This window comes from Perna viridis, chromosome 8, assembly GCF_037379345.1.
Source record: "Perna viridis isolate PV_CMFRI_1.1 ecotype Kerala chromosome 8, ASM3737934v1, whole genome shotgun sequence".
Lineage (NCBI taxonomy): Eukaryota > Metazoa > Mollusca > Bivalvia > Mytilida > Mytilidae > Perna > Perna viridis.
Window position 1 is genome coordinate 35,470,402 of NC_142452.1, and position 58,847 is coordinate 35,529,248.

A 58,847-nucleotide genomic window follows, 5' to 3' on the forward strand; every position below is an offset into this window, starting at 1 on the left:
GTACAGCTGACGAAACATTTAAATTAATGTAGATACAAGTTAGTCTGAAAAAATGGTACCGGGAGAGTAAAGAAAAATGCTCAGGACAGATCATTATACCAAATTAATTAAAAAGACAAGACTTAGTGTTTATAATAAAAGGCATATTCGTGTCATCATAAAATCTATATACTATGATTCGAGTTACGTGTTGCACATATTAAGACAATCCTTTGACATATGTATGTAATTTGTTTTGCAAACTTGAATATCATACACCTATTTTCTACGTTTGAAAACGGGTAGTTCACATTGAAAATGAAAATGGATTGAACTTAATGTAATATTACTAAGTCTCTATATATCTAAACTATATTAGTTATAAACATCTATATATATTTATTTTTGTCGATATGCATAGCCCAGAGCTGAGAGATGTTATTGGTGCATGTTTTTCCACAGATAGGTCTTCTCCATTTTAGAACACTGAACAACATCACAGCAGTAGATGTTGCAACATACATTATCAATAGGATAAAAATTAGTAATTTCAGCTCAATGAATGTCTTTACCACATCCGTAGTCAGAGAGTTCATGGATTTGTTATGATTCATCTCCCTTTAAAACGAATAAGCATTATTGAACTGGATAGTTTTATTAGATTATTGACTATTAAGGTCGATAGCACCTCGCAATGCGAGGCGCAGGACCCGCTTAGCGAATCCAGATAACTCCCCTCTACAAAGTCCTGCCTACGGTCCTGTTTACGTCCGTCGTCGTCTTTAAATTATTTCCTAAATCAAACTGATGCGGATCGTGAAGACGAATCCTCCTTGGGCCCAAGTATGAAGAAAATTGTTACTGCATAGTGAAGTCAGTACGATATACACGTTGACGTTTACATTACATACATATATAGTGAATACACACTACTTCCGCTAAAGACGGATAAGACGTGTGCATCGTTTTGTTAAATATTCATAGATGACATCTTACTTGAGTCTCCTTTTCTCTCCTTTCTGTCGACTTGTTACTTGATTTTTGCTTAGCCGATGTCTATGCATGGTTGTTGGAAGGTAAATGTAGCTACACTACTGTTGTGGGTGAAGAAAAGTGTACATGTACATATATGCCAATTGATATTAGAATCTCAAATTTTAATACCTACTATACATTCACTCTAATCTTTTTTTTTTTTTTGTATACTGTGTAACTTAAGTTTTTTTTTTTTTTTGATATGTCGGTGATGATTGTAAACATGTATGCATAACATATCAATTTGAAGATGATTTGGTTTATAATTTCTAAAATTGTTAGCATATAATACCTTATATGTGCTTTTTGGAATGTTTTAAAATTCGGGTTTTATCATGTCCGATAGTTTTATAAGCAAACCTTGCGAACTAGTTAAACGCAAACAGAACAAATACAGACCTACACAAATTACCGAAACAAAAGTATTCCCCTCATCAGTCGCGTAATCATTTACAGACATTTATGAACTCCGCAATAAAATGCTTTTTCCATTTTCACCTAGTATGTTTTGATGCCAGAGTTATAAGTGCACAGGGAGCTATTTATTTATTTATTTATTTTGATTATGTTGATCTAGACTTTAATCACATTCGGAAATACGATTTGGACGCAAAAAAAGATGGAATAGTATCATACATTGTATCTTCGTTATTAACCTGATATGGAGGTTCACCACCTAAAGCATCACTGGACTGCATGGGGCGGTAATGGTCATACCCTCTGCTTTTACAGTTATATAAGTTAAAAATTAGATAAGATATATTATATTTCCGTAATTTGTAATCGTAGCCTCAACTTAATGCACTCATTTTCATCGACATTCTACAGTGCAAATTTGATCTGTATCGCAGTGATCATGCAAAACTAAGACAAAATCAAAGTCCTCATGTACTGAATCAATTTAGTTTCCTTTTGTGGTTCAATAAACAAAAATGGTGCTGTGTCAAGCTTGAATGGTGTGTCCATACTTGCAAAAGGGGCATTTATTATAATAACATGTATAGTAAAACAGCTAAAATTTGACTTCAAGAAATTGCTAGTTCCCAGATTTTGAGAAAAAAAAACGCTTGATGACTGACTCAGGTGTACCTTGTATTTCCATCCTTAACGTTAGAGGATCATAGAATCATAAACGCCTATTTCTGTCCCAAATATATGAAATATTAAAGAAATATTTAGATACAAATTTGCAATCCCAATTGACATCATTTGCATAAAAAAATCTCCCTGTATCAGGTGTGTACTCAGGATCTCAGGTTTTGGTTTGGACATTGTCACACACACACACACACACACACACACACACACACACACACACACACACCGTGTTATTTCTACACCAATCATTTTATATTCCGACTTATTTATAAATAGTTTTTTATTAAGCGTCAATATTTTTTCACGATGTAACATTTTTTTAATTTGTAAATGACATATCAGTCATATGTTTTGTATTGTACTCGAAATTAACGCAATGTGCAATCTACATCGTAACTTTTTTGAAGAAAGTAACGAAAGGGGAATCAATTGAATGTAAATTTGGGACTTGTAGCATCAAGAAGGTTTTTATCCAGATCTAGAACTTTTTCTATTTCTGGACATTTCTATGAAAAGAAAGATAAGTTGAATGTATTTTTGTTACTATTCACATTATGTCAGTTCGTAAAATTTGTTATCCGATTATCTCTACTGAGTGTCTATTCACTTTGCGCACGGTGGTTTTAAAAGAGAACAACTTTACATTTATTGAATGCCATTATTTGCAAGTAAATGGTACAGCTATGGGTACCAAAATGGCTCCGACTTATGCCGACATTTTCATAGGATAATTTGAAAAAGAACTACCTAAATCCTGTATAGAGAAAACCTCAGCCCTGGTATAGATTTATTCAAAACGTGGACATGAAGACGAGGCAGAGTTTAAAAATTGTATCACTTTGTCACACGTGCCAACAATCTGCATCATTCACTAAGTTCAATAACGAACTTCTACAGTAATATCACATTCCTTGATACTTCTAGCACTTTATCAGAGGACGAGCTGTCCACACACCTTTACTTTAAACCAACTGACACCAATAAATACTGTATGTCTAGGAGCTGTCTTCAATCTCACCTTAGGCTAAGGCGCATTTGTTAAGAAACAAGTCGCCTATTAGCTTAAATCATGCGTAACAAATCCTTACGGGAAAATCCCATACTAATATCCGCCATGTTGGTTTCTACGGGACGATTTGTTTACAAACGAAGTTCGTAAGTTCCCGTCGAACTCCAGTGACAATCGTCTGCTTGATCAACTTCTCGGTATTGTACGTTGTTCTCGTAAAATAAATCCGAGATATCCGAAATAACGCCGAAATACATTCTGGGTTCTTCGGTTTTTGGACAAACCATTGAAACGTAAACAACATCTCCTAGCAACCCGATCACTGTAAACATGGCCGACTTTTTACAATGTGAATATTGGCACCGAGAATTAAAATCTGACCGGAATTTAACGATTCAATGTTTATGGATAAGCCGTTTGGCTAAACGAATGAGCAAGTCATTTAAGACAATTTAAACGACGGTAGGTGTCAATAAAGTCGTAGAAAATATTTTTATTCAAATTTTAAAAGTATGTTATTTATGTGACACCAAGTATAATTTGTGTGTAAGGGCTGAACTACCTTAGCCCAACTTGATTCAAGGCGAGAGTTGCCCCTTTAGATACAAAAGGTGTAAATGTATCACTCGTCATTATTACCCATCACGGTCTTGGGTAACGCTACGAATTATTGTAACGTGCACTGCAAGAGCGCTAAATGGATTTATTTACTTCACGGTCCAATATGTGACCTTCAGTATGCTGTTGAACTCAAACAGCCTTTTCACATGCCCTTAAACGGACACAGAACGACCTAACAAAAAAGCCTGTACTCCCTCTGAGTCATCACTTCAGAATACCAAACAACTGCCTCGATGCCTTTAACAATATGCAAAGTCTAATCGTGGAACAAGACACACATTCACACAGAACAACTAAATAACGTAAGTTCTTCCTGTCTTGTGTAATTTCTATTCGTCACAGTGTTTGTATTTTTTTTTTGTTTTTTTGTTTTTTTGTTTTTGTTTTTTTGGTTATACAAATTAATATTCACATGGTTCAAGATCAGTACAAAATGTGTGTCGCTTTAACACAATGTTCAGAAACTTTGTTTACTGTCGAAACCATTTTAATACGTCACGGGTGTTCACCTGATAAGGTAATGAATTGTGTTCACAGACCGTTTACTATTGGATCAAATTGATGCAGGGAAGATGTGCAAACGTATAGAAAGATCTGAAAAATTACCAACGAAGTTAGAACTGTCAAATTAGTGATGTAAATGTTTGGTCGTTCCCTCCGCGGGACTCGACCTCATACCACTGTGACATCTATGGCAACACCGCATGCACAATGTTCAGTGCCCTAGACCACTCGGCCAGCCAGGTTAATGCGCTACGAGGTCGTCCCCGAGGTGGGGACGACCAAAAATTTGCATCGCAAATTAACCGTTCCAACATCGTTGGGAATTTTCGCTACACTGCTCCATTGGATCTAATCGATACAGGGAAAACAAAGAGTCTGTGGAAGCCAATATCCAAAATGATGGCAACAAGTCTGTATAATGATGAGGTGGGGTCAGAAACAGGAGTGTTTTGTAAAGGGAGTGTAGATAGGTGAGAGGTATAGAATAAAGTTTGGTTCTAATGTGATGAAGTCCAAGAGTTTTTTGTATAAAAGGAAGGAGACCATCTATGGAGACATCATGTCACATAGGTGACGTATAGTGACGATGGCCATGACTTCTTTCCCGTCTTGGATTTTTGTGAAATAAATTGATCACATTTATGCTATTGTTATATTGGCTTGAAAGGTTTCCTATACTTTTGACGTTGTCATTGCATCCGTAAGGTATTGCAGTACCTAGTCTGCTTATTCAGTACTCCTCCCTTTCCCTACGACAGTTTTTACTTCGAACGGAACTGTTCGTACGATGGTATTTTTTTTCTAAAATACGAACTTTCATAGAGAGGATTGAATGATCTTGTTGACTAAAGTGTTGATAAACAGTCGGGAATTTGGTGGTGTTAATTCCCGAATGATGACCGCACATTCTTTTGTTTAATTGTTCTTCCGTTTCTCCGATATATACTAAACTATATAAGTTGCATTCTAATCCATATATTAAGTTTGTTGATTTGAAACTTAAGTCATCGTGACTTCTTGTATGGAAGGTTTTGTTTGTAAGGGAACTGGAGAAGTAAGAGTCGGTTATAAGAATATTACATGTTTTGCAATTTTTTATACCACATTTTGATATGGTACAATGTGGTTCGTCATCCTTGTAATCAATTATGTCATTTAAAGTGATGGAACATGGTTTAATAATTTTAAAATAGTCAGAATTTGTGTACTATAATAGATGGTGTGCAGACTGAACGTGTGATTGAATACTTTTAGTTGAATTGGTCGGGGCACTTTCCATACCAGATTAATTAATTAGATGGATTAACTTCAATATACAAACAAGAGAGTCAACGATTAATTACATAAGCCGTGCTATTCCTTGTTAAAGCACACTTCAACCATGGTTTCAAATAAAGCAATCAATTTTCCGACTTAAGTTGACTTCAAAACATTAGAGTTAATTAGCCTCGAATTCCAAATAATTAGTTAGTTTGGTCTTGAGTTTTCTGTATCATCGATGTCTAAGAGCAGGTAAGATATAAATCTGACATCAAAAAATGTCTTAGGTGTCCTTTATCACATGGTTTTCGTGATAATTACGATTTATGAAATCTCAGAAATGTGGAAATGGTTAAAACAAAAGTGAAATAAAATAATCTGGCTAAGCGATGTTCCATCTTTGTCATAAGATCAGGTTCAAAGTTAACATCAAAAGTGAATACAGAATATGTCAATTAATAGCGGGGCACAATTTGTCCCCTTTGTAATGTCGACAATTTGTTCCCTTTGTAATGTCGACAATCTGTTTAACTAAAGGTCCAGTGCACCGGACCAATATGTCGTCGATATATCTTGTTGACAACATTGACTTGGGTATACCAAATAGGTGGATCTATTATTTTTTTTCAAAGCAGGAAGAATTTTACAAAGTACAATGTACGTCTAATTTGATGTTCCGCCTTTTAACAATTTGATGACGGCTCACCTTAGAAGTGTATTTTATCTAAGCGTCTTTTCCTAGGAGGAAATGTTCGTTATCGTTGTTAAATTTGATCATTCCATTTTGGATTATATTGTCTTGCGATCTTTGAAAAGGCAAAAAAAATATATCAGGGCAAATAACCAATGCAATGTATATAATCTGTACGAAACATTAATATGACATTCAGGTTTTCTTTCATTAGTTTAAAATTAAAATAAATATAGTACAATACATTTTTACTGATGTCATTTTGCATTGTTCAACGGTAAAATTGTTTTCATTTTTTGTTTTGATAGATAATCAACGTGACAGGAAGAATTCTCAGACAATATTCGGTATTCATTTAATTACATAGATGTAGCGTATTGCTCGAGAAATATGTGTAAAACAGAAATAATTTGAATGACTCAGAAGAACATATTTTAGTAAAGCACAAAATATTGGCATTGTAGGGTGTGTATGTATAATATTTGTACAACTACATTATATAGCATTTTGTCGATTAAATTGTTTTTTAATGAAAAAAATATATATAGCAAAATACTTCCAACTTCTTTCAGAAAACAAGTGCATCTCCTTTGTAGTATTTATGTCGTCATTTGGTTTCATTTCGGCTACAACCATGACCTTGGTGATCATGGCTTTTATACCTCGACTTTCGTATATTAATGACAGCACGTACTTTTTAAGATATAGCAATGAATGCAAAATTTGACTGCCATACTATACCGGTTGGACAACATATTTGTCCAGTGTAGTGAACGCGTTTTTTTTTATTTTTTCAACAAACGCTCGGCATTCCAATGGGAACAAATTGTGCTCCTCCTCTTGCTGACCTTTTCCTTCACCCTTGTGACGCTGACCTGCTGATCTGATCTGAAAGAAAGAATATCGTTTAGCTCGATCCTTTAATCTCAGTTTCCGTTTTATAGATGACATATTATCTTTAAATAATCCTAATTTGGGGGATTTGATACATCGCATCTACCCCAAAGAACTTGAGATAAAGGATACTACAGGCACTGTGAAGTCAGTCTCATACCATGACATACACTTAGAAATTGACGGTAAAGGAAAACTATTGATCAAACTTTACGGCAAACGTGATGACTTTTCATTCAGAATTGTTAACTTTCCTTTCATCTGTGGCAACATCCCTTCAGCATCTGCGCTCGGAGTGTTCATATCACTACTCATACGTTATGCCAGAGCATGCCGAAACTACGCAGACTTTTTGTATCGCAATAGAAATCAAACAAATAGGCTTCTGGAACAGGGTTATGTTGCTACAAGATTTAAGTCATCACTACAGAAGTTTTATGGTCGTCATTATGAACTCGTGGTGTATCCGTCTGCGCTATGAAAACTGATTTGTTTAAAGTGTCACAGTTTTCCTTTCCTCTTTCGGCTACCCCGGACTTGACTTTTTATGAGCAACTCGGCAGGTGTTTCTAAAAAAAGCAGAGAACGCTTACCCTACGGGTGCACCTGGTCCATGCTCATAGGTTTTATTGGAATCCGAGTTGATCATTTTCTTTTGTTACTTTGTATGTATGATTTTAGTTACATTATGTACTTTATGTCCTTTGTTGTGCTGTCTGTTTTCTATGTCTGGCGATAGTGTGTAACTGAAGATTCTTCCCTGTCCATCGTTCTATGGGAGTACGGTTTCATATTTGTTGTTGCCCTGTGCAGGTCCTGGTGTTAAAAGAATAGGCCTGTAACAGCGCTAATCTTGTCGTATAAGGCGACTAAATAGTGCTCAGAAACCTAGCCGGGGGCTAGGCGCTCCGCCTACGGAGCAACTGGGATGTGTGCCCCAGGAGGTGGAATGGGGCAACCCTGGCGTGTTGCATGCTGGGTTTGTCAGGCTATAATACGGAAAACCTGACCGCAAACAATAGTGGTGCACCGTGTTGGGAAAGATGCCACGTTCCTCGCGCGTTAAAGAACCCTGCAGTGGTATTCGATAGGAGTAGGAACCTTTGCGCTCCACCACAGGAGGCTAAATTGCCCGACCTTACCCACCCCACCCCCCTTTTTCCAGTGGCAATCCAAATTTGTCAACCCTATTATCCTTGTGACCCATCCTTTTTTTTTCATTTCATGTTCATCGTCTGAATATAGCTGAAATATTGCTGCTCGGAGGTTAAACCCCAACAAACAAACAAATATATTTGTTGTTTGTAGAGTAAATGCGTCATCTCATTTCCAATGCTATCTGAGAGAGGCTCGACATCAGGAACCCCAATGGTTTCATCTTCCGCTGCTTCTTTTATTTCGAATTCGTTATGTACATATATGTGATCATAAAAACACCCACCATTTCCTCAAATGTATTAATGCACTTGGTTAATATACCGAGTATTATCAATATTTGGGAATTTTAACTCGATTATTCTTTTACACTCTATTCATCATTAGATATTCAGGTTCAAAATGTACAAAGCGGAAGGACACAAATTACCGTACTTAGAATTTTGTATTTTTTTGCAATTCATGAAATACATTGTCCTACGCATTTAAATCCATCATATATTTTGTATAACAAGTAATGTACATGTTTATCATTTTAAATCACTGGTGTTGTGCATGAACAAACAAATTGACTACAATGTGCTCAGATACCATTTGATCGAGATACATATAACTTAAAAGTTTATTTTGTTTTCTAAGTCTGTGAACAATAGATCTTAACAGGATGTCATCCACAAATTTGATAGGTTTTTACTGCCCGGAAAATGACATATCTACAATGTTTTAAAATATCTCGTAAACATACAATATCCACTCATTGAGACGTTCACGTTTCCCATAAGAGCGTTCGTGCATTGTTTATCGTTCGTCTAAACGCACGATAGAAGCGTTTGTTTAAACGCGCGCAAGGAGCGTTCGTGTAAACGCACGATAGAACTGTTCGTTTAAACGCACAATGGGAACGTTCATCTACTCGCACGATAATTTTATTTTCTACTTTTTCTGTCTTCATTATGTGTCAAAATTATTAATTTTGTCGTTCGTCTATCGTGCATTTAAGTGTACAATATGGGCATTCGTCTATCGTGCGTTTAGACGCACACTAGGAGCGTCCGTTGATTGTGCGTTTAAACGCACGATAGAAGCGTTCCTTTATCGTGCGTTTTGTGAGCGTTTAGCGTGCGTTTGGGTATCGTGCATGGGGGAACATAAACGTCCCAATGAGTGTATGTTCAGATAAATTTGTAGCATAAGCGTGCCGAGTCTTTTTAATGACGAAATACTTTCAGTTCCCCACAGCAATGTCGAAAATGTCGAAGAGCTGCAGCTTATTACATTCCTGACTCTAATGGTTCTCTACAAAATAATATGAGCATTTTTTTACTCCGTATCCATTTATTATTCAATTATAAAATATCCCTCTCCTCTCTTACAATTTAGAAGTTGATAAACTCTTTTGAATACAAGGCAATGCGAACATTTTGTCGGAGTCAATAATATAATTGAAAGCCCAGAAATTCGGTATAGAATTTAAGGGATTGAAGATCAATCCTTTTTATTTTCATACTTTAGCTAGGTATCAAACATTTAATTCAAAGGTTATTCAGAACAACGAATCCTTCAGCACATATATATTCTCCTGCTCGGTATGCATTGCCTACATGTATTCTCATTTTCATATTACATGGCAACATATAATTGACAATTTGAATGACACTTTTAACTGTTATAGACAGCTATAGACAAATCTTAACCCAAATAATGGTTATTTTGACACTTCGTTTTTGTTTTGTTTTGTTTTTTTCTGTTTGTTTTTTTTTTTTTTTTTCATATATCATTTCACCAAATTGATTATTTGTCGTCGTTTGGTTTAATCATTGGCTTTGTATTCAGTCTTTTATGTCTGAGCAAAGACAGTAACTAGCAAAGAGTTAATACTTGGTGTCATTATATGTATATACACTTTTGCTTTAACTCTTACAAGAACTTACTACTATGTTTGTTATTACACCTTTATCAGCATTTTTGGTGATTTTGTAACTTCGAAAACCTTACTGTTATATCATTTTTAAAGTCATGATTTAGAATGTGACTTTTATTACCACTTCCTCCAATAAAAGAATACATCTTGCAAATTCCACAATGTTTTATTTTTCATATAATTATATTCATTTTAAAATATATTAGCCAATAGGTAATGGAAATGCATTCTTTTCATAGTTGAACTTTTGTTTTATATTGCCCTTTGTATAATTCATAAGCAGGCATCTGACGTTTGAAACTAAGCAAAAGTTTAAAGAGTAAATCGCGGAACCAATGTTTCAAATCATCAAAAATAATTTAATGATACAGGTAGGGAATTTTGTAATAAAAACCATTACACCATATTAAAAACTGATATCAGTGTTAAGGCATGTATATACTAAATATTTACTAGCCACAAAAGAAAACGATACCCATTTTTTTATAATATTATTGAATTTAATCTTCGACAAATATAGTTCTTTTCCGTCTGCAGCGTTTGATTTCAGGCCACATTATTCCATTCCTTTGAATCGATTGCACTCATGTACGCATGTGTCAAAATAGACATAAAATAAAATTTGAGCGTCTGTTTACTCTTTTAAGTTCATCGCATTTCCGCAAGTTCAAACTCTCTAAGCCTGTTCCGGACAGTTCGTGCAAACATTATGCCGTCCCAGTGTTATTGTGGCAGGAATAAACTTTTTTTCCGGTGATGGATAAACCAACTATGGCGGTATTGCCGTTCTGTCGTTTCCCTAAGGCGATCAGTGGAAACGCCTTTTTATCCTATACGAATAATAGCCTTGTAATTGTCAGTTACCAGCAACCAGACTGATTAGCAACGTCCTTTTGTTTATTTTTTCACTTGATGGTCTTATTTTAATTTTAGACTTTACTCGGAAGATAAAAAGCTCAATTTTGTGGCAAATCAAAGAAATGTCAAAATGTGTAATTTGACGTAAAAGAAACAAAATAATGCTTAGTCGGGTTAATCGATAAAACATTTTTTGTTTAAAAATTCAAATGTTGAATAAGTTGGTTTAGATATGTTTTTTTCTAAAATCAGTGAAAACACTTTGGCATAATATTTTTTGTTGCTAGTTTGTTAAACATAAATAGTTTGTAATCGGAAAATATTACTTAATCTATCTGTATCTTTTATTTTTTAAGAGGTAATTGATACTCCTCTTGTCCAGATGAATGACAATACAGCTCAGAGAGACAGAAACATACAGAACTAAGAGCAGACGAAGAGCGTAATAGTTCAACATTAATCCGATTTACACTTTATATTTTTTTTAAATTTTGATATTATTAGAAGCCCAAATCAACGATTTTATTGAAAAAACATTTTATAGTAAACGCAGGGTTAAAATATGTTGATTAATACATCAATTTCACTGTAACATTGTGTGTATATATAATCCTACGAGGAGGAATGACCCGGCCAGCGAAAGCTATACTTTTATATAGCCTAGCCGACCGAGTGGTCTAGGACGATGGACTTAGCGCAGGCGGTGTTGCCATAGATGTCACAGCGGTACGAGTTCGAGGCCCGTGAAGGGAACGACCAAAACATTGCTTCGCAAATTTGACAGTTCTAACATCATTGGGAATTTTTCAGACCCTTCTATAAGTTTACGTTATCTTCCCTGTATCAATTTGAACCGATGGAGCAGTGTAGTGAATAGAGTCGTCACATTCTGAGACGTTGTTTATGATAAATATATAAAACAGAAAAGTTTGTAACAGACAACTATGAATACTTCTGTTTATATATTTTTTTCATAAGATGTAAGTGATACTTACTCCGAAAATTACTGACAATAAAGCTCAGGAGAAGAGGCCTACACATAATCTTTCAGATGAAGGCATAAGTATTTAACATTTATTTAATTTATATTTTCTTTGTTTACTTTTATCTCATCATTATTAAATACCTAACATAGCAGTTTGATGGTAAACGTAAGGTAAACAATTGTTGATCAATATATAAGAATCATAATCATATCTTTTTGAAAACAACCAACTAGGAACAACAGACGCACTCGTACTTAATGGTATGTACACTTTCTAAAGTATCAGCCACTATGTTCTCAAAAGAAATATCTGCCCAACGGGCACTCCACGATGAATCAACGTAGAAATATGGGGATATTTGGTGGTGACGTGGATCAGCGTCAATTCCACGTCGTATCCACGTGGCTAAATTCCACGTTGATGTTTCGACAAAATGTCTACGTTGTTTCCACGTCGAATAAATCCACATGGATGTGTCGACGTTGTATCAATCTTGAAATCGGGTCATTATTTTCAACAAGGATTCATCCACGGCTTTTCCACATCAGAATTATGTTATAGAAATAATGAAAAACTTACTGTTATGGAAAAGTTCGGTATTCTAAACTGAGTATAAAAAGTTGAAGTTAAAGTGAAGTGTTATAAAACATTGTAATTACACTGACGCTGATTACTTGTCAAATGTGATAAAACAAACTTTTTTAAACAATTGTGAAATTTACTGCCAATGTGTACTAAATGCAATCAGAACTACTCGATTTTTCAGCTTGTACGATATAATCTAACGAAAATGACTGAGGTCTTCCGAATAGCATTTTTAAATTTCACTCCGCGCATGCGCTTTTGAACTGTCCGCATTCTTCAAATTTGGAGATGTAAACAAACTCGGATTGCAACGAACGAGAAAAAAAAAACGCCAATTACAGAGCAGATTAAGCCATTTCTTTCACAGTATGTGAGTTATTTTAAAATACATGTGACAAGACTGCTCATTTATAATATTAGTTTGTGTTAATAATGATGAATTGATCATAATTACTGTTATTCGAAAAAAGGGGGAGGAAATCCTAATGCGATGCTGACTTTATTCCATGTTGATAAATTATTTAATTCGGATTATTGCAAGGAGATGTTTTCTGTTTTATATTTATTTTGCTTTTTATCGGATTTATCAAACACACCTTTACTTCCAGGACACTTAAGTAGCACTGAGTTGTTGGAAAGAAGTTACAGTCTTCAATGCCACAGTGAATAAATATTGTACAGAAAGAATTTGTAACACTTGTAAGAGTTTACAATGTAATCACACCTGCTCTAGTAAGTACATATTAAATATGTTATTAATATTACAAACTCAAGGATGAATTCATTGGTCTTTATATTACTTTGCTGAACATCACATCCGGCATGTCATCTCCTATAATTGTCTCTTTGTAAGTTCTTGTATCTTCCGAGCCCAATACCTCCGTAACTGATCAATGGAATGTGATGATATTTAGAAATCTCAGGCATAATATGTAGATGTACATTAAGTTTGTATATTTTCTTTGTAGCTCTGGAATGTTGTTAAGCCGACAGTATTAAATTGAAACAAAAATTGTATATGATTTTACAAGGGCTTTTAGCAACTCTATTTCAATCCGGAATATTAGTATAATTGGGACCAAATGGCCAGACTGTTTACTTTCATCTTATGCTGTGGAATGGGAAGAAACTGTCGAAGTTGTATATTTCAAATATAATATGTATATATAGCAATGAAAGGCTTTTATAACTGTGAGTGCAATTAGATAAGATTTAAATATATTACAATAAAACATTAATGGAGGTTTACAAAGTTAAATTATTGCCATATCATTTTAAACTTTCAAAGATTTAAAGAATACACATTCCTACCTTTAGTTATTTGTTATTAATATTGAGATCAATCTTTATTGGTATGTTGTAAACTGAATTAAGGTAACAGAACGACACTTATTCAAGATAGACAAAAAGTAAGATATTGGAAAAACTATTTGAATATTTAGGTACAGAACTAAGTCATGTGACATCAATTCAGTTGAATAATTATTATGCATGGCAATAAACCATTATGAAAACACTTTTATATTCTGTATTGACTTGTATAAAAAAATTGAAGTGACCTAGCAATGTGATGTAGCATATTCAAGTAGCTATTACTATATTCAATCAGACGAAAATAGTTATTGAAATTGCACTTTAAAGCCTGATTGCAGTTTATTTATTAGTTCATTTGAGAGAAAATTCTGGAAATATTTATTAAGAGTTAGTATGCTTTTTTTTAAATTTCAAATGTGCTATTTGTTGAAAAAATATATACTAATCTAAAAAAAAATGCAGATGCTGTACTGGCTTTCCATGGTACTAAGGAAACAACCATATTGGATTAATGTTACAAGTTCCTAAAATATACCCCCAAAAGGAGTGGTGGTTTAAAGAATAATTGACTTTTGCATGGAGATTTTGTTTATCTTAGCTGTTCAAATTATATAGTTAAATAACAATTAAATAATACTTAATCACTGTGGTATTCTTATGTCAACCTTAAAATATTCTTGATGTAGATTTTTGGTGGGATCAGTTGTATTGTTCTTGTCGTGTTACCAAGGAGAATACAAGAAACTGTTAGTGCATGTTTGCCAGATTACAAGCAAAATATACATGCATGTTTCTATCTCAGATACACCAAATTTGACAACAACCATTTTATTTCTATAGGATAATGCTAAATCAATCAGACTATACCATGTATATGTAACTGGAATATTGTACAACATTACAAGAAGCATTTTAATGTTGTTTTTTTATTGCTACCATATTATACTTTAGCAATGGTCAAAATACATTCAGCATGGAAAATTCAAAAAAAAATCAAGGTTAGCTCAACATGGATGTTGAGTCCACAATTATCGTGGATTCCATGTTAAATTGCAACTTCAATTCAACGTCACGTTTCCACGTCATCTTCACGTCAAGTTTTCACGTTATTTCAATTTTCAAATCAATACCATTTGCAACGTTGAATAAACGTGCATAAATGACGTGATTTCAACGTTGAAGCCACGTGGTGCGCCCGCTGGGTTTAATCGTTAAAACGCAAATTGTTTCCAAACATCATGAACTATAAGTGGTTTGTAAGTGTAAGGATATAGTAAAGATTAAAGGTTTATTAGGTTGGTTTGCCGAAAAGTGATTTTTATCTACTTCTTAATCTATGATTTATATTTTTTATTGTAACTATTGCTAAGGGGATTTAAATGGAATTCAATGTGAAATTGTTATACAGTGGAATATGTCTTAAGGCATTATTTTCTTATATACACATCATCATTTAAAGCTAAGAAGCAGATACCTGGAGTATGGAACATTATAAAAACAAAAATATGTTCTTATTTTCCCCTTATTAAAATGCATTCGTGATGAAGCAGTTGCCATTGTAAATATGCAGAAACACAATATGCATGGCTTTATGAAAGAAAAAAATCGGGGATATGGTTCCTCAATAATTTTTTGTTTCCAGCCTATTGAATAATAGTTTGGGTGTATCTTATCTTTTTTATTACATTTGTTTTACCACTATTACTTGGCACTATAATTGAAAATACATAAAGAAAAAATAGGGTTGTACTATATGTTTCAGAAAATGTAAAGATAATTTATTACTTTTTAGTTCGTTGCTATATACAAGAGGTTTTTTTAATTGTTGTCAAAGTTAAATTGTATTTGACATTTTGTTTAATTGTATTAAAGATTTGGCTAGAATAGTTCCTGAACAAATTGAATATTTTCAATTCTTCAGTTGAGGTAGAAGAGACAGGTCATGAATTAAGAGAGGAAGAATCGTGTCTTTGACAGGGTATGTCTGAAAACAACACATATTTTGAATGTTTTCATTTTCGAAGTACTTTAAATGTAAATCTGACTTCCGATTGGACGTCAGTATGACTTTCTGTTTTGTATTAATCAGAAAAAAAGGATAAAACAATCAATAACGCCTTTCTTTGATCATGATGTTGGCATAATACGAGATTCACTCACAAGATAATGTGTGTAGATGAGGAATATTAACGTTTTGGTGTTAATTCATACTTGCATAAATAAATATACGAATAGGCTACTAGATATGATGGTGTTTGCATTCTAAATAGTGAAGAAGGAAGTAGGAAAGAGAAGTTTTACATGAAAATTCAACACCTGTATATAAAAAACAAGCCACAAGATACAGAACTAACAGTATAGCTAATGATATGTGTATCAAATATAAACTATTCACGGTTAATGTTTGACTATTGTAAGATTTGTTTCTAATTTTGATAGAGGTTTGCGTTTGACCGCCGCGTCATCATGATGACATATTTTGTTCATGTCAATAGTTATTAGCAGTTTGTTGGTTCTGTGTCTGCCCGTCGATGAAGATACGCCACTTACGGTAAGGATATCTTGTAGTTTTACGTCTGCGTTAACACTCCGGCCCTTTTTAATATCCCACGTTGGTTATTGAGTGTTATCCTACTCTTCAGGTCTTGTAAGTAAACGAAGCTTTATAAATGTTTTATGTATTTGCTGAGTGTTCATGTTTCCTACTTATCAACCTGTAAGTGGTGGCATATTTGAAATTGATAGTAATGCGAGGTTTCGTACTAGAAGTATGAATCATAAAGGAAGTCGACTGATTCAAAGTAATTGACCTTTATGAAAGAACAACATGTCCGGCATCGATTTGCATCGAGATATGTCATGAAAACTCCTAAAATAATTATGTTTGTTAATTTGCAAAATCAACAAGATAAATATAAATATACTTGTTAAATGCTCTTCACACTTCATTTCATAATTCATTTGATTCATTAACATATATAAAGAAGTGAATAAGTACAAAAGTTTACAATGTGTTCCGAGTTCTAAGAACAACCCAATTGAAGTTGTTCTTTTAATGTGAAAAAGGTTCTGTGAAGCTGATATAATATCTATATAATACACTCAGGAATCATCATGCATCTATATGGTTGAGTCTTTGTCAAAATTCTTACAAAAATGATTGTCTTCATTTGAATTGGAAAATATATTCATATTCCTTGATTAATTTGGCTCATTCTTGTATGTCATAATAAAGTTAATAACGTAAATGACGTCATGGGTATGCTTTTCTTGTACATGTGTACTAAATGCCTTGATACCAACTTATTAACTCTTGTCAAGAACAACAGTAATATTTTTTTTGTACTTAAAACTGTAATTGATTATTAGAAAAGTGTTTAAAAGGCACAGCTTAAAACAAAATTTAAAATATGTTTATATACATTAATAAAAAAGTAAAATAAAAAAGTAAAAAAATGTGTAAAATTAAGAACATTTTTAAATCAAAACGTCTAAACTATCTACAATTAGAAACGGAAATATAGTTCATCTTTCATCAGAAAAGTATAAACTAAGCTAAAGCATATCTTAATGATAATTAATAATCAAACATATGTCTGAAGTACTCGTGTCACTCCAAATGATCAAGTCAGATTTACATAAATAAAGAAATGACAAGTTTATAGAAACAGAGAAAATTCGTTAATTGAAAATATCAATTGTGTCCATATCGGTAATGCTTAACAACCCCGAAAGAACAAAACATTTATCAGATACAAACAATTTAATGAATCATGGTCAATATATCGATTATTTCAAGTTACAAATGATTGGGGAATCATGAAGTTGGTCCTAATATTAACACTATAACTCGAAAACAAATGTTTTTAACATTCTGGATGTCTATATACCTGTGATCAACTAAATATAATGAGGTATTGAGTTTCAAAAGATTCATTTATAAAACAGTACTCATTATATTCCGAACTGTGGTTCGTGCAAAATACTCCCCTGGATGTCCATTTAACGTCGAAATTACATTTTCTTGTGATGCAAGGTTCAATTCAGGGCAACTTTTGCTAGCTGGTGATGTTTCATGATTTGCTCTATCGCCGGATATTTGCAAACAGGACACATGGACTTTGGATTTGGCAAGTTTCGATGTGATTCTTGGTTCCGTATCTACATTTTCACCAGAGTTAAGATATTGCAATTGAGCAGTATGAAAAAAATCAGAATGATTGAATTCGCAATAGATATTCGAGTTTACATTATCACTCCTCAGATTAGCCTTTTCATAAGAACCCGTAGAATTACTGTCAGCAATGACCTCTAGATATGAGTGGCCAGATTTCGTTGAGGGTGATGTAGAAGTTTGCATATGATTCTCGAGTGTTGGTATGTGGTGCATGCACACTTCTACATCTTGTGTGTGGGTTTCCGGAAAGTTCGGGATCATATTGTCTTCATTTATGCATTCATATCCTGTATTGTTATATTCGAAATCCGGTTGCCGATTTGTACCACTTAGTATCGAAGATTGTTTTTTACTGATAAGTCGCCATACTTTTTTGTTGTTATACGAGCATTTCCAGCCAATCCAGAGGCAGAGTGTAAATATTACAAATAATAACACCAACAAAGCAGCAAGTGATGCAAACAAAGAGCCGAAAAGGTGACCTGAAAAGTGCATAATTTATACATATACTTTTACCAAAGTTTTCGCTGATCTTACTTGGAAATATTTTTGTTTAGAAATGTTTCCATTAAAAAAAGACGTGTGCGTCACAAATTAACGTTTCAGGTTTGACAAATGTGCTTGTGTTTCAAACATTCAAAAATACTGGATATAATTTTACTGATATTTGTTTTTTAGGTATTATCTCCCCCCCCCTTTGATCTGTTAGTCTGACTGTAATATTCTAACACGTTTGTATACCTTTGTGTTCCACCGAGTTCGTTTTTGAGTTTTCTGTCGTTGCCATTACATGTTGAACTGTCGTTGTTTGTATCTCAAACAATGTTGTTTCGACTGAAAATGGCGAATATATCTTTTGTTTGAAATTAAAAAATCAAAAACAAAGCAGATAAGATCATAACACAGAAACACACAAACACGCATATACATTCACATATATATGAAAGGTATTAACATAAATACAAAATTATACTTGTAGTAGATACCTTTTCGACTTTTGTGCCACTGTTTGTATTATTATTGAGTGCAGCAACCATTATTAAATATAACAAATTATTTTATTTAAAATAAGATAATTCAATTAAGCGAATTTTGCGTTTGAATAGAAAACACAATTTCATGATTGCATGACCATCAAACATATGAATTGAAACTGCTATGTCGACTCTATAGTGTAATGAAAAGACAGAAATGGAAACTTCCTCAGACTTTGTATCGCGCTAGAACTCTAACAAATAGGCTTCTGGAACAGGGTTATGTTGCTACAAGATTGAAGTCATCATTACAGAAGTTTTATGGTCGTTATCATGAACTCGTGGATCGTTATGGTGTATCCATGAGCACAATGAAAACTGATTTATTCAACGGGTCATAGTTTTCCGTCCCTCGTTTGTCTACCCCGGACTTGACTTTTTATGAGCAACTCGGCGGGTGTTTCTAGAAAAGCAGAGGACGCTTACCCTACCGGTGCACATGGTCCATGCTCCCAGTTTTTAGTGGAGTCCGAGTTGCTCATTTACTTTTGTTACTTTGTATATACGATTTTAGTTGTGTATGTCTGTTTTCCATGTCTGGTCTTTGTCCCTGGATTACATTCTTTTGATTACCGCTATAACCTTGGTTCCCTTGATTACTCTTTATCATTAATATTCCTTATATAACTGACCATAACAACAACAAAACAAAAAACAAAAGAAAAAAAAAAACAAATCAATGCTACATTGCTATGCTGATGTTTTGAACAAATAATCAGCGATTTTATAATTAAAATGTTTATTTGCGTGAAATAAGGGGCAACTGCATGACATCGGAAATATTAATCAACGGAAATATTCAGATTTTAACCAATCACTTTATGCGACCTTCTATGTGAAACAATTTTCAATTTTTAATTCATTCAAAATTTATCTTTACTTGTTCGTGATATAAAAATGTACTAGTTTAACTTGATTTTTCTAATAGTAACGGATGAGAGTCATTATACATGTACGAATGCATCTATTTGTTGTACAATGTTAAATAAAAAAAGTTTTGACACTAGTTTTGATTGGAAAGAAACGTCTTGTAATAACTGTTTTAAGCTCAAACATTTGTTCAACTTGTTTTCAACAATTACCGGTCACTCCATTTAAGGATACCACTGTTTCAGCAATCGCACCACTTGATCCATGACGGCAAGTCCAATTCCCAGTTATTGTTTTTCCGTTATTATCATTGATAGGTACTGTCACGACAAATTCACTTAAATTTGGGAAACCTAAAGCATTGGATTTTGGTGTTAGGCATGTCAATGCAGGAAAGCACTGCGCTATAGTGATACCAGAAGGATCGTCAATAGAAATGCGATAAAGAAGATCTGAAACTACACATGTCAAAATCAGATCGTTGTCTGTAGCTGTCCAGGTGAAACAGACATCTTCATCACACATTAAAACGCCTGCAATGATAGTTTCAATACATTTTGTTGGTTATTCGATTTGATACACTGCCAGAAAAATGTAGGGGTAGTATGAACATCTTGAAACTAGATACGAACATTTATCATTTAACAAATCAACCATGCAGAAAGAATAAAGAGCAGTATCGAGTTTATAGCTTACGCTTAAATCGAATTTCAAAGCACGGCTGACATACCGATACCAGATGATAGAGTCAATTAAATGCAGAACAAACACGAAACTGTTTACTCAATTCATGTTCTACGCCATATACCCTGAACAAATATATACGCAATGATGTGGTGTTCGGTCGCCATTTTTGAACCTTTTCTATTACTATGCCTCTGCGGTTGGTAAAACATCAAGTTTACTGAATTGAATTTGTTTCAATTTACCGTTAAAATATGAAAGATAAAACATCTTCCGCTCACACAAAGTTAGAACTAGAAATGACCAGATACTTTGCTTTGCAACTTTGTTGTATGGATATATGGACATTTGTTTTCTACATAAATTCAATTGTTGCGTGAAATACTTCTTCACATTTGCCGCAATGATTGGCAAAGATGATGAAGGATTGAACTTAAGCGCAGGAATCTTGATTAAATATGCACTAAATTTGACTTAGTATTGTCCCGTTCAAATGACTTTTAATCATCTATTGTCATGTCACTGCTTTAAAAAAAGTAGGAGTTTAAGATGATATTAACTTAACCATACATACCTTGCACTCTGATAAGTACAACGAAAATTGATACCACGGGTACCAAAGGTGTCACTGCCTATGAAAAAACATTTCCCTGTTAACTATACTTCAAAACAATTTCAAGAAAGAATATTAAAACAATGTCAATAATATAATCTTATCCCTAAAACCCTGGTCTCAGTATGAAACAGACTTCTCAATCACATCATATTTACACTGTACAATTCACATTTTAGGCATTCACGATTAAGTCAATGATGTACCAAGCATTACTTTACGCAATTGCATTTTCCTTTTGGATAGACAACTGATTTAAATTGTAAAAACATGGGAATTTTCAATATTAGTATTTCAAAAATTCTTCAATTTCACCCGTTATAGTCGTTTTTTTAGAATACCGTAATAGTTTAAACAAGTTTATTTTTTGTTTGATGCAGTGCATTTTTTATGGTTCATAAACATTTACATCAGCCAAAATAATAAATATTTGACATTTTCCAAATCAAGTTAGTGGCAAATGCTACCCTACACATGAAAAAAGTATCTCAATTTGCACTAAAATGTAGACTTTTAGCATATAAACGGTGTACAATTGACATGTTGGGTACTATTGATTTGATTATCGATGTATCCAACATATTTTCTTATTTCGTTTTTTCTATTCCGGGCTTGAATTTTTATGAGCAACTCGGTGGGTGTTTCTAGAAAAGCAGAGGACCCTGACCCTACCGGTGCTCCTGGTCCATTCTACCAGGTTTTAGTGGAGTCCGTTCGAGTTGCTCTCTTGCTTTTGTAATTTTATATGTATGATTTCGGTTACTTCATATTCTGTGTTGTGTATATCTGTTTTCTGGTCTTTTCTTGTCTGGTCTTTGTCCCTGGATTACATTCTTTCGTTGACCGCTATAACCTTGGTTCCCTTGAATAGTCTTTCATACAAAGGGGAACATTCGGAATTTCATATTTTATTCCATTTTACCGATAATTTGCTATTTGTTCAAGTACCGTACTTCAAACAAGCTTTTACATATTCAACAACATCTATGTGTCATCTTAGCTTTCTATCGAGCTAAGTTCAAATATCAATTACTCAGATTCCATTGAAAGATAACATAATCATAAATGTACTGAATAAACGAAACGCTTCTGAAAACTACGATATTCTGAAAAAAAGGAAATACCGGGTGATAACGTAGAAATCCTGAAATTCTGAAAATTCCCCTGCTTTCGATTTTACCGTTATTGTTACCCCCCCCCCTCCCTCCTAAAAAAAAGAAAATCTAAGCGCCTAAATTGATATGTTGGGTGTATCATTATCGTCATAATGAATGCCTGGTATGAGTTTGCGGTGTCGGTATGCTGCAAATGCTGTTTGATATCGAGACCAGTTTCCTAGAGGAAGGGGTAATGTTTTCATCCTTTCAACAGAAGTATTAATTGGGATAAAACTTAAAAGAAAAAACAAATAAGTTATTTTAGCATAAAATACTCCTGGGGTTTTTTCATTGAAAAATATGTCAAACTAGCGATTTTTCGGTGGTTTTTAATATATTTGTCTTATTTGTACGCATACCCAAAGTGCTACCGAATATTTATGGATACCATTGTAAAGTTGAGACATTCGGATACATGATGATATAAAGATATGTCAGTTTACTTCGTTTTGTAAAAATTTCGAAGAAAAAAAAGTAAAAAAAAAGGGGATTTTTGTCATGTACTAATACTATCATCCATAGTAATTCACTGCAATATCTTTTAAGAAACTTCATGATATTAAAATAGAGCGCTATCGTCAGGCGGATATACTTCACTATAGCTGCCAATTTTATAATATTGTACTAAACATATTAGTTTTGTCTGTTATTCGAGTTATGAAAAATATTATTATTTATTTTATCTATATTTGCTCCAATGAGACACCAATTTTCAACTAATGACATATATTGTATTCGTTGATTGCTTTTTCAGAAGCATGATCAATTACTCTTCGTTTTCTGTGAGCATTAATTGGAAGATTAATTGAAAATGGATGACTATCTTGTTTTCCAGTACCACGCATCATTATTTTAACGGGGCCAATATTGCTATAACTAATAAGCAAAACAAAAGTGTTTTTTTTTTTTTTTATTTCCAACTTCGAGAATTTATACAAAAAACTACAAATACATTATCAGATTCGGCGGCGCATGTAAAATGCATATTTTGTCGTCAGTTTGTTTGTTTGTTTTTTTTTTTTTATTTTTGTCAACAAAATGGAGGTGTCATTTCCAACTTCCTTACGGGGGAGGTTAAACGGAACAGCCTTTATTTTGGTTACCCCTAGGTAAATGTTTGTCACACAAATTTGATTATTTAACAATGTCACTCGGTATTAAATAATCGAACATAAATGCCGTACCCGTGTTAATATGAGAGCAAATCTACCCCTCCATGAACTATTTCTTAATTTAATTCTGTTTTGCAAGACAGGAATATGATACATTTATTATCTCTGGTAGTCTTCTTTTAAGAAAATTTGTTATTATTCTAGTACAAAGAAGCCTATTTCAAATTGTTAGTTCTAAGGTACTCGCTATACTGTCAACGAACTACCAAAAATCTAAATTTTGTAAGAACAAAATTTACTGAATACTTCAACTTACCATTGTTGTTATTGACTTTTGCATCACAGGACATTTTAAATCTGTCAAAATAGACGAGGAAATATTATTTAAATCAAAGTTTGCGACGATGTATTTTTTATGGCGTCCGGAAGGTATTAAGCTTTATCCGTTTCCCGTCGAAGTTGGCTCCAAAATGGCAAATATTGTCTGAACGAAAATATAAATAGTACCAGGAACTGTTGATTTGTTTTAAATATCCAGTTCATTTAACTATATATTTAGAGAGGTTCTGTTATAATACATACGAGATTACATTCTAAACAATGTTTTTGTAAGCGTCCCTGTGTTCTTCGAAGAACAGCTGTGTACGATCGTATTTTTGAACAAATAAAGAAGAAAAAAATATACATCGAATGAACCTAGTTGAAACTCCAACTCTAAGTAGATTCCAACTGGTTGCTTCTCTTTTATTTATGGTATGGTATTTCAAGCTAGTCAAGCTAGTTAATTTGTATTTTCATGGTGATCTGTCTTTGTGCCCGGATTATGAATATATTGTTAAACGTTCTCATCAAGGTCCTAGACTTCTCCGTCAAGATCACGTTGAAATAATTTATTTTCTTTATCGATGAGACAGGATTGAATTTCTTATGTAAAATGTGAATGAATTGTTATTGATCCGATTTAATCATATGTCTTTCTCTTTCCCTCATTCCCATTTGTCACATGGAAAATTCGTAATTTCCAGCTTTCCATATAACTCCCTTTGATATATTCATTTTTTACATAAAGTGTATTTTCGTATTTATTTATCTTTTTGAAAATTGAAATTATTTTCAGGTTGGATATCCAACATCTATCAGATAAAGTTAGATCAACTGATAAAATTTATAAACAATTAAAACTACTATGTCTTCTATATTGAAAGAAAAACAATATTAATATTACTCGTCGACTGTTTCAAATTACTTGAAACTGGTCTATAAGTTTGTCGAATTCCGGTATCAAATTTACATGTCAGTATATTATATAAAATTAATTTGAGAAGCGTGCGACCTCATAAAGCGTTTGACGCATACCATACCGCTGCACCTGGTCCATATCCAGTTTCTACTGGAATTTGGGTTCCTTATTCATTTTTGATTATTATTTGTCTCATTTAATTCATGTTCTCGTTGCGTGTGAGAGTTCTTGAGCAGTTGTCATCCCAGTGCCATGTTCTTCTTTAAGTACGTGCGAATCATAGTTCAAACAATTACCGTTTCCGTATTTCAATATTATCACGCAGCTATGTCTTAAGGTAATTATTTTGTAACGGTCCCTTGTGAATGATTCAGTGTATATCATAACATAAATAGTACAATAGTGTCACTAATGAAGGAAAGACATATGTTCCACACAATTCATATCGCATCATTAACTTTCCGAGATTTAGCTTGAACCAATCCGAGTTTTCTATTTTGGTTTTCTTTCGTCTCCACACCAATTCTTCACATACTGATGTACATTAACGTATTTGTACAGTAATTTATGCGTTTTTTACTAAATGTGTAGCAAAAGGCGGTATGACTTAACTATGTGTTAAGGTATGGGGATGTAACATTTAGAGAGAATATTAAACGTGTATGCCTTGCACAAAGTAGGTCACCTGTAGTGATGGACGATATTCTTTTTAAGTGTAAATACTTGATAAAATAAACAAAAACTTTGAGAAGTTCTAAAAGATTGATCAACACAATAAAATAAGACTTTGTTGCATAGCCCTGATAGAATACTTGCTTACATTTTAAGTCAGTGTTTTCCATCAGTAATAGCCCTTAAGTGTCCGGTATCTTTACGTGCATTTCAGAACAGTTGCATTTATATACGAACTAATTTGGTGTGCTTTAAAGCTCTTAGACCACAACCGTGGAAGAAAAAGGGATAAACACATGATTCAAGTTATCCGAAATATTCTGAATTGTCAATACCTAGCTCCTCGTACTAACTAAGGCCTTCTTTGTTTTACATTTATCCTTTGTCATATCTCATCCAGTGACAGAGTAATCAAGGGAACCAAGATTTTAGCGGATATCAAAAGAATGTAATCCAGGGAAACAGTAACAAAAGCAATTGAGCATTTCAGTCTAAAGAAATGGGAGCATAGATAAATAGACAAAGATGATTTCAAAATTAATGTTTGAATTTTTGATCGACAACATATTTGTCCAGTTTGTGTGGATGCGTTTTTCAAAAAAAGATAGGCATTCCATTGGAAACAAATTGTGCTTCCCTAATAGCTGACTTATTTCTTCACTCTTATGAGTCTAATCCAAAAGAAGAAAATAATGTCGTTTAGCTAGATCCTTGAATCTCAGTTTTCTCTAAATATATGGATGACGTAATATCTTATCAATTTTAGTTTCGGGAATTCGGTATATCCTATTTACCCCCAAAGAACTTGAGATATAGGATACTACAGACATTGTGAAGTCAGCATCATATAGTGATCTATATTTATAGGTCGATGGTAAAGGAAAGCTATTGATCAAACTTTACGACAGATGTGATGACTTTTCATTCTGTCAACTTCCTTTCATCTGTGGCAAAATCCCTTCAGCACATGTGTTTGGGGTTTTCATATCACAACTTCTACGTTATACCAGAGCTTGCCCTTAATAGGCAGATTTTTGTATAGCTTTTATAAATGTTTTATGTTACTACAAGATTGACTTCATCACTACCAGAGTTTTATGGACGTCATCATGAACTCGTGGATCAGTCCGATGAAACCATCTGCCCCATGGAAACTGATTTGTTCAACTTATCATAGTTTTCCTTTCCTCTTTCGTCTTTTCTAAGAACTATGTATATTTGTATTATTTGTATTTATGTGTATCATTTCTTTTTCTTTTTTTTTTTTTTTTTTTTTTTTGGAGAAACAAAGATAAATAATGTTTATAAGTCGATATTTTAACTTTGGGATAAAGAAGTATACAGTGTCGAAAAATCATAGGCTTTAATCTATTATATTCTGAAAATAATTTATAACTGAGGGTCTCAAGAAGAATTTTCGATTTTTTTTCATGGATCTACATTAATGCCTCTACCAGAGTAACAAGTGTTCTAGTAAGAGACCCACTTTGACAGCTTTGAGTATAGAAGTTAAAAGTTTCAAACAGGTTTGGTGGTACAGATTCAGCTATGTAACGTTGTTTGTATTGAATCTTTTGGAGTTTAGAAACCAAGTACGTTGAGGGTAAATCACAATCATTGTATTTGTAGAGATACCGAAAGAGAATAACACCAATTTTTGGCTTTCCACTATCTCTTCTTTGGAGTTGGAAATGCAAGAATACGTACTTTAACTGCAATTATTTTCTACGTATAACTCTAATAATAAATGTTAGCCCTTCAAATGTCTGACATTGTACAAAAGGATTTACATGAAGTTAATTATACGGGCTTTCATTTGATACAAACACATTTACTCTGATTTATTATTGAAATACTTATATAAAAACATAACTTGCTTTATCATTTATTCCTTTTCATTTTACATATAGCGTAACACAAAAATCGCGTATATATTGTCAATTTTAATGATGGTTGTTTCATAATACACCCCAATGAAATAGTGCAAGAGACAATTGGTTTGATACATGAGACCTTACAACAAAATTATTCATGTAAGTAGTGAGAAGTTTAAATTTTGACCAATTTTGTCTATTTTTAACAATTGTTAAGTGTGCATACCTTTAAAATCATTGAATGAGTGTGTATCAAGTGCAATCCACACTATATTTGTAGGGATAACTTCGAAATATAAGGTAAACATTTTGATTGTTGTCCAAATTGCAATTAAAAACTAGTTTGGTGTCTTTGTCGTATCATTACGAGCGTCATGCACAATTACTGATCATTAACATTGAAAAGAATAGAATTGTTTAGCGATATTCAACACATTTTTCAAAACTAGTGTATTTGTATAGTAACGCTGGATCAGCAATTACCAATGGGTTGTTTCTAAACAAAATCACTCTATATATATAGTGTCTTTTTTTATTCGATGTATATTAGAATCTTCTTAAGGGAAGAAGAAATCAACCTGAGCCCACTATAATTAACAATTATTTTTACAACGCATGTTGACCCGTGGAGGTCCGGAGTTCAGAAAGAATAGGCCTGCAGCAGCGCTAATGTTGTCGTAAATGTCGTAAAGGCGACTAAAAGTGCTTTGAACCTTTGCCCGGGCTAGGGTGCTTTGCCCACAGACCAACTGGGTTCTGTACCTGAGGTGGTGGAATGGGGTACCCCTTGTGTTTTAAATGCTGGGGTTGTCAGTGGTGCACCGTGTTGGGAAAGACGCCACGTTCATTGCACGTTTAAGAACCCTACTGTGGTATTCTCAAGGAGTAGGAACCATAAGGCTAAATTGCCCGACCCCACCCACCTCTCCCTATTTCCAATGATAATACAATTTGTCAACCCCATTATCCTTGTGTCCCATCCCATTTTACATTTCATCATCAGTTCATGTTCATTTTATCATCCACTTCATGTTCATTGCCTGAATATAGCTGAAATATTGCTGCTCGGGCGTTAAACCCCAACAAACAAACAAACATACAACGAATGAAGACCCTGAATATCGTAGGTGTGTTTGTAGACACGTAAACTTAAATTATTTCGAAATATTATGAAAAAAATCATTTGATAATTGTTTCGTGTCATTGTTCCATGCCCGTTAATTTTACGGGGTCGATATATTTACTCAGTCTTTTCCCCGACCACATGTTGTATAACTTCTACTGCTCAGTGAGATTTATTTAAAACCTACAGGAAGTCTCGCAAATCATTATATTAAGAAACACCTAACTTTATATTATTTTCAATGAAAACTTATTTGTAAGAAAAGGAAGACACAGACACCGATAATTATATATTTTATTCAGCACTTTTTGAAGCTCTTGTCGTGGAAGCTTTTCTCATAAACATGAAATCCGCACCATAATTTTATGAAAAACTGGACAGTGATGAATGGGGAATAGTGCATGGATTTTGAAGCAAAGGAAATTATAACCCAGAACCAGATTTCAAATAACATCTGTACCAGGAATATTATCAGACTTCACACAGAAAACATATTGCATTAAACGTTAAAGGTCTTGTATATGTGTATGTAAACTCTGAATTACAAGTGATATTTAATGATATAAATGACTCAACTTTCAAAATTTCATTTCAAGAACATCACACTTGCATTGATCAGTATGAACTATGATAATATTCAACTGAACGCAAGGTCAATCGGTACATATACTCGTCAATGTAGGAAGGTTTCTTTTAAGATAATTAGAGATAGTGTATTTGTTCCTTTGATGGTAAAATGTTTTAATCATGACTAGTCATTATTTCGTCTTTTTCATACGAACCTTTGTTTTGTACAAACATAACATACTCAGCTACATCAATGACGTGAAATACACATATACTTCAAATAGTCTCAATACATAACAATAAAAACAAAACATGATTAATGCATCTAAATCAATCTTAAAATTTAAATTTCAAAAATTTTGCAGTCAGGAAAGCAGACGTGCCAACCAATTTTAGGTAGTTCGGTAAAGTATCATAGCTCATACCACCATTGGCTTCAGAGCACAATGAAGTACATATATATACCTATATATATTTGTTCATATCTTTAGCTTTCATAAATAAGAAACCCTTTCCTTCAAAATATTATATCTTTTCGGTAAAAAAAACCGTAGAATCCATTGCATTAAAATAAGATGTCTTAACGTCATCCATGCATAGTTATTACTGATAAGCTGTAAAAATTGTTATTGCTAAATTATTTAAGGCAGCCCAAACGGAGGATTTATGGTATTTATAAAATAATCCTCTATATGCATATGATTTTAATCTTATGGGAAAAAAATATATGTCTTTTGTTATATTTATGAACAAATGAAGTTGACTTTTTAACATTCATCAAGTGGAGTGGGGATATTTGATGTGCCGTTTATGGCATCTATGTTCTGTGAAAATACACAATGAATTGAAACCAAGGAAAGTTTCCATGTTTTTGCATTGATGTTTTACAATTTTTCAATTTTATGAAGTTGGCAATATGCATTTAAGTTGAGGATTGACATTTTTCATGTGTGTGAGATGTATATTCAAAAATAGTTCACCTATATTGTTCATGAAGTATATTTAAGAACATGAATATCACAGTAAAGTTATGGTCAAGGGGAAATAACATGCTAATAGTTTGGTTTTCAACATTCAATGAATAATCGTCTTTCCTATATTTTTTGTATTATTTTATTTTGTTAAAATGACATCTTCAGAGTAATCATGGCTTCCAAGACTCTAGCAGATGTCAAAAGAATGTATTCCAAGGAAAGAGACCACACAAATGAAACAGACACACACATCGAAGAACATTGTACAATCAAATTAACACGTACAAAGACACAACAGTCGATTAACAACTCGGACTCCACTAAAATCTTGAATCATAGGCCAGGTGCTTCTCCAACAATGTTTACTGATTGCATTAAAAGGTATGTTCTTAGAATTGGATTTTTTTTTCAGAATACTCTCACTTAGAATGCAGTAAAAACCACATCTATGTTATATATATATTTTCGTCTAAATTTGCATCAGGATACGTTTCTAGTGCTTACAATGTGTATCCAGTAAAAGGAATCAGTCCGAAGATTTATGCAATATTGATTATTAGAATTATTTGTTGTCAAAATCATATCTTTTTTCATCTTATATAATCATGATCAATATAATAAATATATAAAAGTTGAGGTACATTATGGATCATAACAAGCGTTCTCTGTAATTTAAAAAACACAGATACTCTTTCTGAGGAAATCTTATTTTCATCTATGGTTCATTGATTCGGAACAGTTGATATTAATTGTAGATTATGCATTTGAAATTAAGGAACAGTAGCTAAAGATATATCCCGAACAGGACTACAAAAATGTGTTGTTTTTTTTACATTCTGGAAGCTCTATTGGAACAACTTACAAAGCAATTCCCATCCTTAAATATATCTTGATGACATTACAACGGCATGGGATAATATGCATTGAAGTCAGTAAACGCATTTCTTATTAAAAATATATATAACAAAACTATTATAAATAGCACAATACCAAAGAAAGAAACAACTGGCATAGAGTACATCAACTAAAAAAGAGAGTTGGAATGGGGAAGAATTGTCAAGAAGCGTATGATCAGCGAGATAGGAAACAAAGTCACCCTAAAATGAGTAGGAAAAGAAATAAAAGGTTCGTGGTTTTTCTGCCCCCTAAAGAAAAGCAAAACAAAACAATCTAGGTTAAAAAAAATTAGACCCTTTCAGTAACAATTCAATTAAAGGTTTTCTGTAATTTTTGTTTTCATTAAACATGTTGTTATTTGTATAGAAAGAGCTATGCTACCGAAACTTATCATTGGTCATTTTTAACGTTTAATGTATTAATATTGAATAAGATTACCTGTTGTTAGTTCATGTTTTGCATTTTCATAAAAAAATAACTTTAACCTTCACACATATATAATCAATATGCAATATATTTGAGATAAATCCTCTAATTGTCAGGCGGTATTTCATGTTTTTCATACAAAGCAGTGTTTTATATTCTGATTAAGGGGAAACAACAAGAATATAAATGAGTTGATAATATTCAATGGTAGTATTTATCTTTTTCGTTCAATGACATCTGTGTCAGATCCAGGGATTGCAAGGGGTTGATATTTGTCATTTGCATGTGTTAAATTGACAAAAAAAACAAAAAAAAAACAGCAAATGATAACAAAGCATCCCTTTTTCTGAGAAGTCTGGCTGGCATCCCTTGTTTTGAAAGTGTCAAGATCCACCCCTATATTTATCACAACAACACTGATAAGGATTGGATTTATCTTTTCTTCTCAACACATTTATTAAAGAACAGAAGAATCATATTCCTCTTTTACAATGAGTTAAAAGTAAAGTACCATATTTTTTGTCAAACAATCTTTTAAATTGAAAAATGTCATTTAACACATCTGTTGTTAATACTTTGCCTATGAAAGATACTTAATATCATTTGAATGTCATTGTATTAATACTATTATTATTATTATTATTATTATTATTATTATTGTATATTTTTTGTAATATTTAAACAATTATAAAATTGGAAAAAAATTAAGTTAAAACGAAAAGTGTCTTTCAACAGGGTCTAAAAAATGTGCGGTACATATTGAGCAAAACAACACGAATAAAATACAAAAGTAAATTTACAACGCGGACTCTTGAAAAAACTTGAAGCATCGTGTATCAAGTAACCGGGGTCAGTTTGAAGATTTATGCAAAATATATTATTAGAATTATTTTTTGTCAAAATTTATATCTTTTTGCAACTAATATTATCATGATCAACATAATAAATGCATAAAAGTTGAGGTAGTTTATGGATGAAAGCAAACGTTTCTTTGATTATAAAAAATATGCAATTACTCGTTCTGGGGAAATCGTGTTAACGTTTAATATTACCCTTTACACATAACTGATCGATGTACAATATATTTGAGATAAAATACTCTAATTCTCAGCCTATATATTACATGTATCACATTTAAAGCAGTCTTTTATATTTTGACACAACAAGTGAATGGTTGATTTGAAAATAGTCAATGGTTATATTTTTTTTTCATTTAATGATATCGATGGCAGTGGCGGGGGATTAGAGCCCCATTTTATTGGAAGAATTGACTTTTCAAGTTAAAAGTAATCGTTTCTCAAATAATTGAAATATTTTAACATATATTGTAAATTTTGGCTCATAAAAGATACTTTATATCATTTGAATGTCATTCAATTTTTGTTTCTATATGGATAAATACCAGACATGGAAAACAGACATACACAACAAAGAAAATAAAATAACTAAAATCAAACATACAAAGTAACAAAAGCAAAGGAGCAACTCGGACTCCACTAAAAACTGAGAGCATGAACCAGGTGCACCGAGACAAACGAGGAAAGGTAAACTATGACATGTTAAATAAATCAGTTTTCATGCCGCAGATGGATACACCGTAACGATCCACCACTTCATGATGATGCCCAAAAACTTCTGTAGTGATGACTGCAATCTTATAGCAACATACCCCTATATAATTACAAAAGCATTAAAATGTTTGAAAGAGCAATATGTTTGCATGATTTTCACCAAAATATAACTGTTGTGAACACAAGGTAATACTATGACAACCCATTTCATACATGTTTGTTATTTATCAGCAAAATGTATTATTGTGATTTTTGTTTAGATGATTACCCACCTCCTCCCCTTACTACCTCTGATATTTTTTTCAATATTGGCTATGGCCGGTTTATTTTAGGCCATACCCTTTTTGTTGTTAGGCCGTTTTTTAGGCCATATCTTTTTTGTTGTAAGGATTTTTGTATACTTTGTAAGGAGTGTCAACTGTATTATCAATTTTATATTATTTGTCTCATCTCTGACAGTGACACTCCAATTTAATGTACATATGTTACTTATTTTTACTGTTTGATTATCGTCATTTAGTAAATGACATTTATGGGATGTTTTGTTTTATTTATGTCCTTAACAAAAAACTTAGTGGAGTAGCTTGCACAGTTGTTCTCCTCTTTTTCTCTAAAGGAATAACTTGGGAATTGTTGCAATATAAATAAATTTTACAGAAACACATGGGACTCAATTTTCATTTATAATTTTAGGACCCTGTCTTCTTACTACCTGAGCAGTTTGAACAAGGATTATATACATACACATAAATGTATGTATGTATGTATTATCCAATTGATGTAGAAGATGACCAAAAATGAAAGACATTTGCCAGTAAAACCAGGTGATTTAATTTATTTCATACTTCAAAGTATATTTTAAATGTACACTGATACACACAAGTGCATATGGGTGATGTAGCACTGTTTATTAATATTCCAATAATAACATCTTGTTAATATATGTATCTAAGTACTAGTAGTAAATGAGATTACAACTAACAATGTACATATTAATACCTAATGAAGAAATATACAATGGATTTTTTTTAATTGTTAGCTGTGCATTCAATTGTTTCATTTTCAATTTTAGCAAATTTGTAAATAGTGTGATGTACTGGCTACCACGTTTATAAGGCATGTACCCTTCTTACAAATATACAAGTACAATCACAATCTTGTCTGTCTAGTAATAGTGTTGCTTGCAATTTTCTTAGCTTGATTTATTGTTGCATATTTGGTCGTTAGTTATAACATGATGTGTTTGATATTTCTTTTTCCATTTTCTTATTATGGTGGACATGATTTTATGAAGTGAAAATAGTTAATATCTTGATATAAAGATTGTACTGACCTATAGAGAATCCTGATATTAGATGACATGCCAATCATAACATGTAATCCAGTAAAGTAAAAGTATGGTATAGATGTATAACTACATTGTGTATATTTATATATTTCAGGATGCATGTACTTACAAAAAAAAAAAAAAAAAAAACAGAATGTGTGTCTTACAATATGGCAAAAGAAAGATTTACTAGAGGTCAAACAAGTACAGGAACGATTTTCAGAAGTAATATCTTTATTGCACCGTTTATCATAAACATATTCATACATTTTAGGGCTAGCTTTAAAAATTAAGTACTTAACTTTGCACTTCGTATTTCTTGAATAAATTCAGATGTATATTTATGATTCCTTTATATACATGTATAACTAAGCTATAATGATGAACTAATTTATTTTAGTTTTCTATGTATGACCTTTTTTATTCGTATAATTGTTCAGTCACTATTACCACTACAAGTTAATAAATTAGTTTCCTTCAAAAGTGGCATAGTTTTCTCTCCAAATAATTGTCAAATGCTCAAGGAAGGCATGTAATGGTCACTGGTTGGTTTGATAGTTGCATACATGTATGTAAATGTAAAAGCTAACACTGTTTCTAATTAACTAAAGATCTGGTTCATACAGACTCTGAAGAAATCAAACGTAGTCTTGTTCTTCTTTGTAATTTGATGTTCCCGTGTTTTCTGCTGACTTTTTTGCCCAGCCTTTAAAACCTTTTTTATTGGGACTTCAGTGTGAGTCATGTTCTATGTTGATGACTATATAGTGTTCCATAGGAACTCCCTGTTTTGTTGTTTCAATGAAATTTCATATACATCATATATTAAATAAAAAGTTTGTTCCACATGTATGTATTGCATGAGCATGTACTAGCAAACTAGTTTGCTGTTTGCAGTATATGATCATATAGAGTATACATGTAACTCTTAATAGAAATATCTTAACAAATATGTACATATGAATGTGAATATATATGTAATTATCGTAGATTATAATTCCACTATTTAGAAAAAAAAAAAAACATCCAACCCATGAAAAAAGCATATCTCTTAGATTTACTTTTTTATGAATTCATTTAGTGGTGAGTAGCTGTCAGATCTAGTAACCAACCCTTATCATAATGTTGGATTATAAAAAACAATGTTTTACGACAAAGCTCATCTATAACCATACAGACTGTCTAAGTTTTTTTAGAGAGAAAAAAATCATCAATACACAAGCTTAATGATTATCCTTTATTCACATTTAGATTTTCCTCCATGTGTCATATAATTCGAGGCATGTTTAGGTGACACAACCCTATCATTTGATCAATTTAGATTGATAAAGCAGTCGCCAGAACCTGAAGATATGTAAAGCACGTTAGCATATGAAATTATCTATTACACGGCTGCAAGAAAATAGATCCATATATTTGAAAAATATCAAATTAGTTTCTGCATTCCGATATAGCAAAAACATTGTCTACTATACATGACAAATATGTTGTCGTACCAGCAGACAAAACCCAAAACAACATTGTTTTTGCCTGCAAAACGTTTTATATCCAATGTTTATTAACAGAGGTAGACGTAGAAAATAATAACAGTGATAAGACCTATACTGCTACCACTCTCTCCAAAGAAGAAATTGTGGAAAACCATAAATATGTGTTATCCCCTTTTGGTCTCTCTACCAAGGACGATGATTGTGATTTACCGTCTATGTACTGGATTCCTAAACTTCAAAAGAATCCATATAAACAACGTTTCATAGCTGGATCTGCAAAATGTACCACCAAACCTCTTTCAAAATTTTTAACTTCTATACTCACAACTGTCAAAGAGGGTCTGCAGTCCTACCACAACACTTGTTACACCCGTAGTGGTATTAAGTCAATGTGGATTCTGAAAAATTCGAAAGATCTTTTGGAGACAATCAGTTCAAGACTATTATCTGAATATAACAGCATTAAAACCTATGATTTTTCAACACGGCATACTTCTATTCCCCATACTCAGTTAAAATCTCGACTGAAAAACATTATACATCGTTGTTTTTCCAAAAAAAGATGGTACACATACATAAAAATATATAGTTCTTGGTAGAGATTCCTCATACTTTGTTAGAAATAATTCCAAATCATCTTCCAAATATACAGAGGAAGATGTTTACAAAATGCTGGAATTTTTAATCGACAACATATTTGTTCAGTGCGGTGGACGTGTTTTTCAACAAACGGTCGGCATTTCCATGGGAACAAGTTATGCTCCTTTACTTGCTGACCTATTCCTTCACTCTTATGAGGCTGACTTTATACCTGATTTGACCAGAAAGAAAGAATATCGTTTGGCTAGATCCTTCAATCTCAGTTCTCGCTATATATATGACGTATTATCTTTAAAAAATCCTATTTCGGGGATTTGATACATCGCATCTACCCAAAAGAACTTGAGATAAAGGATACTACAGACACTGTGAAGTCAGCCTCATATCTTGACCTACACTTAGAAATCGATGGTAAAAGAAAAATATTGACCAAACTTTACGACAAACGTGGTAACTTTTCATTCAAAATTGTCAACTTTCCTTTCATCTGTGGCAACATCCCTTCGGCTCCTGCGTATGGAGTGTTCATATCACAACTCATACGTTATGCCAGAGCTTGCCGAAGCTACGCAGACTTTTTGCATCGCGCTAGAACTCTAACAAATAGGCTTCTGGAACATGGTTATGTTGCTACAAAATTGAAGTCATCACTATAGAAGCTTTATGGTCGCCATCATGAACTCGTGGATCGTTTTGATGTATCCATCAGCATCATGAAAACTGATTTATTCAACGGGTCATAGTTTACCTTTCCTCGTTTGTCTACCCCGGACTTGATTTTTTATGAGCAACTCGTCGGGTGTTTCTAGAAAAGCAGAGGAAGCTTACCCTACCGGTGCACCTGGTCCATGCTCCCAGTGTTTAGTGGAGTCCAAGTTGCTCATTTACTTTCAATACTTTGTATGTATGATTTTAGTTACTTTATGTTCTTTGTTGTGTGTGTCTGTTTTCCATGTCTTGTCTATAACCCTGGATTATATTCTTTTGATTACCGTTATAACCTTGGTTCCCTTGATTACTCTTACCCAAATAAACAAAGAAAAACAAAAAAAACCCCTCTAAATCGTAATAGCACAGGGGCGGATTCGGGCGGGTGCGTGGCGGGCGTGCCCCCCCCCCCCTAATATTTGCAAAGCATGGATTGTCAAGGTTAGATTTAGGCATTTTTAGATTGAAACTTTAGTTTTTCGCTAATTTCACCACAAGATATATCTATATTGGACCCACTGTAAAAGAATATATCAGAAATTTCAACTGTGCGCCCCCCCCCCTTATATAAAAACCTGGATTCACCCCTGAAATAACATTATCTGGTTTGAGTTAATAAGATGATTTCAATTAAAAGCACTTGATGTCTAACCTCTTATCAGTACCAGTTGTTCATTTCTATCTACATGTGTTTACATGGCTACATCAGTCGTTTACTTTCGATATTCAAGTTGTCTACAATTGTTGGACGAATACAAAGCCATTTGATGTTTGGCTAGGCAATAATCCCTATTAGATTGCATAATTTCACTAGTCCTAAAAGGGGAAATGGTGACTAAAGAGTGATACTGTACAACAATCGAATGAGCTTCTTTTACTTTTCTTCACATCTCATGTGGAAGTTTATCCAAATGTTGACAAAAAGAAAGCTGTGATCCGACAAAGAAAGGGGTCTCATTTACTCTTTTTGACAAAATTCTACACAAGCGTATACACAGTAAAAGGGTGACCCAACACCCGAAGCCGTCAAAGTTTCCTAAATTTTAGAGCAATGCTCAGCATTGATAAATATTCGGAGAATTTCTTTGTGTTGAACCGTTATGATGAAATGTTTTTTCCCTATTATTTAGCCACATAAGCCACAAAAAACATTCTTATATCATACAGGGTCGGGTTTTGACACTTTGAAAAAGAGGGGTGCCAACCGGGGTCTTCAGAAAAAGGGGGGTGCTAAGACAGTACTTACCATTTTTTCTCAATTTCATACATTGATATGAAGAAAAAACCAAAACAAAACAAAAACAAAAGCAAAACAAAACAAATTGGAGGGGTCCGCACCAACCGCCCCCGATCTGCCACTCCCATATCCCTATATCGCTCAGAACAGAAAAAAAATAAATCAAAACAAAAACCAACAACAAAAACATGCCGGTTTAAACAAACTAAAAGCTGACAGTTAGGTTGAAGCGGATCTCAATTTTAACCAATTTTGAGGGCAGTTATCGATCCATGACATCGGGAGACAAATAACAATAAAACGAGTGGCTTGGTTATTATAATAATGCAATTTTCCTACGAATTATGTAAGTCTGTGGTCTTATGTTATGGTAACTATTATTCTATTTCGTTATTTCAAAACTAGATGCAACTTGGATTATATGTGGTAATAGAGCTGTACACGAGTGTAAAGGGACTTAAAATGCATAACTAGTGTTTCCTTCATCTGACCCTGTTGTTGAAATTATATTCTAAGACTTCGGGTTTGTTGTGCCAATTTGTAGCATTTGATCTCTGTATGTATTTTCAACTGACAGATGACAGGTAAATATTATGTGGCAAATGTATCTAAGGCTAGGGTTGATTTCAAAAATTGCTGCTCAAGTTTGATTGCTTTGACAGATAATACAGACCAGAACACAGGATTTTTCTAGGGGTGGACAAACCTAATCTGCCGGAGGTCTGGGGGACTGTGATAGTCACAATTAAATCAAAAAGACCAGTTATTCAGTATTTGTGCTTGTTTGTTGCGCGGCGCTCCTTTCTGTGTGTGTACCTGCAGTCTCGACTTGTTGTTTGCGACACTAAATTTCGAATTTAATAAAAAGTCGGCGAGTTTTCCGTTCATTGGTTTTAAGTGTACCATGTAAACACTCTCGAAATTGAATAAAACACCAACTTGTGAACTGTTTCGATGCCTTGTGAACTTTGGGTACTATTTTAAGGACTAAATTAGTGTCATTTATGCTGAGCATCATGATGACATTTGATTAGTGGATTTAATGTTAATAAATTAATACAACAAGTTTTGTTTTAATGCGTTGATCCCGGTTTCTTATGTATATCTTATCCCTTTTATATTCTACAGTAAATTTTCAAACAAGCGACATAAATTGATTCAGTACATGAGTACTTTGATTTCAATAAGCCCTTAATTATTACCTTTTCTGCCCTCGTGTTTTAATGAGTTTGTATTAAACATTAGGTATTTAAACAAAAGTAATCATTTACTTCAATATATATGTAAGGACGAATTTTTGCCACCTTGATCATGATAATGCATAAAGTCCTTTGTAATAAGCCCTACCGATTAACTCCATCCTCACGTTTCATTAATCCTCAATAATATAGCAATTAAAAAACTGCTATGGTTCACAAAATATTAACCAAGTATAAAGTTTGCAGAGCGAACTAAACAGGGAAAAGTCAAAATGTTCGATTTTTTCAATGAATTTTATCAAAAATAAAATATTAAAACTTGTTGATGATCGTAGGCATAACACTTTTCTAAAACTACTTTTAACGCCGCATTTTTTAAAGTATTGGTTATATGGATCTGTTTGGATTATCACGCAGGACGTTTCGGTTTTATGTGAAGTTCATCCATATGTTTTTAAGTGTCATTTTATATACTTACTTTCGATTCTAAATATAGAAACAATAAATAAAGTCATTTTTATCGCTTGTTTTCTTCTATCATAACTTTTACTGAAACACATTTTTCATGTGGAAGAAATAAGAGAGGTTTAAAGTGATCCGTAAATTCCATCATATTTTTCTGAAATTTTCCCGAAAGTACCTTAACTACCCTGCGTATGGTTTTTTACAATCTCTTCTTTGGAAAGAGTTGTAGCAGTATAGGTCTTAACACTGCTATTATTTTCTACATCTACCTCTGATAATAAACATTGGATGTAAAACATTTTGCAGACAAAAACAATATTGTTTTGGGCGTTGTCTGCTGGTTCGACAACATATTTGTCATGCATAGTAGACAATGTTTTTGCTACATCAGGGTCTTTGAAAACTGATGTAGCCTTGGCACTCATTGACCTACTTAAAACTTTCATTCGTTTCAAAATTAAAGATCTCACAACACTGACAGAGAATCTATGTCTTCTTGTTCTCGTTTTATCCATTTTCTTGCAAAGTCCTCGACGGCATCCATAATAATTTTAAAGTTATAATTGCAATTGATGGAGCGTGGTTCACGGTATTTGGGACCTTTAGAAAGGATATTACGTAGAGATTCGTTTTCGATAATGGTTAAATCTCCCGTAACGACGTGACCAGAAAGACCATATTTTAATGGAGAGGTATTGCAATAACAGTCAGATGGTTTAGCCTTGAAGTCCTCAATTTCAAGGTTCTGCAAAAGCCTTCTATAATTGAAAATTTTGGACGCAATGGGTGAAGTATAAAAATATGTTGTCGATTAAAAATTCCAGCACTTTGTAAACATCTTCTTCTGCATATTTGAAAGATGATTTGGAATTATTTTTACAAAGTTTGAGGAACCGAATCGCTACCAAGAACTATATATTTGTATCTAGGTGTACCATCTTTTTTTGAAAAAAAAAACAACGACGTAAAAGGTTTTTAAGTCGGGATTTTAGCTGAGTATGGGGAATAGAAGTATACAGTGTTGGAAAATCATAGATTTTATTGCTATTACATTCTGATTGTCTCCAAAAGATCTTTCGAAGTTTTTAGGATCCACTTCGAATTGATACCACTACGTGAGTAGCAAGTGTTGTGGTAGGACTGCAGACCCTCTTTGACAGTTGTGAGTATAGAATCTTATCATATATTGAACGTCGTTGTTTGGTCAAGTATTTGTTAATATTCTACAAACAATATTTCGTGAAAGCATGTGGATTGTAACGATTGTCACATTTCGTATTGATTATTGTTTCATTATCACATGAAGAAATGATAGTTGAGGCTGTATTATACATTTATTTTGCAAACTAATTGTTTGATTTCATTTATATATTTAAGGTTTCAAGGAATAAACAACAATAAGAGATTAATGGTTCGTTCTACGAGGACAATAATAATACATCTGATAGTATTTAATCATGGACCCAACTCATGAGTTTAAATAAAATACCTATGATTACAGTGGTGGAAACATGAAACTGAAAGCATTATTTTTTTTTCGCCAGCATTTGATTTTCAACATCAAATACGGGAGGTAATTTGGGTGGTTTTAAAATCACCAGGTATAGGGAAACATGAGTTACTTTCCTTTAAATATTTTATGTTGGATTCAACACTACATATGTGTGATAATATCACTGCATAAAGGAAAACAGTTCTTAGAGGTCAAATGTATCACTATTGATCCTGTCAGTATTTAAAAGGTATCATTTTACAACTTCTCAAATGAATAAAATAATGACTGTAATTGTTCATATATTTAAATTACATTGAAATATTGTGAGCATTGCACACTTACTTCATATCCCAAATCTCTTATTTGACCTCCATTATGATTTGGATCAAATCTAAAATGAATGTTCACAATGGGATTATGTGATATAAATTATGTGAAAGTTTCATTTAATTCTATTAGGTCTATGAGGAGTATTTGATAAAAGATGCCCCCTTTGCGAAACGGAATGGAGTACGGACGGATAGAAGAAAGCACGGACGGACATCCCGATCATTATGTACCCCAACTTTGCAAGTATGGTTTAAAAAATAGCCATACACCCATTGCATACTCATTAAAACTACCCATTCATATCGATCAGAATGTTGGATGATTTAACCGACGACTTATTTGGACAACAAAACAATTCTGTAACTTAAAATTAGATTTTTTTTAACTTTTGGACCAATTTTTGTATGAACATACAATCTAAAAGATATAATCTTTACATACACGTATTCATTATAAGGTCCTCCGATATAATTCGAACCGCTTTAATGATTTTAGCGTTTCTGTATAAAAGTTTTCATGAATACATATACATGTAAAATAAAATATATTTGTTTCACATATGTATATATGTACACATACATGTATCAATATATATTTATATCACTTAGAACGGTTGTGTACTCGGTGGAGATCATTGAAGTATTTCCACTTATTCTACATTTGACAACCTTGATGTTTAGTGTCACGTACTTAATTAAAAGTGGCAATCATTTTTTTTTTTTTTTTTTTTGACTTGTGTGTTTATCAATCAGTCTACCTGTCACCCATACATGTATTATCTTACCTTTCATTATTTTATCTGTGTACTACGAAGAATTAGTACACAATATTCGATCACTTATACTTTGATTAACAATTCACACAACCTTTCTCCTTTCATTCAATTTTAACACTCACAAATTTTGTCACAAAAATATGCTTTGATGACACCTGATTCAAATGCAAGAAACTTCAAATGTCAGGTTTAGATTCCTGACATTGAACGTGTTAGATTTAAGGAAAGGCTGGACTCAACTGTCATAGACATGTCAATATGTCGAAGACTAAGTGTTCATTATGCGATATGTATTTTTAGCGTTACGCAACATGTTATTATACTGAATGCTCAATTGCCATTCTTTTTCAAAGTAAGTCCTAACAATCAATTTTGTAAGTTTGTCTTTTGACTTTTTTAAAATTTTAAATTTTTTTTTTATTTATTTACTTATGTTTTTTTTTTTTTTTGTCTTTGTTTTATGTTAAAAATGACGTGTATGGACAACAATTCTCATTTGAACCCAGGAACGGGAATAAGAATCGTTTGAGATCAATGGTGGTTGATTTAGCTTCACATTCCGTTAATTTACAATTAGTTTTCAGTTATTTTTTGTGTATATATTTTTTTTTTTTTTAATCTTGAATACCTAAATATTTGGCTGTAATATGCTGTTAATTAGAGGTTTATCCTTTAAACATGTGATCAACATACATAAAATTTACAATATGTATATGGTTGATGTTTTGAGTTTATTGGTTTTGTACGGAATTGTAAGGTCACAATAGAATACAAAAATTGTAGAATGTTTTATATTTGGTAACGCGCTGATTTGCACAATGAGTATCAGTTTTTATATTTTCATCTTTATGTTTTTTTTTTCAAATAATCAACTTCGACAGAATTAATAAACATAATAATAATATCAAGGATTACAAAATCACAGATAATAAGTTTCACAAGTACAATTGAATAAGAAAGATAAACAATACACGTAAAAAAAAAAACTATTATACAATTAATGCATCTAAAATGTGCAAAGTGTAACAATAAAAATAAATTCTGAAGTTTGGCAGATACCATAATTCAAAAACATATATTCAACTAAAAGATATGAGCATTTCCGTACGTTGAACAAATATGAAACCTAATAAAATAACTTTGTTAGTGTGCTTTATGTTTTATTGGCAGAAGACTTTAAACTAAAGGCTACAAAAAATGACTTCAAATAGCAAGGGAAAACGAAATATGGCACAAAATACAAACTTAACTCATTGTTTATGCAAACCTATATATGATTTAAACCAACACCATATCATTCATGTTTCCTTAGAACTTGATCTATAAAAGATTAAAACAAATCATATTAGTTTAACATATTGATGAAAATAACAAAAAACAAAAACATAGAAAATAACAGTGCTCTGACTGGAAATAGCATTGTCATACGAATAAGGCTAAGAATCGCGGGGAAGAGAGAGGCTGCGCCGAGCATTTTTACAGATTCGAGCCGTATACCATAGTGTTTGTCAAGTAAGTGCACGATGATCGTTTTTATAGTGCAACAATATTTTAAAAGAAAAAACAGGCTTTAAGCAGGAAAATCAAAGTTTATATTCGACGAGGGCGACTTCCTGGCAATCTCTAACACAATGTAACATTTGTGACGTCACATCATAAATCATGTTTAGTGACCGTATATCACTTGTTAATATACGGTCAATGTATTAGGACTACTTAAATAAGACAATAGCAGTATAAATAATTGACATATGTCCAAAGCCCTCTTAAAAGTAAAATGGATTATATCGTTGAAAGTTTCACCAAAACATGTTGTGTTCTTATTAAAACAAATGTTAAAAAATGACCATTGAGAAACTTAATAAAAGACAAAACATATCTAAATATAGCATAAAAATCAAGTTTCAGCGTCTTAGTCATCCATAAATATCCGAATTTATTTAAGTTTTACTAGCAGAAACCGCTACCTGTGCCCCTGGCCACGGTAGTTTGCGATATGATGCGAATCCAGTTTCTTTGTTTACGAACATTAACCATAACCTGTTATCATACAAGTTTATCGTGTTTGAACATTCTAGTCCGTCTGCTTTCGAAAATATAATTTGATGACTTGAGCCTTCCACACGTTTGACGTAAACTTCCCCTGAATCGTAGCTTACAATCACAAAAACACAATCCTGCATACTTGCAACGGAAGATGGTTTGTTAAATGTAGTATCAATGACTCTGACATTTTTATTCATTATATCGTAGCAATAGACTGCGTTTTTCATGCGGCTATTGTAGTAAATATACTTTTCACCAAAGGAAATTGAATTTATGCAGGGGTCGTAGTCCGGAAGCGTGGTTTCTACAACTGACGATGATTTACCATCTAAGCATAAACACAGAGTCCTTTGCCCTCAATAAACACATATAGACTGCATTCATCGCGTTTTCCAATGGAGAAACATTTTTCATACATCTTGTGGCAATCGATAAGTGATAATTTATTTGAATACAGATGAATTTCCGTTATGTCCAAAAAAGATACAGCAATTTGATTCTTTGGTAAAACAGCTAAATCAAAAGGAGTGCCAGGTAAGTCTGCAAAATGCCTTACCTGTGTCTTATAATTGTATATAAATAATACTTTTTTCAATTGTTCAATAAATACTACTTCATTGTCAGACAATAAAGCAGAATTTTTTATAAGCCTTTTTCCTCCTCTATGAAGAAACATTCTTACTGGTTCCAAACCTGGTTAAAGGAGAGAATAGGAGATCAAATTTTATTTTTGTTTCCATATGTCTGTTTTATCACCCTTTTTTTTTTTTGGATAAGACATTATTTTATTGCATGTACTGGCAACCATGTCATGTTTTAAAGAAGAAAGCTCTTTAACAATCGTACAATTTAACTGACACACATAGAGATATGAATTGCTAAATCATAGAAGCAAACAATCGGAAGAGGTCATGTCACCCAACTACATGATTTTTACTTCAATCTATGTTTTATTTTTATTGGCAGAGAAAGATACTTCATTTAAGAATGTGTACTGTATAACTCAGTCGAGAACTGAACGAACGACCTGTCACACTCGAGTGCACAGCCACCACACGATCACTGCATTACTGTCTCACTAGTGACAATTATATATGTGTGTGTGTGTGTGCGTGCGTGTGTGTGTGCGTGTGCGTGTGTGTGTGTGTGTGTTATTTGTATATTTCTATATGTTTAATGGAATTTCAGGATGAATATGGTTCAAAGGTTGAAATAAAAACTTACCAATTAGTGTAGGTTAAGCCAATTCTTTTCTTTGGACTTTGGAAAATGTAAAGTCTATCTGTATTTTACCTGGAGATGGTGATTCAGTCTTGTTTATTCCCGTAAATATCTTTTGCCAGTTCTAATAAAGCATTTCTAAAAATATTTTCGTCTTCAAGCAGCACTTTTGGAATATTTGTCACGAAGAATATAATTTTACCATCGAAAGATTTCTCGACGATTTGCATTGAACCCGTTGTCTTCATTTCTCTCAATTTCACTATCACATCTAGATTCCATGTGTCTGGTACAAAATTTTTATTAGAGCCTGTGGAACTTGTTTATCTATATTAGATAACAAATGTCGAATTGACTGATTATCATCATATTGAAAGATGCTAAGACACTAATGCATCTTGTATTTAATTGAAAATCTTGATTTCCAGATTTCTAAAACTTTCTTTCTATATTTCAATATTTAAATAAACGCACTATTTCATGCGTTGATTCATGGAATATAATCGTTATTCAGAAGTGTTATTATAATACTATTTAATGATTGAAGGAAAGTAGCGATAATAATGGTTAAAAATGCACTTAATCATTCGCGAATAATATGGGCAACGTTATGATTAACTAATATGTATGAAAAAGTAAGGGATTATGTTGAACTAGTACATGCTTATATACACTTTCAGTGGAAAAAAATACTCGTACGTTTATGATAAATTCACTGGATATACATGTATCACCCACACTTCATAGTCAGTCCTACAAACGACGTCTGTGGAGTTTTTGGTTAAACGTGTAATAGATATTCTTTCGAATCCTTTATCCTTTGCGATATAAAATATATCGCTCAAAAAGTGAAAACTAACAAACAGTAAATGAAACTTTGGGTCGAATGACGGTAAATGGACTGGTTCGGAGAAATGGCTTAAGAAATATTATGAAGTAATTTACCAGACCTTGTACTGCAACATGACTTACAGTCGCAAGTGTATTTGTCATATAGTACACATTATTATTTGGGTTTACCTGTAAGGAATCCATTTTTAGTCTCCTATAATCAAAGTCAGGAAGGTATACCTCTAGCTGGTCGACCATATGAAGTATCATCTTATCCGATGAAAATGTCCCAAACCTTTTTGCTGCCCTATGGATTTGGATTTCGTCTTGTTGCTAAAAAAATATCAGATTTAGTAAATTGTTAAAAAGATGAAATACTTGCAACTGACTTAAATTTGATATCAAAGACTCATTGGTCCTTAAACAAAATTGTTTGTCTTTAAAGTGGACCGACAACATTTTGGAACATGCATTTGTGTCTATTTGAAGGATTTAAATTAATTTCAAAGACCTCTCCTATTCTTAAAGTAAATTACGAAAAGTTCCTTTATACTTTAGATAAAAGACTTAGTCTCTTATTTAGCATCCAACCAACCTGAATTGACAAGTCCTGAAACGTTTCCCATTCAGAAAGTATTTCTGAAAACTCGTCAAAAATCATTTCGGTTGTTTCTCCATACAGAATCTGTGTTTCCTTTTCTATTTTCTCCTTTGAATCAATACCAACAGTTCTTGCTAAGCCTAGTAAAAAGATCTTTACTCTCGTCCACATAATTTCAAATTGCTCAACTGATACCACACCGTTCCCTCGAAAACATACGATTTCGTTACAGAAACTCCGACCTTGGATCATATCATGTAGAGTTGCAGTGTGTTCAGGTAATACGGCCAATATTCCGATCATTGTTGATAATTCAAATGTATCTCCGGAAACAGAATGCTTTGGTATGAATCTACATATACAATTCGTTTCGTTACTTAACTTGCATAAATGAATTTCTTCCGAAAGAGTATATAAATCATTGAATTGTCGTACCAGAAAGACTGCATGATCGTTATATTTTTGTTTATTTGAACATTTGCAACATTTTTCATTCGGATACACTGCATGAAACAGAGTATGACGTTTCTGTTTCAAAAATGACTGTAAGTCGTTTTCTCGTAGCACGCGCTTCTTAAAAGAAGCTCTTGCAACGTTCATCCCTATGCAAAGTAACCAATTCAGCTTAGCAAGGTATTGTTCTCCTGTTTGTGCCTGGTTAAGCTGCGTGTGTTCCTATAATCATATATCAATATTAGTATTGTTCAAATAGCCACAAATCCGTTCTCCGTTCGCGAGTACATAAAAAAATAATTGATATGTTCAGACAAATATCCGGTAGATATACCCCACAAAGAAATTATATTAGTAGTTTAATTACTCAGTGCTATCAAATTTAGACTTTTTCATTTCCTTTGATTAAGACTAAACGTTTTATGCTATATCTATAGATGGTATACCACACCGGGTTTCATTATCAGTGTTTGCCGTCTACAAATAAAACTGTTAAAGAAGGCTGAGTCATCTATAAATATGTATAACTAAATGAAAAGTTTTGCAAGCAAAACTTTCGGATTAGCTATTATACTAACTATACTATTTTTCAAAACTCCAAACACGTACGTTCTTTTGCGTTTAATGAATAAATAACGTGTGCTTTTAAATTCAAAATATTTGCATTTCAAAATGTTTTCAAACAGAAAAACGCAACCACAGTCTTAAAAAAAGTAACTGAATTTGTAAGATTACATAAGGGAAACAACAAATTTAAAAAAAACAGCTTACTTTTTGCTTCAATTTAAGAAAGTATACCATGGGTAAGAGACACAAATCATTGGAACGTTTGTATTTTTCATTTTACACCAATCTCATGTAAGCATCAAAGTAACTTAGATTTGATTTCATTCTGTTTAAAATGAAAGCTTGATAGGCTTTGGTGAAATTGAATATGATACAAACATATCAATGATTTCAAGAGTTACGTCCCTTATCCTATGTCTACCTCTTTAAGCTATGTAATAGTTCTACTAACTGAATACTGTTAATTGTCTATGTAAAATTTTTCATAACATGTTTTTCTATTAATACACTTTAACGCTGTTGACAACTAAATTGAAAGTAAAACCGGCTTTTTTAATTGATTTTTTTGTTGTAAAATTGTATTGTCAAGACACATTTTTCATTGCTGCATGTGTTCAATTTTACAATTTACAATTTTTCAGACGTCTAACCGTTCTTGATACCAACTTAATTCTTAAAATATGCCAAAGATTTCGCTATGTTTTATGTTAAAGTCAATATGAACAAATCAAGAACTGTCATATGTTTTGCCGGGAAATTTCATTAGCATACGCACATATAATATAGTAACCTTACACACTACAAATATTAACAGATTATTATGGAAGAAGTTGCAAAAAGCGCTATTCCAAAAAATGGCTGACATACTATCAATTTTATACTCCTGAAACATCGTTTGGTATGTATAATGTTCCTTCACCTGATCATAATATGTATGCTTCTTGTCATTTTTATCTAGAGCTTCTTCGTGGTCATCATCTTTTGAAATTAAGGTCTATATGCCTAGTAAGTAATTGTGTTCATTTAAAAGTGACGTGACTATGTATTCGATTAAAGTATTATGTGTTGTTAGGTATTCAGAGCTTTACTAGTTAAGTATGTGTATTTATATAACGTTGTAACCTTCTAGATCATAAACTCTGATATGATTTCAAGGTACTTAGATATTAATCATTTTCGTTTGTTGTAAAAAAAAATTGAGGACTTTGAGTTTATGTCTAACAAATGTGTCAGGCCGCCAAAACATATCCCTTTTTTTGGCAGTTTGTAAATATAATAATAATGCATTGTAAGTATCACCTATAAACCTAAATATATTCAGGCTAAGACTTTCTGTTAAATTGAATCCAGCACAAACAAATCGTTTATACACATTTGATTTCCACTTTTGTCAATGTTAATGCTTATTGTTGCGTTAGCCTACTTTCACAATATATAACATTTTGAAAAAAAAATTACAAGCCAAAACCCGAAAATCCGATACTCAATATTCTGGGCAAACAAACCTAAAAATAATTCCAAATATAACACTAACATATTCAATACCTTGAATAGTAAAAAAAAAGATCTGCCATTTTGATTGACTCAAAAAATGCCTTTTCAAATACTTAGTGCTAAGAAATATCACAAGATATAACTAGTAATTATTCAGTGGTAATTAAAAAAAAAATTATTAGCGGTAACACAACGTCTAGTCAAAATATATCAGGAAAGTTACTTCTAAGGATTACTCTTTTTTTGGATTATATTCAATAGTAAACAAAATAAGGCAAAAACAAAATAAAAACGCTGGAGAGGTTACTTCAATTTTGAAAAGGTGTATAGAATGTATAATTAAAAACAATGAACAATGTATGCTTAGTTCTTGTACTTGTATATGTAAATTAACTATATCGTCGTTTTATGACGGCTTTGACAGTTTAAAATGAAACAAAAATCCAAATTATGAATTTCCAAGAAACGACTTTTAAGGTAGATCATGTACCTATTTCACAGAGAATTATTTTCTGTCATCTTGTAAAATTATACAGACATATATATTTTCTCTAAGTCATAAGCGTTTGAAATAATATAGAAATAATATCTGCGGAATTATCTTAAAAGAAATATTAACAACAAGATAAGTATGGTAAAATTACAAACATTATTTGTATCAAGCCTCTTCGAAGAGTAGATAATTTGTGAGATTTTTTTTTAAAGGAAGGTAATAAGTGGGAAAACTTTCTATATAAATATAAAGGGAGTTCTAGTCTTTAAATAATTCAGTTACCCCCAGTTTTCTTTTAAAGATTGTCAGTTTTAAGTGTTCTGAATCTGAATATAAATATATACGATATTCTGTCTACAAGTTTTTTTTAATTATTCGAGAAATATTGAAAATTCCCTACAGAATCTTTACAAAACGTTTTAAAAATACCTTTTTTACTATGAGATCAGGTTTGGTGACCTATATTTTTTACAAGTATTTTTATTAAATGTCTTTAAAAAACATTTGGACAATCTAATTTAGAATAAACACACAGATTAATATTTGTGATAAATTTGTATATAACGTTTATACGCTTCCATCTATCAGTAACCTGTTTAATCTTCGGATATACAACGGTACATCCGGTGTTCAAAATAAACAAATTATTCGGGTATGAACGTTATCAACTTGTACATACATGAGTGATAGTTGTCCCTCGATTACATTATTTTGATTTCTCGGTGCCCTTGATTACAATCTATGATATTATGTACTATCTAGATAATATCATCTACTTAATACTATCGGTAGGTAAATGTAAGGAATTATTTGTAGATCTTAAATTTCTCACCTTCAGTTTGAACTTCGTCGTTCATGACATTTGTTGACAGTATATTGCTGTCCACTAAAAAATTTTAAAAAAAAAATGATTTATTTTACATATAACTTCTTATTTTTTTCTTATTCAAATGAATACATTGGGAAACGTCAAATTTCAAATTGTGAAAAACTACAATAGACCAACTACACAAATGTATTTTTTGACCAATCAACTTACTTACTCGAATGTTTTTAATATCACCAACAAATGAATAACCTATTAAAATAAATATTTGTAAACAAATTATAATTAAACCAGTGCTCTTCATATTAACAAAAGTAAACCCTGTGTAATAATATCCAAATCAAATTATGATTTTTCTTCTCATGACATCAAGCCTTTAATATTTGCATCGATTCTAATACGGAAAAATAGCAAACATTTTGTTAAATATAGATTGTCTTTCTTTTGTGGTTGTAGAAGTTAATTCGATTATTATTCGAATTATTTTAGAGTAGCTTAATTGTTCGTAAACTTCTAGTTTTTTTTTCAAAAACAAAGTTTACACTCTTACGAAAGTTTGTTGTTTCCCAAGGTAATTGTAGAATGTATATTTGCGTTTGTGTGTTGTACTTACATTCGTGAATGTCATGCTTATAATTGAGTAGTGGCTTCTTTTCTGAAAAGGAAAATATAAATGACCAAACAAAATCGTATAGAGTATATCTTACAAGTATTGTTTACATGAATAAGAATCCAAAAGAAACGTAAGGCTAAATTAAGAAGAAATGATCAAGTACAGTACAAATTACTATTACTAGTATGCAGAATATTATTTAATCTCTCAATACATGAACCACCATTTGCATGCTCCTTTCAATAGGTACATGTAAGTAAATACCTTTGAAGTCAGATATTACTCACCTTCGGTTTCAATATCTGCACCTACGACCTTTTTCAGGCTTCCTTTCTTGTCCGCTTAAAAATTAGGTATTATGAGTAATTTCATATATACAAGTCTAAGAAAGTCTTATAAAAGTCTAAGAAGCGCACCCTCGCAAATTGTGAAACAAACAGAAATAATTACATTAATCTACAGATAACTGCAGGTAAAGGTTTGTCGCAAAAAAGTTTCAGTTTATTATTTGCAATCGAAATAACTTATTTAAAAAGTGAATAATTTTGTCTACGCATATGCTTTAACAAACGTTTCTAGTATAATTAAGAGCAATCTTTCACGTAATGACTTCGAAAACAATGACTTTTTTCGGGAGATTTTATTTAAAGGAACTGTTCATTGAAGACTCGGAGAAAAAAATGTCGCATACCAGATTTCATTTAAAAAATTAATCCGTTTGAAATTTTCAAATCATATTTAAAAAAAAATATGTTAGTTTGTACTTTATGAAAATGGTAGTAATGAAATAAATTAGCCAGACAGTACCATAAATTAAACAAATGATGATTTTTGAAATTGAAAAAAAAAACGTCTTACTGTTTATTTTTATTATTTTTTAATTTCGAAATGAAGGTGTCAGGTCGTAATATAATAGATATGGGTTTCCGTGGAAAATATACCATCATGAAATACAAAGGAGTAAACATCACATGATCATGTGTCTGTAAAACAGTTTGAATTAGGACAGCACATTATGACACAAAAATGAACATAAATAATACAGCAAAAAGTCATTCATTCCACATAACATCGAAAGAGAAAAAATGTAATGAGTTATTTTCGTTTATTACTATAAAATAAATACGTATGCCTCTTGGTTTGCACGAGTTTCTTTGAGTGTCCAAATGGTGGAGTGGGTGATCTTCTAAAACAGATATATATCTTAGTTTTAAATGATATTATTTTGAAATAAAAAAAAGGAACTAAATGAAACATTTTTAAACCGAACATTTACTGCACGCAAAACGATGTGGTAAATTTACATTTTACTTAATGTAAGGCATTATGTAAAGAAAAAGTTAACTTAATAATTTTTATTTTTAATTGTGTTAAAATACATCACTTCTAAAGATACTAATTAAATTAAATGTTTATTAAGTATGCTCAGTCATATGTATATAAATAACTTACTTTGATTATATTTTGTTTCTTCCTTCTCAGTGTTCCTTTGTGGTAGAGGATTACCTTGTCTTTTTTTAGAAGATATGTTCTCTTTGGTGTACAAAATTTGTAATTGTTTAGTACACTTTACTTGGTATTGCACGACGTCGTATGAAGTGAAATATGAAGACAAAAGGGCATTTACATTTGAAATACTTTTCGTGGTATTCAAAAACAGAAATCAGATATCAGTAGCAAAAACATATATATGTTACGTATATCTTGGTTTAATCAATAATAAATGAAATTGTGTTGTTTCAAGACAAAACCACCAAAAGATATCCCACTATTAATGTAATATTACAACTTAATTTCAAAAGGAATATTTTGTAGTGTTTCTTTTTAAGCTTTATATCTTTTAATATTTCTCTTTTTTACACTAAGAAGGGTCAGTATTTCCGTATTCTACATTTAACGTTTGGTTGTACTTACCTTTTTGTATTTAAACAACAGGAAACAAAAAATGCCTGTTCCATTAATCACAAGTAATGACAAGGTAACGGCCACGGCCACATAGAGAGCTGAATAATGTATTAAAAAAAAGTATTTGTGTCAACTTTTAATATATTTTGCTTTTACGTTATTAATTACGGAATACTGGAAACAAAATACCAAAGCCAAAAACTGCAACGGTTTAGATAAATGAATTACATGTAAAGCATTGGAATTCATTGTCAAAAGAAACTTTTCATTTAGGGCAAAATGTGTTGATATTGTTAAGGTATTTTGACATCAATGTCTGTGACAACCATTTTCGATTTATATAATCCTTAAAATGTTTGACATACATATGATATAACCATTATATTGGAATATCAGAGGATTTGTCTTATTTTTACAATGACAGCATCTTACAATAACAATGAGTTTTTAATCCCGTTTTGCTTTACCTTATATGCATTATTTATGAAAGTGTTCATTTTAATTCCATATTGGGTTTAAGTCATTCAAAGCTGCTTCCTTTCGTATGTTTAAATAAATACAAAAAAATACCACTTTTATATATTGTCAATTTCGATATGCTGTACACGTGTTTCTAGGAGTAATCTCTCATCAGCAGCATTAAAATCAAATATGTAGGGAGATCAAAATCCAAATATTAGTTGTATACAAGAAGTACTCATAACAAAATTTATTGAAAGAGGAAGCCAAATCGTTCTATCATATGCAATGCAAGGAATGAAATCTAGGTAAATTTTACGTATTTTTTAATTTGGAATACTGTAAGATTGTATAAATAGGGTAGATATAATGTGATATTTTTCGGGGTCATACAAGTCTGTATGTTATGAAATACGAATGATTCTATATATGTGAAGTATTTAAAAAAAAAACTTTTAATGACAGAATAAGGAACAATATGACGGTTTTGTCGTTGATAAATGCAAAATTAATTAGAAGGAATGAAACATTACTGTAATAGGAATACCTTTTGATTTTTTGCCTTCTTTGTTCAATTTCATTGTTCTTTATTTGAACTGAAATATATATATTTCATTTAGCTGAATAATGAAGTGATAATTCGTCAAAAAATACTAGTAAACAATAAAATGTTTTAGTCTAGTTCAAGATACAGATCATCTAAGTATGTGATGATCACGTCTTATTCGCATAATCACAGGGTCAGATGGTATATATAAAGGAGTTCTCTTTGCATTAAATTCGACATGGTTGAAATATGATATAAATATAATACTTTTTTTCCATTGTTTTCGTTTTTCAATAAAACAAAATAAATAAATGCAGATAAGTTCAAATATCTGAGCATTTTCAAGTATGGAACTGTTCAGTTTTTCATATATTTTTTGGAAAACAAAATAGAAATACTTATACCAGAATGAGCAGGATATCGTCGACGTCTTGTTCTGTTTTCTTTACATTTACTTTTATTGAACACAATCCTTTCATCGTTGTTCGATTGGTCTGACTTAATTGGTATGAAATGTTATTATTAAAGCACGGTATAACAAAACTTACCATTTTTTGTAGTTGTTCTAGTGAACGATGTTGTAACCTCATCATCTGATATCTTGGGGGAGAAATCTAAGTAAAGCAGTAATCAAATTACAGTAAAGTGTGTTAAAGAGAGAAACAGTGTATTAAATAATTTATTAATGTGGTTCTGATGTTTACTGATAAGAGATAACTACCAATAACTGACATTGTCGTAGATAACGCAAGTAGTTACTAATCGTATTAAAACTATGCAGATCCGGTGTAACACGTCGACGAAGCATAACATTGCATATATGTAAATGTCAAAAGCGTTTGAATATCTTAACATTCCCTACCACTAATATGCTTTGGTTCATTCCTATGACAACTCATAGTAGAACTTAGGATATACATATGTGTTTTTTTTTTCTTTGTTCAGAAAGGAGTTTCTATGGAACATTACTAAACAAGAAAAAAAATGTCAAACAAATTTGTATTCACTTAAAATTCACTTCAAATCTACACATCTTACCATAAAGCAAATACCAAAAGGGTGGTCATACAATGCACAGAGCTAACAACAAAATTATTTTTTTTCTTTAATAAACAATTACACTATGTACACGTATGTATCTAATATTTATTTAATGTATGATTGGTTGAAAAGATGAACATGAAATACTGAACCAAATGAAAACAAACCTGTTCCGTTGAACATAATAACTGCTCGCTCTTTTACATATTCGCTTTTTATAAACATATAACAAGAATAACGCATAATGTCCTTCGATGATGGCATGGGAAAAGTCCATGTGAGAGTTTTTCCATCTGAGGAACATTCACACACATCTCTACAGTCCGTTGATTCTTTGAAAAAGAAGCATTTATTCTCTTTTTTATTGAACGATGAACTTGCAGTGGTTTTATCATTGATCAGAAATTCAGCGTAATGTAGTTTTGGGACCCTTTTTGACGAACATGTAAACAATAGAATCATTCTTCCATCTTCCAGTTTATACATTCTTCCAGTAAAAGTTATCAAGCTATCTACAATCAAAAGTGTTAAATTCCTTACAAAATGATCGTTGATATTACAATAACAAATAAATCGTATTTGAAGGGGTAAAGTGTTGCTGTTTTGCAAAATTGTATGTTCTAATTCAATTGTAACAATGCGTCTGCAATTAGCCTGACATCTATTACGGCATAGAAAATTGCCTAAAATATAAATACCTTTAAACTCGATTAAATTTGATGTGTACTTTTAACAAGCAACGTGAAACCTGAGAATACATTATGCTGGATATTACATATCTCAGCTATATCGAAAAGCTGGAACTCATAGACACACCGTATTCAGCCGCTTAATGTTTTTTGTCATAATGACATTGAAAAAAGTTCAACTTAATTTCATTACAAACAAGATAATTTGAATCCCAATCATCGATTGTCCTTTTTTAACGTCAAATGTACGCTTCACCAATGAAATTAGTTTTTGATTCCTATGGTTTCCATGTAATAGACTTGCCACTTACCTAAACGACTATGAAACAAAGTTTTATCGAGCAAGAAACAAGAATAATGTACATTTCCTGTGCAGTTAGTCAATTCTTTTGTGTGTGTTTGTGTTTATGTGTGTGTTAGTGGGTGTGTATGTTGGTGAATGTTTGCACTGTTCATTTCTGGATATATTGTAAGTTTAATGTTAGTGCCTAATGTCACATATATTGCATCTTTCGGTGTACGATGATATGGTCCTGGATTATAAATAAACCTTCTTTAATATGCGATTGTCTTACCTGACAAAAATGCTAAGGTTAGAATTAGTATTACAGTATTCTTGAAAATCATATTTCCTATATTATTTCATTTTGTTGAAGACCTGAAACAAATAAGATTTTTATTTATTATTATTTTTTTTTAATTATTTGCAAATCATTATGACAAATCTTTTGTCTTCCATAATACAGTAAAGTCTTCTCTTGAAGGTAAATATCAGTCAAACTAATAGATAACGCATCGTAGCTAGTGCTTGTTAAACATTTGAACTCTGGAAATCAAGGAAAACAGGATTTGAAATATAATGTAAAAACCTTATCTAGGGGTTGCGATAAGGAAAACTGACATACACAATAAAACAAAATGAAAAACCAAAGTAGCATGCACATATACACAAACCACTTATTGAATAAGCGTCATTTTCATTTTCTTAGAAAAGCGGCTGAATAACGCAAAAAACAACTGCGGTAGACAGAAGTCGACAAAAATGTGATACGACAAAAGTATCGGTTTTCTGGTGAAGATATATTTTAACTTAACAAATCAAGAGTCAATGACAACGAACATCAACATTTGTTAGTAACTGCAATTTAGTAAGTCAGGTGCAGGTATGAAATTTGATTGCCTTGATGGATGCACGCAGGGACTCCAAATTGGCTATAAAACACACGGAACATGTTATTCCAACTGTCATTAATGCCAGACAATATCCAGTAAGGTAACTTTGAGCACTTGTAAGCGATTTTCGAATGTCTGATATTCCCGTGGTAAATGGATATGGTAAAGTTTTTAATAGATTAAATCAGACGGAGATAACGGAACAACGTCATTTGAATCTGTTGAAATGTTCGTTAACGTACCTGAGTATGGGTGCACTGGATTTCTGTAATAACTGTGAAAAGTGTCTATATCAACATGTGCTGATCGTAGAAACTTTTCCTGTCATCTTTTGTGAGTCTTACTTATCGTTCCTACCACCTTCCATAATATAGTGCTCGAGTGGGTATAAATTTTCAAATCATTCCGTTGTCTCTAAGTTTGTCATGAACAGTGCAAGGTTTGAATAATTCGGAAATGTGTGATGCTGGTTGTCGGATATCATTATTCGAGTTTGTGATCGACGACTTGAAAATTTACGGATCGCTAATGAGAATAAGAGTTCAGTCAAATCTGGTACAATTTCAAAGTGTATAGCTTTTGTCGCTCCACATGAAAAAAACGCAGGTATACTTTAGTGTCCATTTTATTCATTGTTGCATCAAACGCCCCACTGAATTTGACGCTTGTAACGGTAAAAGGTGGGTCAGCTGCGAGTAGTTCTTTCAGTAGTGGTGGTGAGACCGGCGCGACATAAGGTTGTCCGTGAACTTTTCTGCACGGGACACGTGAACGCAGTAGAATTTTTACTCTCGATCAGATTTATGGAATCCAAAATGTTTGTTGAATTCACACAATGCACATAATTACCATTTAGTACAATATAATTTTATCGTCTGTGTGCATCCATAACCACTAGTGTTGTAAGCGGATGATTTGGCGGTTGTAGGTACGGATATTTTGTGGTTTTACATAGAACGGCAATGTCTATCCTTCCTCCTGAACGCAATAATTCTTGTCGTCTAAGTAGAGTCGTAATTGACGCACAATTGGTATTCTGCTCTGCTTCCTTGAGATGAAATTTCATCTCTGTATGTTATGTTAAAAAAACAGTTGTTTTGTTTGAATAAATTAAGCGAATGTTTTGATATCCTTATTTGTCCACTGTTTTGTTGTCATTTCTATCACAATATTTCTTCGGCAATCTACTTAATTCAAATAAATATTACTTTTTTATGTTTGTAGTTTAAATATTAATGACAGATATGTGATGTAACCACGGTTTATTTAAATATATAATGAAAGCGGCTGTGCAACCTTTATATTTGATCCTTATAAATGTTTGTCTATAAATATTTTAGAAAATTATCTAATGTTTGATC

General features: G+C 32.3%; 3 protein-coding genes and 1 long non-coding RNA gene across 10 annotated transcripts; 1 reads left to right on the plus strand and 3 right to left on the minus strand.

Moving 5' to 3' along the window:
* Positions 1–12,848: 12,848 nt before the first annotated feature.
* Positions 12,849–34,383, plus strand: LOC148610342 (uncharacterized). 3 transcript variants are annotated; one of them, XR_015914805.1, is made up of 6 exons: positions 12,849–12,966; positions 13,205–13,328; positions 30,173–30,388; positions 30,990–31,132; positions 33,595–33,725; positions 34,344–34,383. It is a non-coding gene; the product is annotated as an uncharacterized LOC148610342 (long non-coding RNA). The 3 variants fall into 3 exon arrangements; XR_015914806.1 differs by having other exon boundaries at positions 12,855–12,962; positions 33,974–34,383; XR_015914804.1 differs by having other exon boundaries at positions 12,855–12,962.
* Positions 16,914–24,015, minus strand: LOC148610343 (uncharacterized). The gene is made up of 5 exons (XM_088542829.1): positions 23,874–24,015; positions 21,250–21,307; positions 20,204–20,524; positions 18,829–18,921; positions 16,914–18,569 (listed from the first exon to the last, which is right to left on the minus strand). The coding sequence occupies exons 1-5, from the start codon at positions 23,895–23,897 to the stop codon at positions 17,848–17,850; spliced, it is 1,218 nt and encodes a 405-aa protein (XP_088398955.1). The 5' UTR covers positions 23,898–24,015; the 3' UTR covers positions 16,914–17,847.
* An 8,997-nt stretch (positions 34,384–43,380) lies between the features above and the next one.
* On the minus strand, positions 43,381–52,361 carry LOC148610344 (uncharacterized). Of its 3 annotated transcripts, none has more exons than XM_088542834.1 (7): positions 51,960–52,361; positions 51,673–51,714; positions 51,066–51,119; positions 47,221–47,901; positions 46,815–46,958; positions 45,798–45,866; positions 43,381–45,266 (listed from the first exon to the last, which is right to left on the minus strand). In XM_088542834.1, exons 4-6 carry the CDS (start codon positions 47,824–47,826, stop codon positions 45,852–45,854), a joined length of 765 nt encoding a protein of 254 aa, XP_088398960.1. In that variant the 5' UTR covers positions 47,827–47,901; positions 51,066–51,119; positions 51,673–51,714; positions 51,960–52,361; the 3' UTR covers positions 43,381–45,266; positions 45,798–45,851. The 3 variants fall into 3 exon arrangements, with proteins under 3 accessions (XP_088398960.1, XP_088398959.1, XP_088398958.1); XM_088542833.1 differs by having other exon boundaries at positions 43,389–45,266; positions 45,798–46,121; XM_088542832.1 differs by lacking the exons at positions 43,381–45,266; positions 45,798–45,866 and having other exon boundaries at positions 46,203–46,958.
* Positions 52,362–52,532: 171 nt separating this feature from the next.
* On the minus strand, positions 52,533–58,632 carry LOC148610345 (uncharacterized). 3 transcript variants are annotated; one of them, XR_015914807.1, is made up of 8 exons: positions 57,729–58,561; positions 56,889–56,971; positions 55,792–56,136; positions 55,132–55,197; positions 54,584–54,632; positions 53,588–53,675; positions 53,125–53,207; positions 52,826–52,858 (listed from the first exon to the last, which is right to left on the minus strand). XR_015914807.1 is itself a non-coding variant. In XM_088542836.1 (7 exons), exons 2-7 carry the CDS (start codon positions 56,938–56,940, stop codon positions 52,725–52,727), a joined length of 768 nt encoding a protein of 255 aa, XP_088398962.1. In that variant the 5' UTR covers positions 56,941–56,971; positions 57,729–58,632; the 3' UTR covers positions 52,533–52,724. The 3 variants fall into 3 exon arrangements, 2 of the variants coding, with proteins under 2 accessions (XP_088398962.1, XP_088398963.1); XM_088542836.1 differs by lacking the exon at positions 54,584–54,632 and having other exon boundaries at positions 52,533–52,858; positions 57,729–58,632; XM_088542837.1 differs by lacking the exon at positions 53,125–53,207 and having other exon boundaries at positions 52,800–52,860; positions 57,729–58,563.
* Between the last annotated feature and the right edge of the window lie 215 nt (positions 58,633–58,847).

Bases quoted from the DNA above. Each gene is read 5' to 3' on its own strand.
- LOC148610345 (XM_088542836.1), bottom strand. From the start codon at position 56,940: ATGATTTTCAAGAATACTGTAATACTAATTCTAACCTTAGCATTTTTG. The intron at 53,208-53,587 runs GGTAAGTACAAC...TTTGTACACCAA, and splicing joins CTGTTGTTTAAATACAAAAA to AGAGAACATATCTTCTAAAA. The intron at 52,859-53,124 runs GTAAGTTATTTA...TATCTGTTTTAG, and splicing joins AGAAACAAAATATAATCAAA to AAGATCACCCACTCCACCAT.
- LOC148610343 (XM_088542829.1), bottom strand. From the start codon at position 23,897: ATGCAAAAGTCAATAACAACAATG. The intron at 21,308-23,873 runs GTAAGTTGAAGT...GTTTTTTCATAG, and splicing joins AAAAGTCAATAACAACAATG to GCAGTGACACCTTTGGTACC. The intron at 18,922-20,203 runs GTAATTGTTGAA...CGCCATTTTCAG, and splicing joins ATCCTTAAATGGAGTGACCG to TCGAAACAACATTGTTTGAG.
- LOC148610344 (XM_088542832.1), bottom strand. From the start codon at position 47,826: ATGAACGTTGCAAGAGCTTCTTTTAAGAAGCGCGTGCTACGAGAAAAC. The intron at 46,959-47,220 runs GTTGGTTGGATG...ATATTTTTTTAG, and splicing joins TTCAGGACTTGTCAATTCAG to CAACAAGACGAAATCCAAAT.